Below are 71,457 nucleotides of genomic sequence, written 5' to 3' on the forward strand. Positions count from 1 at the left end.
CTCATTATTGGATCATCAGACAATCCAAGGGCCTGTTCATTGATTCCATTTGACATTATCTTTTCCTCTGAATGAATTACTGCTTCCAGTATAATCTGAAATGTGTTGTTATTATTTGTGTATTGATGTCAGAAAAATTTCTATTGATTTTAATTACTTATCTTTAACTCTTTTTTACATTTCACTAATTTTATGTATCTTTTTCTCTCAATTTTTTAATACATAAATGAATTGACTTTTAAAATTATTTATTTATTTTGATTGAAATGTAGTTGATATACAATATTATGTGAGTTTTGGTGTACAACATAGTGATTCGCTGTTTAAATACATTACAAAATGGTCATGATAAGTCTAGTAACCTCCTGACACCACACAAAGTTATTACAGTATTATTGTATATATTCCTTATGCTATAAGTTACCTCCCCGTGACTTATTTACTTTAAAATTGGAAGTTTGTACCTCTTATTCCCCTCACCTCTTTCATCTAACTCCCCACCCTATACATAAATGAATTTAGAGATGAGAAAGAATAGTGTCCTCCCTATAAGAAAAAAATCAGAAGTCTGTACTCTTTTTTTTTAAGAGTTTTTTTTTTTTGATGTGGACCATTTTAAAAGTCTTTATTGAATTTGTTACAACGCTGATTCTGTTTTACGTTTTGGTTTTTTGCCAGTGAGGCATGTGGTGTCTTAGCTCCCTGATCAGGGATTGAACCTGCACCTCCTGCATCGGAAGGCCAGGTCTTAACCACTGGACCACCAGGGAAGTCCCTGTACTCTCTTGTATTGAAAATGTTCCAGAAGATATTTCCAAATAGCAGTTAAAATGTCATATTCAAGCTTTATCAAATATATCACTCCTATTAACAAAGAAAAAATCCCTTATGGTACATTTATTATTGTATAAGCTGTATGGTTGATTTCATTCCTGGCAGGAGAGAACGCTATTTTGACCAGACATAAACAAAAGCTGAACCTTCCGCTTACCATTTTACACGTGTGATGATCTGAAGAATTTTCAGAGATCAGCTTCTGGGGCTGTACATTTCAAACCTTGTTTCTCTTCCACCACTGACATGTTTGGTGCCTGGCAGTGTAGGAATGTTCATGTCTCAGTACAACATACCTTGTCAGGTGAGTTAGCATGGAGGGCAGTAGGAATATTCCTGGAAGCCATACAGTAAGCAATAATAGGACTTGACAGAAGTGACTGCAAACCACATCCCTGTATCCCAATATAAAAATATGTCTCTGATTAAACCTTCCCCCAAATGCCCACAACCACTTCAATACCACCAGACTTGAGGGGACTAAGGGGAAGTTGGGGTGGAAAAGAGACAGTAGTCTTAACCATTTGTGGTTGAAATATCCCAGTTTTGCAAATTTTATTACAACCTATCACCATGTGAGCAAGTTACCAGGGCCCCTTCTGGGTCTTGAAAGGAACCTGTCCAAGTGAGGAGCCTTGAAGCTTACGCTCACTGACTTCCTGGCAAATTGGCCTCAGCCTCCCCCACTCTCAGCACCTTCCAAGTCCTCATCCACGCTCTCCTGGATTGTTGCCATCACCTCCTCTTTCTTCCCTGCCCCTTTCAGTCTGTTCTTAACACAGTGCCCAAAGAGATCCCGTAAAAACTTAAGTCAGATTGGGTCATACCTCTGTTCAAAAGCCTCCAACGTTTTCCGATCTCAATTCCAGTAAAACCTATTGTCCAGGTGGCCCTGAGTGACCTGGCCCTTTGCCTTTCTGACCTCACCTCGTGGTATCCAGCCCTTCTTCACTCCACTTCAGTCTCCTACAGTTTCTGGAGTGGCCAGACACAGTCCTGTGGGGCTCTTGAATTTGCTATTCATGGAGCCTGGACAACTCTTCCATCTCCTTCAGGGAAACCTTGCTTGACCTCCCCTCACAAGTCCGTTTCTTGTCCCTGCTTTATATTTCTCCATAGACTGAATCACCATCTAAATACTATGTTTTGCTTTTTTTTTTTTTTTTTTTTTTTTTTTTTTGCGTTACACGGGCCTCTCACTGTTGTGGCCTCTCCCTTTGTGGAGCACAGGCTCCGGACGCTCAGGCTCAGCGGCCATGGCTCACAGGCCCAGCCGCTCTGCGGCATGTGGGATCTTCCCGGACCAGGGCACGAACCCATGTCCCCTGCATCGGCAGGCGGATTCTCAACCACTGCGCCACCAGGGAAGCCCTGCTTATTATTATTATTTTTTTAGTTATTTAATTTTATTTTTTAACATCTTTATTGGAGTATAATTGCTTTACAATGGTGTGTTAGTTTCTACTGTATAACAAAGTGAATCAGCTATACATATACATATATCCCCATATCACCTCCCTCATGCATCTCCCTCCAACCCTCCCTATCCCACCTCTCTAGGTGGTCACAAAGCACCGAGCTGATCTCCCTGTGCTATGTGGCTGCTTCCCACTAGCTATCTATTTTACGTTTGGTAGTGTATATATGTCCATGCCACTCTCTCACTTCGTCCCGGCTTACCCTTCCCCCTCCCCGTATCCTCAAGTCCATTCTCTACTTCTGCGTCTTTATTCCTGTCCTGGCCCTAGGTTCTTCAGAATCCTTTTTTTAAATTTTTAAAATTTTTTTAGATTCTATATATATGTGTTAGCATATGGTATTTGTTTTGCTCTTTCTGACTTACTTGACTTTGTATGACAGGCTCTACGTCCATCCACCTCACTACAAATAACTCAATTTCGCTTCTTTTTATGACTGAGTAATATTCCATTGTATATATGTGCCACATCTTTATCCATTCAGCTATCAATGGACACTTAGGTTGCTTCCATGTCCTGACTGTTGTAAATAGAGCTGCAATGAACATTGTGGTACATGTCTGTTTTTGAATTATGGTTTCCTCAGGGTATATGCCCAGTAGTGGGATTGCTGGGTCGTATGGTAGTTCTATTTGTAGTTTTTTAAGGAACCTCCAGACTGTTCTCCATAGTGGCTGTATCAACTTACATTCCCACCAATAGTGCAAGGGGGTTCCCTTTTCTCCACACCCTCTCCAGCATTTATTGTTTATACATTTTTTGGTGATGACCATTCTGACTGGTGTGAGGTGATACCTCATTGTAGTTTTGATTTACATTTCTCTAATGATTAGTGATGTTGAGCATCCTTTCATGTGTTTGTTGACAATCTGTATAACTTCTTTGGAGAAATGTCTATTTAGGACTTCTGCCCATTTTTGGATCGGGTTGTTTGTTTTTTGATACTAAGCTTCATGAGCTGCTTGTAAATTTTGGAGATTAATGCCTTGTCAGTTGCTTCATTTGCAACTATTTTCTCCCATTCTGAGAGCTGTCTTTTCATCTTGTTTATGGTTTCCTTTGCTGTGCAAAAGCTTTTAAGTTTCATTAGGTCCCATTTGTTTATTTTTGTTTTTATTTCCATTTCTCTAGGAGGTGGGTCAAAAAGGATCTTGCTGTGATTTATGTCATAGAGTGTTCTGCCTATGTTTTCCTCTAAGAGTTTTATAGTGTCTGGCCTTACATTTAGGTCTTTAATCCATTTTGAGTTTATTTTTGTGTATGGTGTTAGGGAGTGTTCTAATTTCATACTTTTACATGTAGCTGTCCAGTTTTTACATGTAGCTGTCCTCTTATTGAAGAGGCTATCTCATCTCCATTGTATATTCTTGTCTCCTTTATCACAAATAAGGTGACCATAGGTGTGTGGGTTTATTTCTTTTTGTCCATTTCTTCCAGGTTCTCCATTTGATTGGCATATAGTTTCTTATAGTAATCTCTCATGATCCCTTGTATTTATACAGTGTCAGTTGTTACTTCTCCTTTTTCATTTCTAATTCTATTGATTTGAGACTTCTCCCTTTTTTTCTTGATGAATCTTGCTAATGGTTTATCAATTTTGTTCATCTTCTCAAAAACCAGCTTTTAGTTTTACTGATCTTTGCTATCGTTTCCTTCATTTCTTTTTCATTTATTTCTGATCTGATCTTTATGATTTCTTTCCTTCTGCTAACATTGGGGTTTTTTTGTTCTTCTTTCTCTAATTGCTTTAAGTGTAAGGTTAGGTTGTTTATTTGAGATGTTTCTTGTTTCTTAAGGTAGGAATGTATTGCTATAAACTCCCCTCTTAGAACTGCTTTTGCTGCATCCCATAGGTTTTTGGTCATCGTGTTTTCATTGTCATTTGTTTCTAGGTTTTTTAAAATTTCCTCTTTGATTTCTTCAGTGATCTCCTGGTTATTAAGTAGTTTATTGTGTAGCCTCCATGTGTTTGTATTTTTTACAGATATTTTCCTGTAATTGATATCTAGTCTCATAGCATTTGGTTGGAAAAGATACTTGATATGATTTCAATTTTCTTAAATCTACCAAGGCTTGATTTGTGACCCAAGATATGATCTATCCTGGAGAATGTTCCACTAGCACTTGAGAAGAAAGTATATTCTGTTGTTTTTGGATGGAATGTCCTATAAATAACAAGTCCATCTTGTTTAATGTCTCATTTAAAGCTTATGTTTCCTTATTTATTTTCATTTTGGATGATCTGTCCATTGGTGAAAATGGGGTGTTAGTGTCCCCTACTATGATTGTGTTAATGTCAATTTCCCCTTTTAAGGCTGTTAGCATTTGCCTTATGTATTGAGGTGCTCCTATGTTGGATGCATAAATATTTACAATTGTTATATCTTCTTCTTGGATTGATCCCTTGATCATTATGTAGTGTCCTTTGTCTCTTGTAATAGTCTTTATTTTAAAGTTATTTTGTCTGATATGAGAATTGCTACTCCAGCTTTCTTTTGATTTCCATTTGCATGGAATATCTTTTTCCATCCCCTCACTTTTGGTCTGTATGTGTCCCTAGGTCTGAAGTGGGTCTCTTGTAGACAGCATATATATGGATCTTGTTTTTGTGTCCATTCAGCCAGTCTATGTCTTTTGGTGGGAGCATTTAATCCATTTACATTTAAGGTAGTTATCGATATGTGTGTTCCTATTACCGTTTTCTTAGTTGTTTGGGGTTTGTTATTGTAAGTCTTTTCCTTCTCCTGTGTTTCCTGCCTAGAGAAGTTCCTTTAGCATTTGTTGTGAAGCTGGTTTGGTGGTGCTGAATTCTCTTAGCTTTTTCTTGTCTGTAAAGGTTTTAATTTCTCTGTTGAACCTGAATGAGATCCTTGCTGGGTAGAGTAATCTTGGCTGTAGGTTTTTCCCTTTTATCACTTTAAATATGTCCTGCTACTCCCTTCTGGCTTGCAGAGTTTCTGCTGAAAGATCAGCTGTTAACCTTATGGGGATTCCCTTGTATGTTATTTGTTGCTTTTCCCTTGCTTCTTTTAATATTTTTTCTTTTTATTTAATTTTTGTTAGTTTAATTATTATGTGTCTTGGAATGTTTCTCCTTGGATCTATCCTGTATGGGACTCTCTGTTCTTCCTGGACTTGATTAACTATTTCCTTTCCCATATTAGGGAAGTTTTCAAATATAATCTCTTCAAGTATTTTTTCAGTTCCCTTTCTTTTTCTCCTCTTCTTCTGGGACCCCTATAATTCGAATGTTGGTGCATTTAATGTTGTCCCAGAGGTCTCTGAGACTGTCCTCAATTCTTTTCATTCTTTTTTCTTTATCCTTCTCTGTGGTAATTATTTCCACTATTTTATCTTCCAGGTCACTTCTCTGTTCTTCTGCCTCAGTTATTCTGCTATTGATTCCGTCTTGAGAATTTTTAATTTCATTTATGGTGCTGTTCATCATTGTTTGTTTGCTCTTTAGTTCTTCTGGGTCCTTGTTAAACGTTTCTTGTATTTTCTCCATTGTATTTCCAAGATTTTGGATCATCTTTACTGTCATTACTCTGAATTCTTTTTCAGGTAGACTGCCTATTTTCTCTTCATTTGTTTGGTCTGGTGGGTTTTTACCTTGCTCCTTCATCTGCTTTGTGTTTCTCTGTCTTCTAATTTTGCTTAACTTACTGTGTTTGGGGTCTCCATTTCACAGGCTGCAGGTTCGTAGTTCCCGTTGTTTTTGGTGTCTGCCCCCAGTGGGTGAGGCTGTTTCAGTGGGTTGTGTAGGCTTCCTGGTGGAGGGGACTGGTGCCTGTGTTCTGGTGGATAAAGCTGGAACTTGTCTTTCTGGTAGGCAGGACTGCATCCAGTGGTGAATTTTGGGGTGTCTGTGACCTTATTATGATTTTAGGCAGCCTCTCTGCTAATGGGTGGTGTTGTGTTTCTGTCTTGCTAGTTGTTTGGCATAGGGTGTCCAGCACTGTAGCTTGCTGGTCGTTGAGTGGAGCTGGGTCTTAGCGTTGAGATGGAGATCTCTGGGAGAGCTTTCACTGTTTGATATTATGTGGGGCTGGGAGGTCTCTGGTGGACCAGTATCCTGAACTCGGCTCCCCCACCTCAGAGGCACAGTCCTGACACCCGGCCAGAGCACCAAGACCCTGTCAGCCACACGGCTGGCCTGGAGCCTTCTCCCACAAGGAATGGGAGCTGTTTCACTTTCTCTTGAGCTTCTCTTTAACCAGATTAAAAGGGCCTCTGAGTTTCTGTTGGCGCAGTCAGAGTTTGCAGTATCTGTGTTTTGCTTATTGTCTGTCTCCCTCCTCTAGAATGTGAGCTCCTTAAGGTGTGGATCTTTGTTTTGTCCACTGCTGTACCCAGTGCCTGACATAATGACTGTTTTCTGGTAAACACAGGGGTCTCTGCCTTAAATGTTCTTTTCTCTAGCCCCACTAGCAGCCTGCAGGACCACCTTCTGAGAAAGATCAGTGAAAGTATAGTTACTGGAAGTCCAGTTTCCCTAAAAGAGAAGAGCAAAGGTGACATAGTGGCAGGGTTTTCTAGCATCTGAGCAGCTTGTTTTTATATAGAACTGTTTTCTTGTGAAGTGAATCACCAGAGGATTTGATCACTGAATTATAAATCTCCTGCACATCCTCCCCTTGTTCCCCAAAATGTAATCCAGAGTCACTGTGGTAGTAATAGGAAATTGCCAAATCATATAATTTTTCTTCCCATTTCAAAGGAAAAAATACAAATAAAAAGAAAAGAAAAGGAGACACTTGAAATGTTTGTTCTTGTTTATCTTGTCTTCCTTTTCATTTTTCTTTCTCTCCTGACTTCGAATAAAATGAACCAGAAAATATCACAGAAAAGCAAGAAAACAGGCTGTTATTAGAGCCTCCCACTTATTCAGAGGGTTTTGGCATTCTGCTGTGACAATTATTAGAGCCTCCCACTTATTCAGAGGGTCTTGGCATTCTGCTGTGACAAATGAGCTTAGGGCCAGGGGAGATAATATCACTTGTAAATATAAAATATTTTAAGTTGTTAACATAGTAAAACATTTTCCAAAAAGTTTTAAAAAGACAAGTAGAAGTATTCATAATCCCACCACCACAAAAGAAAAGCTAGAACTTTGGTATATTCCCTTCCAATTTTTTCTCTCATGCATACACTTTTTCATTGTGGTAAAAAACATACAACATAAAATGTACCATCTTAGCCATTTTAAGTGTACAGTACAGTAGAGTTATGCACATATATTTAAAAAAATAAATTTATTTATTTATTTTTGGCTGTGTTGGGTCTTTGTTGCTGCTCCTGGGCTTTCTCTAGTTGTGGTGAGTGGGGGCTACTTTTCATTGCAGTCCGCAGCCTTCTCACTGTGGTGGCTTTTGTTGTGAAGCATGGTATCTAGGCGTGCAGTCTTCAGTAGTTGTGGCCCACGGGCTTAGTTGCTCCGTGGCACATGGGATCTTCCCGGAGCAGGGCTCGAACCTGTGTCCCCTTCGTTGGCAGGTGGACTCTTAACCACTGCGCCACCAGGGAAGTCCCCATATATTTTTACATATGTGTCATACTTGTACCTTTTGTACCCTGATTTTTTCCCTCACTTTACCTCATGTCAAATAAATCTTCCACGTAGCCAATTTGTCTGCATGCTTGTAATTTTAAAGATGCATAATATTCTATCCCATGGTTATAACATACCTTATTTAACTGTTCACCTATAATTGGACATATATGTTGCTTACAGTTTTTCACTCAAAATATTATTATGAACTTTTAGTTCATACAGTATTTTTCTCTTTAATACTTTCAATGAACTTGATTTTCTAGAAGTTTTCTGGGGAAAACTAAGTCAAAAGTGATGTCTTGCATGGTTCTTAAAAATTACAATAAAATTGCTTCCCAGTGGTTTGTACCAATTTACAATGATCCCAGTGCAGTATGAGAGTACCAATTTCACCACACTCTCACAACTTTTTCTGTTGCTAATTTAATAGTATAAAGCATTTCTTATTCTAATATGTATTTTTCCTATATCTATTTTCCTTGATTGTTTTCTCTGTTGGGAAATGCTAGTTCCTGTCACTTGCTCGGTTTACCTTTGGGAGGTGGTCTCAATATTTTTCTTATTCCTTTTCATGGGCTGTATATATAATAGAGATTTTAACCCTTTTTCATATTTATTGTGAATATTTTCCCCCAGCTATTGGTTGAAATTTACTTGTTATACTGTCATCTGAAGCAATTTAACATTGTTATACAGTTCAGATCTTTATCCATGTGGTTTTTCCTATCATCTGTCACCTTAGAATATTCTCTCCACTTTGTCTTATCCCCAGGGCTTTGATAAAGGATTTAATTCTGCTTTATCTTCCTGATTTTATTTTCTATATCTAATTATTTCATTCATCCATTTTGATGTCAATGATACGCAGGTTAAATTAATCTGTTCCTTAAATGCTCACTAGTTCACCAACACTCTTTCTTTAAACACACATGAAAACACCCTTGAATAACTGAGACAGTAGGTCTATGCCTGTGTGAAGGGTTCTTGTGCGCTGGGGCAGGATTCCAGGCCCCCTGGGGAAAGGGGAGGAAGGTATAGTCCCAAAGGACTTAGGATGTGGTGTGGTAAATAACCAGAATGAAGTGGGGGAGTGCCCTTAAATGTCCTTGCGTTTTCACCTTGCTCGTCCCTTCCCCATATTGGGGAAGGACTGCATCTCTAAAAATTAAAGACCACTTGACCCAGAGGTTTTCCTATCTTGTTAGAGTCCTGCTAAGTTTCCAAGAATGAGGGCTCTCAGTTGACCTACAGCAGTACATTTACTAATCACTCGTGCATGGAGCCTGTGCTAGGCACATCGTGTGTGCCTGTGTAAGAGGCAGAATAATAGCCCCAGGACAACCATGAGTTATGCTGTGAGAAGAAAAGGATAAAAGGGAGATGAGAAGAGAAATCTAGGTAGATGTAGAGATGGCTCCGCTGTGCAGCCTTAATGGTGTGGGGTGCGGCACTGTCCATGTGAAAGGCGGTGCCCGCCCTCTATCCTCCCGCCGCCGCCGTGCACCTCTACCCTCCTCTCAGCTGGTCGAAGCCCCTGAACGCACAGACAAGACTCTCCACTTGCTTCCCTGTCCTCGGCCAGGCTGCATCTTAAAGATTTTGCAAGGGTCTTAATCCTGGCGGAGAGCCACGTGCACTAGACTGGGAGTCAGAAGTGCCGTCCCCCACTCCCCCCCCCCCACATCCCCACTGCTGCCCAAGAGCCTGGAGCCTGAAAGCTTAAGCGACTACACTCAGAAGGAAGGCACGTCTGACCTCCTGGTTCTGGTTCCCACCCGCCCACCCAGGTTCGCGGTTATCTTTTCTTCCCGGTGCTCACAGTAAGCAGACCGCAAACGCATAACCACTTGTTTTTTCTCTGCTGGGACCGTGTACAGCAACGCTTGACTTTCCATCTTTTAACTGGCAGGCAGGTGGAGGGAACGCGCCTCAGGACCTCTGTCTCGTCCTGTTTGGCACGAAGAAGTCACGCATCTTAACCTGTTGACAGAGCATCTGCCACTTTAATCTTGAGAAAGAAAAAGGATCTGGTCCATTTAACGTTCGCACGGAGAGTCCAGATCCCCGAACCTGTTAAACAGCGACGTCCACCGTGCCAGCTTGGCTCTTGGGGAAGCCCAGCCACTGTTAAATTCCAGGACAACCTCTTCCTCGCCACCCTCCACTGAGGGAATTCACCCTCGGGGCCGCCCCGCCTGGCTCCCTCCCACAGCCCTGCGAAGACTGGAGTAGGTGCTCCCCTCAGAAAGGCCCTGGAGTGCCCCGTGGCTCTCAGGGTGCGCAGTGGGACTCGGTAAAGCCGCTGTCCCCTCCCAGGGACAGCGCCTCCCGGGCAGGGCAGCCGGGGGCCGCGGAAGGAGCGAGAGTGGCGCCAGCGTGACTGATCGCGACGGAGAAAGTCCCCCGAGACTGTGACCCCTGCGCTGGGGGAAGGCGGGGCCGATGCGCAGGAAGATGCCGTGATGGGACCAGGAAAAAAACACCAACCCCAAACCACCCACTTGAGTTTCTCAACCCGAGTTCTCCGAGAGCGGCCGAAAGACCCCAGAAGCTGCGCCGCACCTCCTCGACCCCCACCTGCCCAGCCTCGCTTCTCGTGGGTGGGCTTCGCGCTCCCTCCCGGGTTTCGGAGTCACCACGTGACTTCCACGAAGAGTGAGGCCCCAGCGGAAAGCCGCCACAGGGGTGTTATTTGGGACCCCGAGGTGCGGCGAGAGGGCGGGGAGAGGAGGAAACGAGGCGGGGGTGGGAGGAGGGGGCGGGGCGGACTTGGGGACGGGAAGGACGGCGGGCTTGGACTGGGGGGTGGGGAAACCCGGGCGTTGCGCAGCGGGCGCTGGAGCCGGGAAAGCGGGAAGCCCGAGGGGGCGCGGCAGAGGCGGCGGCCGGCAGGTGCTGGGGCGCGGGGATGCCGGTGGCGGGAGAGAGCCGGTAGGCAGCTCCCCGCGTGCAGGGCGCGCCGGGCCGGGAGGCCGCTCCTCCGCTAGGCTGCGCGGCGGGGCGGGCCGGGCCGGAGAAGCGCGCGGCATGTCGCAAGGGCTCCCGGCCGCCGGGAGCGTCCTGCAGAGGAGCTTCGCGGCTCCGGGGAACCAGGCGCAGCCGCAGGTAGTGAACTAGAGGCTCGGGGAGGACCACGGGCGTTGCGGGGGTGGGCGCGCCTGGGGGCGCGAGGAGGTGGGTGCTGGGGCTCCCGGGTGGTGACCACTGAGTGCAAGGGTGGAGGGCGCTGCGGGAGCTAGACGCGAGCGGTGTGGGGGCCGCGGGGGCGGGCCAGGGACCCTGGCGTGCGCCTCTGCCCTGCCGCCCCCGCGCACGCACGGTGCCCGGGGCGTCCGGGATGGTGACTGGGCTCCTGAGCCTGGGAGGGGGAGAGGCCAGAGGGCGCCGTCGCCTGGTAGGGCTGGGCACTGTCCACGGTCCCCCGCACGTGGGGTCCCCGCTGCCTTGGGCGTCGCCATCCATGCGCCGCCGCCGGCTGCTACCCCACCGCCGGAGCGCGTGGTCCTTCCCCGCCGCTCCGAGAGGGGGCCAAGGTGTGGAGAGGGGAAATTCCGCTACAAGGGGAAACTCGTGCCCAGGCACTCCCAACATCTACCGACTGCCTGCCGAATGGCCTAACGGTACGAGGTAGGGGCCAGAAGTAGGCGGACTCCACCCTCAGAACTGGTGGAAAGCCCTTGGCCGGCGCTCGGTCCTGTGCGCTGTCCACCACGACGTTTACAACCACGTACTGGGGAAACTGACACAAAGTTGCCCGCAGGGACTGCAGTATGAGAACTTCCCGCTCTGCTGCTTTAGGACTGAGTCTTTTCATGGTTATGCCCTTCTTCTCAATTCGGTGCCTGGCACAGAATGTCATCGGGTGACGCTAGAAAACCACACATCTGAGTTTAGGCCTGGGCTTTGCCACACACAGGCTGAGTAGCCTCGGGCAATTTGCTCAACCTCTCTGAACCTCAATTTCCCCACGTGTAAAATCAATATAACAATATCAGCTTCTCATGATATTTATGAGAACTAATTGAGATGTGGTTAATAATACATGAATAGCTCAACAGTTTGCTCCCCTCTTTCCATCTTTTTTTTTTTTTTTTTTTTGCGGTACGCGGGCCTCCCACTCCCGTTGTGGAGCACAGGCTCCGGACGGGCAGGCTCAGTGGCCATGGCTCACGGGCCCAGACGCTCCGCGGCATGTGGGATCCTCCCGGACCGGGGCACGAACCCGTGTCCCCTGCATCGGCAGGCGGACCCCCAACCACTGCGCCACCAGGGAAGCCCCCCTCTTTCCGTCTTGATTAAATGTTTCTTTTGGTTGTCAGGTATGACAATATGATAGGTGATAAATCCAGTTTGGAGTGTCTGCTCCTACAGGGCAGAATGCAGACTGCTTCATGTGCCCTATGAATTTCTGATGATGAATAGAGAGGCATGATATGGTGACAGGCACTATGGGGGACTCAATAAAAAATAGCAGCAGCCTTAACAGAGATTATTGAGGGCATACCATGCGCTGGTAGCTTTGGGATAAAATCTCATTTTATCCTATGAAGCCCCAAGCATTGGGCTCTTAGAATGTTCATTGCAGAGCTTATTGACCACTTGTTCAGGTCATGTGTCTCTAGTGCCCAGGACAGTGCCTGGCACATGGCAGGTGCTCAGTTAATACTTACTGAAAGAATGAATGAATCACACAACAAATGAGAAAATGGAAAAATCAGAGAGTTTAAGTCATTTGCCCAACACCATAGTGATAGTAAGAGATAAAACCAGGAACTGTGTATTTCTAAAGCTAAAAGTTCTGTCTGCTGCACTCGCCGTTGTGTTCCGGTTATATCTACCAAGACTTCTTTGCCTCTAAGAGACTACATTTTAACATTTTATGCCTGTTCCCTTAAGCACTGCCTCCAGTCCACTTCTATTTGTTATGTTCTTACTTCGTGTCCTTTCATAGCTTTATATTCTTGCATATGCTGAAAATTCTTTACCTGCTGTAACTTGGGGAGGTGATATGGGTCTTTTCTTATTTGGAATATTAGACCAGATAAAATGATAACTGAAAACATCCATTATTTTATGTTATCAATATTTGCTTTCCATTAATAGTAATAATTGAGTAGCTTTCCTGTGTTTGTATCCCACTAATCTCTTGGCCTTTAAACTCTTTAAAGGTAGTATTTCCTGGGTGTCTTCTCATAGGGTTCTGGAAAGCAAATACTGCCACACTTCTCCATGTTTTCTATAATGGGATGAAGTGTTTTTACCATGGTAGGTGGATTTTTCTGCCTGCCTGTTTCAGGATAACTCTTGAAGGATTTGACCAAGTTTAGTTAAATCTCATATACAGCCAAGAGCTTTCAAGACACATCATAAATTTGCTTTCTCATTCGCCCTGACCTGTGTGTGAAACAAAACATCAGTCAGACATTGTTCAAAGGAACCTATTGTTGTGGCATTCAGGATCACGTGGTATGTTGGGAGAGTTACGTGGTTGCAGTTAGTTATCAGTGTAATGGTGATTTGTACACAGTATCAAAAGTACCTGTTTGCAAACATTTTAGAAATACGTTTTAGAAATGATGCTTCCTATATACAAGAAACCAAAGTGGTTATCTAGGGGTCTGCTTTTCAGTGTTTTATTCTTTCTAATTTTTAAACTATGTAGACGTTTTACCAATTAAAATTTTAAAATGATATCTTCTAAATTGAAAAAAAAAATACCTGTTTGCATGTGGTGGCGGAAGCCCCGGCCCACAGCAAGTCCCAGATAGCAGCAGCCTTCTGCCTTTCCCGTCCTCAGATGAGCACCAACACCACACCTCTTCCAGGCACATGCCCTGCAGCGGAGAGGTTTGAGAACGTTGGTTTGGAGTCCCACAGACCTGAGTTCCACTTCCCGTTCGCCCTGCTACTAGCTGTGATACCTGGAGCAAGTTCCTCAGCATCTCTGAGTTTCTTATTCCTCATCTTTTAGATGGCAGTCCCACCACACATTTCTCAGGGTGGTGACAGGGGTTAACAGCTAGCACAGTCATAGCGCATGGTGAGTGCTCCTCGACGTGGGGCCACTGTTACCCCACTGATGTAGCAGCAAGCACTGCTGTGGCTGCAAAAAAAATGGTGATGCTCCATAAGCAATGCTGGGTGAAGAGAAAGGGCAGGGAAGGTGAGGCGAGGGGCCTCAGCATCACACCTGACCAAACCTTCCCCCCCAGAGCCCTGAGGATGATGACAGGAAGGTCCGAAGGAGGGAAAAAAACCGAGTTGCTGCTCAGAGAAGCCGGAAGAAGCAGACCCAGAAGGCTGACAAACTCCATGAGGTGAGAGTGTGGTTAGGGCAGAGCCATGCAAGGGCCATGGCAAGGAGTCATCCTCCACCCTTGCACTGTGGTGGACCTAAGGTCACACCCTGGTCATCACCAGTTCGGCCACATGCACATCTAATTCTGCTGTGTCCTTCCAGCCCAGTGTTCTGAGTCTTCACTTACTGGTGTCTTCATTTCTCCCTCACTGGTTGCATCTCACACTCAAGTTTCCTTTATTACAAAATGAAGAACCCACCTCTTGATCCTGATTCCCTTTCAGGCTAGCGCCCCATTTCTTTTCTTTCTCTCTTTTATTTCCCTGCTTATTAAAAAGAGACCTGCTATCTCCATGTCCTCAGTTCCTGTTTATTCCCCAGTCCTCTGTGGTATCGTTTCTGCTCCCCCAACACACATACATGCACACACACACGTGCACACTTCCTACAGAAGCTGCTCCGCTGAGGCCACTAGTGCCCTGGCACTGCCCGGTCCAGGGACCTCTTTCTAGTCCCCTCATCCTTCACCTTGCTGACTCCTCTGACACCACTGATCCTCGCCTTCTTGAAACCTTCTTTCAAGGTCTTTAGCTTCTAAAAGACCACATTTCCTATTTCTCCTGACCCTCTTCACCACTTTTTTTCTTAGTTTCTTTGTCCACTTTTCTACCTCTGTCTGTTTTCTTAAATGTTGGTGTTGACCAGGCTTTCAGACTCTGCCCTTTCTTCTTCTCACCCTGGAAGATTTAATCTATTAATCTGTTCTGCCAATGTCAGCTCCCAACATCACTTACTCTCAGGTAGGCATTGATTACTCCAAGACCTCTGGCCCTAACCCCACATCTCCAGTGTCTGCTTAGATACCTCCAAATGGGTCGCCACAGGCTCCTCAGCTGCAGCATGACCATGATAGCATGTCTGTTCACCCTGAGACTTTCTCTTCTCACTGTCATCAAATTGTAGTTAATGGAGCTAACTAACCATCTCTCTTATCACCCAAATCAGGAACCTGAGGTTTATTCTGAACTCTTCCATTTTCCTCTGTCCCTGTGCATAATCCCACATAATCTCACAGTCAGGACATGGGAACTGACGTCGAAGGCATCCCAGGATCTGTCCAAGGAATTGATGGCATTCTCATGCTCTTGTCTTTGCACAGGGTTGGTGTGAATACTAAGGGTTTTAGTTCAGCTCTCTCCTGCCACACTTTCTGGCCATAGAGTGTCTCAGCAAGGCCAGTCTGAGGGGCATTGATAGCACAGGAGACTCTGAGGTGTTATGGGTGGGGGGAAATGGCAGTCTCTAAAAACCCGTTCACACTGAGCAGAGAACAGATTTAGAATGCACAGGCTCCAGGGAGAGGTGACCCACTGATATAAATTCACAGAGGGCCATAGATTATAAATGTTACATTCTTTCTTGAAAGTAGGAAGTCTGGGCTGTAGAAAGAGACTAGGATCTTCAGACCAGGGTCAGGGAAGGTCTGTTCCAGCCGGGATTAGTTCTGTAAAATTTCCACAGAAGAATTGGGATGCCCTTTGCCTCCTTTCTTCCCTCCCCCTTGCTCCTGAAGCAAGCCTGGTTCTAGCTTCATGCTACCAAATAACCCCCAGAGGGGACTTGTGGCTTGGTCAGTGCAAGGCCCTATATTCAGAACACATGTGCCCGCAGGACCCTTCCTCTAGAGGAACTTCTAGTTGGAGCCAGATGCATCAATATCAAAACACACTAGAGAACACTTGGTCTTAAATCCCAAGTGATTATGTGTGTGGAGGTGACTAAATGACTTGGACAAGATCTTTCAATCTTGCTGGACAAGATTCGTTCAACAAATATTTATCAAGAACCACTACAGGCAAGGCATTGCCACTGGGTCACAAGGAGAGGGTTAAGATCTCATTCCTGTCCTTGGGAGGCATAAGAGTCTCAAGGAAAGTATATTCATTTCCTATGGCTGCTGTAACAAATTATGACACATTTGGTGACTTAAAACAACACAGATCTATTTTATCTCACAGTTTTGGAGGTCAGGCATATGAAATGGGTCTCACTGGGCTAAAATCAAGGTGTCAACAGGGCTGCATTCCTTCTGGAGGCTCTGCAGAGGAATCCGTTTCTTGCCTTTTTCAGCTTCTAGAGGCTTCTGTATTCCTTGGCTTGTTGGTCCCCTTCCATTTTCAAAGCCAGCACTGGCCAGTTGAGTCTTTCTCATCCTGCAACACTCTGACACCGTTTCTGTTGTTACATCTCCTTCTCTGCTTCCTCTTTCCCTAACACTCTGATGATTACACTGGGCTCACCTGCATAACCTGGGATAATCTCCCTCTTTTAAGATATTCAACTTAGTCACATCTGCAAAGTCCCTTTTGCCATGTAAGGTAACATATTCACAGGTTCCAGAGATTGGATGTAAACCTCATGGGGGTTGGCATTATTCTGCCTACCACAGACATAAATACTTTACTACAGTGTCAAAAAAAGATGGGTCTCTCTCAATTTCTGTCATTGTTGGATTTGATAATGAAATGAGCTAGATTTCCGGGAAATTTAGGGGTGATTTGCCACATTTACTCCTGACTACTCCCTCTTAGAACGGTGAGTGGAGGGCCCTTCATAGGATTCTTAGCTTGTTTTGCTGTCCATAAACATAACTGCCAGTTGCCCTTTCCAGAAGGGGGCCGGCTGATCTGAAACCCAGTCCCTCCACAGAAGAACACGCCCTTCTCCTCTTTCTCTGTGGAGCTACAAGAAAGGATTAGGATCATGCACCACTGGCAGGTCACTTCAGCAAGGCCAGTTTTGTTAGGAAACACAGTATCAAGGAGGCCAGGACAGTGGTTCCATCCATACACAGGCCCCAGAGCGGAAGTCCACCCTTTACCGTCACCAGCTACACACAAGTGTCATTGGTCACTGGTGTCAGTAGTCACTTTGGTGACTAGTTTTTAAATTTTGAAAAACATCTACATATTGAGAGTGGGATGTCTGGTTAAAAAATGTGGTGGTGAATAATGTTACTGTGCTCCAGTGAGCTGCAGGCAGAGGACTTAACACACCGCTTTGGGTCACAGCTGAAAGCCCCTCAGGCTCCCTAGGGCTCCCAGGACACATCTAGGTTGGGAAAAGTAAGAGCCAGATACAGTGCATGGAAACCTTCTCCTCAGACTTGGAATGAGGCCAGCTCATTGGGAGACACCGAAGGGCACAGAAAGCTGCCACCTGAGAGCCACGACTGCCCACTACTCCCTGGGGAGCTGAGCCCTTCATAAGGGCTTTGAGTAAATGTAAAATAGATAGATAGTGGGAAGCAGTTGCACAGTGCAGGGAGATCAGCTCGGTGCTTTGTGACCATGTAGAGGGGTGGGATAGGGAGGGTGGGAGGGAGACTCAAGAGGGAAGAGATATGGGGATATATGTATACATATAACTGATTCACTTTGTTATACAGCAGAAACTAACACACCACTGTAAAGCCATTATACTCCAATAAAGATGTTAAAAAAAAAAAAGGGCTTTGAGTAAAGCCCTTATCCCATAAATTCCTCTATCCTATACTGTGGGCTAGCATTGCTAAATATCTCCAAGTAACTCGAGCTCTTTATTTGCCTTTCGTGAGCACCATGAAGGGGAATATTTAGAGCAAGACGTGTTTAAAATTCCCACCTTCTTCTCCTGCCCACTCAGTTCTTGAGCCTGTCTCACCTCCAACATCCAGAAAAACCTCCTCCAGTCCCAGCTGTTACAAGTCTCTTGGCTGCCTTCTTCCTCCCCCAGCTCTCCATCCCCAAAGCCAGGGGACTATCCATCAGGGCAGAACCCCCTTGGAGGGCAGGGCGGGAGGAGAACCTGAGCAGGCCAAGCCAGAGCGAGACTGGGGTCACTCTTCAGAGATGTCTGAGTCTCCCCCTCAGGGTGGTGGCTGCCAAAAGTCGCCCCGCAGTGATGAGAAGAAGTTCCTAGTGTGTATCTGTGCATCTCGCTGTTCACTGTGGCTTTTCGAGTTTTCCCTTCAAGGCACTTACCCCTCTCATGGAGACTTTGACCTGTATTCATCTCTGAATATTAGGCACATGGCCCGGGTCCAGATTCACAAATGGGAACCCAAGAAAATAGTCCAGGTCTCTAAGCCCAGTTGAAAGTGTCTCAGAAGTGGGTCACACTGGTTCAAGCCAGGCACCCAAAGGTGTAAGACTGAGAAGGAACTTTGAGTCAGAAAAGGAAGGCAGCGATGCCATCCTCAGGAGCCCCAAATGTCACAAACTGACAACTTTCTTGGGCAATATGGTTGTGGTACGTGTTGCCCTGGTGTTTTCAGATATTGCATACTCTAAGAGAATCCTTCATGTCAGTCCTCACTGGGTTTAGAAACTGATGGTGACACTAATTTGTACAGCCCTTGCTGGTGACACAGTTTTTCTGCTGAGAAGTATATGAGTTTAAGGCTTGGGAAAAGACTTATGGTAAACTCCTGAGCTCTTGTAGCCCTTTACTGCTGGTAACCACCGTGGGGGGAAATTTGGGCCCAGACACTGCCAAGCGAAAGCAGAATTGCTGTCATTGCCTGAGAGCTGCAGCTGACCTTGAAGTCAGGGATCAGGCCCCAAGTCTGCATGACCTCAGAAAAGTCACCGTACCTCTGAGTTTCAGTTGTCTCGCTTGTGAAATGGGGTCTGTGTCCTCCTGATGGCCTTTTCCTTCCCCTCATTTCCTTCCCACCTTAGTTATCATCTCTGGTCCCTGGTACCCACTTTAGCTTCTTTACCAGTCTTTGCCTCAAAGGCATCCTAGACCCTGAATCACCCCCCAGACGGCACCTCATTCCTCAATCAGCCTCTCTTTAGAAGCTCAGACGAGGGTTTCTCAGCCTCAGTACTATTGACATTTGGGGTCAGCTGTTTCCTCGTTGGGGTGGGGGCAGTAGTGCCCCCTTCCCAGCTGTGACAAGCCAAACTGTCACCAGCCACTCCAGATGTTCCCCGGGGACTGCCAGAATTGGCCCAGTTGAGAATCATTGCCCTAGACAGCTTAATTTCTGAGGCAGAAGTGGGATTTGCAGTGATTTCAACGCCTCCCATTTCTGGTCTCTGCTTTGTGACTGTGTCCTGCACATACCCAGAGAAGGCAGCACGGTGACCTCAAATCCTCCCGGGATAGGAGATTGGAAAGTCAGTGAGATTTGAGCTAAACTGATCATCTCTGGAAATAACAAAGGGTCTAATGTTCTTGGCTTCTTTTTCACATATGTTAAGTCCAGGTAATTTCTCCTCAGGTTGAAGTGGGTCTTACTCATTCCCCTTTGTACCCACTCAGTGTTCTCACCTCCTCTTCCTCCCCTCTCAGCTCCCTCTTTTATTTTTGTGGAACTGGTCTCGCTTGAAGAAGATTTTGACTTCTTCTCTTTTTATTCCCTCAGCTCAGTAAAAGCCCCTCCGCAGATTTATGAGTAAAACTTAAATCCCAGAAGAGAAAGTCCCTGTGGAGAAGGCAGCCAAGGGGCCTGCTGGAGGCCCGTGACAGGCAGCTCTGTGGCCTTTCTGAGCTGGGGCTGGGCGAGAGCCGTGGACTTCGGTAGCATGGCCCCTGTGGCTTCCAGAGGGAGAGCTCAGAAGCTCAGAAGCATCTTGCCACAGCGTTCAGTAACTATACAAAGGCACGTGGAATATGCTGCTACAGGAAGAATTCTGTTCTTTGGAATCTAGTTAAAATCTCAGCTCCTCGCTGGGCTTCCGTGGTGGCGCAGTGGTTGGGAGTCCGCCTGCCGATGCAGGGGACATGGGTTCGTGCCCCGGTTCGGGAAGATCCCACATGCCGCGGAGCGGCTGGGCCTGGGAGCCATGGCCGCTGAGCCTGAGCGTCCCAAGCCTGTGCTCCGCGACGGGAGAGGCCACAACAGTGAGAGGCCCACGTACCGCAAAACAAACAAAAACAAATAACCTTAGCTCATCGGAACCATTCAAATGTATTCTTCATTTTACCTGGAGGTGAAGAGAATTTCCAGTTGCAGGGTGGAGAGTGTGTGTGTGCACGCGCACGCGCGCATGTGCGAACTACCCAGAGCTGTGGCCTCTCTCAGCCCTTTGCTACAGGCAGCGCTCCCCACGATGCCTAGGTCCCCATCCCCTCCTCCCAGCCAGACCCTTCCTGCCCACAGAGGGCCTCTTGCTGCATTGGGAGACTGCATTCTGACTCCTGGACTAAAGCTGTCAGAGGCCAGAGGAGAGCCTGGGGCATTGGGGATGGTAGGCCTGGAGGAGCGCTGAAGGCGTAATGCAGCCAGGGTACTAGAAGGCCAAAGTGGCCCAGCTCAGCCTGTGGTGGGGTGGGCGAGGCCCGCTGCCATGGAGAGTATTCCGGGTCACCCTGAGAGCCTGCCTGGGAAAGACAGGAGGCAGAGAGATAGGTCTGATGGCCTCTATGTGCAGCCTCTCTGGGGCCCTTGTTCTGAGAGGGAGGAAAGTGCCTAGAGTGGGAGGGAGGGAAGGAAGGGGGCAAGAGAAGGAGACCAAGGGCGAGGGTTGTGGAGTCACTGAGCTCGTAGATGTTGGCACTGGGGCCTGTCGGGCAGGGGTACAGGAGAAGGTAGCAGAGGCCCCTAGTTGCTATACATTTCTGATCTTTGGGGAGGGACCTTATTTAATATAAATAAGATTGACTATGATACAAGACTGAATAGAACACGTAATGAGAGATGTGGTTCCATTAGGTGCTATGATCTGGGAAGCCTTCCTGGAGGTGGTGGGCTTGACCTTCCACACAAAAGCAGGAAGGCAGCCCAGTTGAGGAGAACAGCTTTAGTAAAGAGGCAGAGCTGAGAATTTGCATGTATCTTCATGGCCTGTAAGAAGATCAGACTTTTTTAGTAATATTTCTTAAAAGTTACTGGTAAGATAATAAGGTTGGGCTCCCAGCTCAGGAAATGTATGGCATGCATGGTTCAACAAAGCCTAACCATATGAATCAACCTAGAAATGATTGAAAACAACATTTCAACAAGATGCAAATAAGATCATCAGCCTTAAGAAGGTCTCCATTGGTATGCCATAGGGCTCTGCAAGGGGCCGAGTATTGTAGGACTTATTAATGAGTTGGGTGAAGAAAACGAAGACCTACGTCATTGAGTTAGCGGACAGCTTAGAGCTGTGTGGTATCACTAACCCAGGAGCTGACACAATCAATATTCAAAAAGATTTTGCTAGGCTGGTAGATGACCAAGCAAACGGGGTGAAATTCAGTAGAAGCGGATGTAAAGCCCACCCTTAAGCCAAAATATCAGTTGTAGTTCAAGTATGAACAGAGAAGCGGTCGATGCAGACAAAGCTTGCACTTCTCTGCATTCTCAGAGAGAATCCCCAGAGCTAGCTGGCTGCGCACTTGGGTCCCACCCAGAGCGGACTACCTCACGCATTTGCCCTCTGAATGGCGGGACCATCCCCAGAATCGTGCATTGTTTTGGGAACATTTTCTCAGAGCTCCTGGCAAATTGGAACGTGTGTCGGGAATGGCCTCCTGAAGGGCGGAGGAACCAGAAGTCCTAAAACCCAAGGAACTCAGAGGACCTGAAGCAGTTGGGCTCAGAGAATACCTAAGGGGAAGTGGTATGGGGCCGTCTCCTAACATTTCAAGAACTGTGATGTTGAAAAAGTATCGCATGTACTCTATGTGGTTCCATAGGTGGAACCAAGCCCAGTGGGTGGGTTTAAAGGAGAGAATGATTTTGGATAATACAAAGAGGAGCTTTCTAATAGAGCAGCTCAGAAATAGCAGGAACTGTCTTTTGAAGGAGAGAGTGTCCAGCACAAGTTGGATGTCGGGGCTAGAATTACATAGGGAAGGTTTCTGCACTGTGTGGTTTGGGCTAAGGGCTCTCTGATCTCCCGCAGTTCTAAGCCTCTGTAAACTCTGATATAGTGGAAGCTTAACAGGTGAGTGTTGGAGCAAAGCCAAGACAAGGGGTGTTTTCATTCATTTACTCAGCATTCAACACACATTTGTTATGTTCCAGGCACTGTTCCAGGTGCTGGGGCTGTAACAGTGAACCCAGCAGAAACCATCAGAAAGCAGATCAGTGGCTGTGGAGAGAGGGCCACTGACTGCAGAGGGAGATCAGGGAACTTTTCAGAGTGATGGAAATGTTCTGCGTCTTGATCAACACAGTTGTTTACATTTGTCAAAACTCATCAAATTATACACTTAAAATTAGGTGCATTTTATTTTATGTCAATTATAAATAAGATAATAAGGACGATTCAGAAAACAAAGCCCGACCCTCATCCTGGTGGGAGGGGAGAGACGTGAAGCAAGTGAACAAACAAATATGAGTGGTGGAGGCAGCTAATGAGAAAGATTTCAGGGAAGGAGGTGAGCATCATGGCCGGGGTTAGATCTGCCCGGAGGGCAGAGGAAGGGCTCGTGGTTTCAGAACCGATGCTGAAGACTGATTTCTGTCTTCCCAGGAGTATGAGTGCCTGGAGCAAGAAAACACAGTGCTGCGTAGAGAGATCGGGAAGCTGACGGAGGAGCTGAAGCACCTGAGCGAGGTGCTGAAAGAGCACGAGAAGATGTGCCCGCTGCTGCTCTGCCCCGTGAACTTTGTGCCGGTGCCGCGGCTGGACCCCGTGGCTGGCTGCCTGCCCCGGTGAAGCCCAGAGACGGTCCTCCTCTGCCCAACAAGGAGCGTTGGTCTTTTTCACACCTGGGAAGAGGCTTCCCTCTGCATCCATGTACCGGGGGACCTGTGGCCGGGTCAGCTCTTAGGAGCTCCGGGCCGTGTCCCCAGCAGCCCAGGCTCAGCATGATGCTCTCAGAGGCCCCTGACTCAGAGCCTTTAGCGGATCCAGGCAGGGAGGCCATCCTCAGGAGTCACCGCGTGTCCACTTTGGCAGCTAGTAGGTTCTGTTCTTACGCAGAATCATTTCCTCTATCATATGGATAATAAAGGTGTTATCTTCTCTCCTTTCGCCAGGTTCTTAGAATTTAGAGACACAATACCTTTCCTCTTCCTGAAGAGGTCATCTCCTGTCTCCTCAGGTGGTTTTGCAGCTCCTGGGTCTTGCTTCTCCTCCTGGTCTTCTCCCCTATGGTCACATCCATGCTAGATGAGGAGGCACCTTTGGGGTGGGACTCCCCTGCCACCCCAGCTGGGTCATGCAGGGGTGTGCTGGGCGTGATTCGTGCTTGTCTTATGCGCTGTGTCACCCTCCATCCTGGTCAAATTTCCCAGCCAGGCTGGACCGTCCTGGAAGATTCTCTACTCCAGGCTGGTTTTCCCATGTGCTCTGTGTGTTCCCGGGTCACCTCCCATTCCATTAGTAGTCATAGGATCAGGGGACAAATGTACTTTATAGAAGTCTGAATCACACTCGAATGGAGGAGATCTGTCCCCTATTTAAACAAGCAAATATTTGGGTAGATGAGGAGAGGGGACCTATTTCCTTTTAAAGGTCCCATCCAACTCTATTCTTTCAGGAAAATCAGAACCAGGCCAAGTTGAAAGTGGCCCCAGCAAGAAAAGCAAAATGGGAGAACACATCCCATCCCCTCCCAAATCTCTTTCTTCCTGGAACAAGGGAGTTGTGGAAAGTGCAGCCAGCCTATCATAAAGGGAACAAGAAATGGGAACAGCAGGGAAAGTGCTTTGTTGTAAATGTAAATGGTTAAAAAAGAGAAAAGAAATAGAAAGCAGCTCTTCCCAGGGGTGAAGAATTTGCTGACCTCATGCCAGGATTCATACTGGCTAATCCCCACCAGCCTCCTCTTGTTTTTCCTCTTTTCTCTCTTTCTTCCCCTGCTTACTGGAGGCTGGCCTGCTGTCTTCTAACTCACGCAGGCTGATGGTGGCAAGATTTCCCTGGTCAGAGGTGCCGGAAGGCTGCTGTTAGACAGGGCCTGTGCCTGCTGGCAGGACCAGGCCAAAGCTTCCTGAATACAGCTCTTTCAGGGGGAAGGTGGAATTATCTAGCCACGCAGCTTGTGGCATCTTAGTTCTCTGACCAGGGATTGAACCCAGGCCCTTGGCAATGAAAGCGTGGAGTCCTGACCACTGGACTCCCAGGGAATTCCCAGCACAAGAGACTTTAAAATCATCCAGCTGGGCTTCCCTGGTGGCGCAGTGGTTGAGAGTCCGCCTGCCGATGCAGGGGACACGGGTTCGTGCCCCGGTTCGGGAAGATCCCACATGCTGTGGAGCAGCTGGGCCCGTGAGCCATGGCCGCTGAGCCTGGCGTCCGGAGCCTGTGCTCCACAAGGGGAGAGGCCACAACAGTGAGAGGCCCACATACAGCCAAAAAAAAAAAAAAAAAAAAAAAAAAATCATCCAGCCTCATCCCTTCACTTTGTAGTTGAGGGGTGTGGCAAGGGGGAGGGGATTTCTCACGGTCACCTGTGAGTTAGAAGCAGAACCAGAAGCAGACCCCAGGGATCTGACTGCTGATCCACTGTAGTTGATAGAGTCAGGCTGCGCCGTGCCAGGGTCCTGCTCAGCTGGTTTCTAAATGTGGTGTGACCTTCTGTCAGCACCTCACCAGGCTGCCAGGGCTGCACAGTCCAGGCGAGTGGCCCATCTGTGAAGGATGGACTCAGAGCCAGGGCCCCAGGGGCCTATGTAGCTGAGGAGAGCATGGACACGTGAAGTATGTGTCTTGTACCAGCAGGCATTTTGCTGCTGCTGTCTTTCAACTCCAGCGCTTTCCAGAAGGGAGCATTTTACACTCTGGCTGAGGCTCACCTGGCCCTGCAGTACTTCCAGGCTCTGGCCTACAGACCCCTCTCGCTGTCTGACCGCTGATCTGCTCCGACCCCTATGGTAACTGCTGTCCAGCTGGTTGTTCACCCACTCCGCTGCTGACCCCAGGGAGTCTGTGCCCACCAGCCCCACTGGCCAGAGGCCCCTGGCGCCATGTAACAACCCAGAGACCAGTTTCCTTCCATGTAGCTGCTCTGGGCCCCTGAGGCCTTGGAGTCCCCCTAGATCCTCTACCCTGACTGGGCGACTTGGAGGAAGGGTCCCTGGAGGATGGTAGGGAAGGGCTGTATCCTGGAGGTGAGAGTGCATCCTTTCCCACGCTCAGTCCTTGTGCCAGACCTCAAACGCGTGGCCTCACCCAGACACGGGAGGCTGGGAAATGAAACTCAGCCCTGTGCCCAGGAGCTGGAGGAGAGAGCTTAGGTGAACATCTGTCAGCCTCTGCCATAAGACAGCCTAGCTTTTGCTCCCGCCACCTCACCGAAACTGCCCCCTTGGAGGTCACCAGGAGGCACTTTTTTGCTAAATCTAATGGGCATGTCTCAGGCTTTATCTTCCTTTACTTCCTAACAGCCTGTGACACTGGCTTTGGTGTTGCTTCTACCCTCTCTACCTGCTTCTCAGTATAAAGGGGCTCCTCTTCTTGGGGCCTCAGTCACCACCTATCCCTATAAGACAACTCCCACATCGGTACCCAGAGCCCCACTCTCCCTTCAGAGGGCAGACTTGTGTTTTCAGCTGCCCATCACGTGTCTCTGAAAGGCCGTCTCACAAACATTTCCCACTCAAGTTCAAAACCATACCCGTGATCTCATCATCTTCCCTTCCAACCTGCTTCTCAATCTGTTTTTCCCTGTTTAATAAAGGGCTCCACCATCCATCTGGTCAGAAACCAACACATCATATTTGATTCCTCCAAATCCTTCAGTTTTGTCTCCTAGATATCCCCCGACCCAGCCACTTGGCTCCAATGTGCCAGCTGCCTTATCCGCTATCAAGAAATTTATTCAAAGTATCTGCTGGGCACAGGGGCTTCCTCCCTAAGCTGTGTGTTCACTGAGGTTGAGCTCACATTTAGGGAGGGTTAGGCCCCCATTTTTGATGTCAACAGTAAATTTGGAGTTAGGGAACCAAAACTAGGGTAGTCCAGGGTAATGAGTCATGGTGACGGGGACAAGTCCCCTCCAAGACAACTGGAGAGGTGACCAGAGTTCTGAAAACCAAATGTTCATGAAACTTGTTGCTAAAAACATCTTTATCCAGATCCCAGTACATTGAGGGCTGTCTCAGCTCCCCAGCTGCTACTCTGAAAAAGTAGAAATTCCATATAAATCGGAGAAATGATTATTTTGTTCCCGGAGGTACAAGTAAAGTAGACTAGTTCTGGAGACTAGATTTGATTGGCTGTATTCACACTGCTGCTGTGTGCCAGACATTGGGCTGGGTATCTGAATTAAATCTGAGAGTGACTGTTTGTTAGGCTGGGAGGAAGGGAGGCAAGCTGAGAAAGGCCCCTTTAGAATAGAAAGTGTCAGAGAGGGAGGAAGCCCTTCCTTCACACCCATGCAGCCACACCACTTCCTGTCCGCAATCTTGCCCCGTATTGCACCACCTCAGCCTTGAAGCCTGGGGTTTCCATCACTGAATCAGGCCCCAGTTTTGGCCTCAAACCTTGGTTGAGAATGATGACTCTAACGGACAGGAAAGAGAGAGACTCAAAAGCCCCTCTCTTCTTTCCCATCAATGCTAGGGTTTCCACAGTCCGGCTGTACTCACCAGGGCTGTGGGTTCTGCCGTAGAAGTAGCTAGAAGAAAAGGGGTAGCCCCAATCTCACTGATGTGTCTTCCCTCCTGGATGTCCAGGAAGTCCTGGCAGTGTCATCCATGCCACAGCAGGAAGGCTCGTAACCGAAAGCCAGGGAAGTGGAAAGGAGAAACAGTGGAGAGGAGGAAGGAGAGAAAGGAGAGAAGGAAGTGGGAAGGGGGAAGGGAAGAGGGTGATGGGGATCCTTGAGCTCTGCACCTAAACCATCCCTGCTCCTGGGAAGTTATGCTGAAGCCCCAGGAGGGTATGCTATTTGGAAGCTCCCCTAACAACACCACACATCTGCAGGCATGAGAGTGGAGCTAGCCAAGGCTAGTCTCTGGAAACCCCTCTATGCTTGGAGTCAAGGGAAATTTCCTGGATTACCCATTTGGAAACTGACCACCTTGATGACATTGTTCCTCCCCAAATATCTGGGGCAAAGGAGGTACATGTGGTTACGACTGTCGCCATGGACATCATCACCATCAGCACGACGCACACTGAAAGTCTGCAGTTAGCAGATGCAGGTGCGCTTGGCGTGTCGTGCTTGAATTTGTGCCCCAATCTGGGGCTGTGTTCAGGGCACGCTCTGTCCCTAGGGACAGCTCACCTGCTCTTTTGGGTGTTCTAGCATGACCTTTTCTGGTATGGTATTCTTAAGAGATCAGAAATGTCATTGCAGATCAGACCAAAGGTCACTAGCCCAGAATTCCAACCACGACACAGAGGGGAAGCGTGAGGGAGAGTCCAGTGTTTGCACTCTAAGACACCATCCTGAAAGGCCTGAGGTGTACTTGGAACTTCCCTGATTTCCCTTAATAACCCACTGTTATCTATCCATTCATTAATCAAGAGTCTTCTTGAACCAGTTTGAGTTCTCCATCACCTTGTGCAGGGTGGTACTTCTGCTCTGCTCTGAATCCACCCCCTGCGCTTCTAAATCCCAGAGGAACTCTTTCTTGGATGGTGCTGGGACCTGGAAAGCAGGACTATTTCCTGAGCATCCCAGGTTCACCAAGCTTCCTCGCAGTCTTTCCTCTAGGCTGGCAGCAAGACCAAAAAGTACCTTGCGAAATGTCACAAACCTACAGAAGGCTCAATTTGCCAGGCAGTCCTTTTTGAAATTGAGAAAGCAAGAGTTCAAGAACCACAAGTAGTGACCAGCGTCCTGAGGCTAAAGAGTGGAAAGAACCAATGAATGTTCCCCGCAGCAGTTCTTGAGCTGTTGCAGCACATTTGCAAATTATTTTGATTAATCATTATGAAACTTTATTAGTAATTAATTACTTATTTTAATTCATTGTCATTAAATATTGCAGTAAACCAATATATTGATTAATAAAAATAAATGATAAAATAAATTATTTAATTTATTGCTGTAATATACCAACATATTTATTTATGAAGTAATAAAATATTTATTTAAAAATAATAAAATGATGGATTATTAATAGTTATTATTATGAATTTACTAATTAGCTATTGTTCAAACAATTAGTAGTGAAGTACCCATTGCACGTGTGGGGAGGGGAGCAGGGCCAGCAAGGGAAAGACCCCCCCCTCGCCCCACAGCACCTTAAAGGGCGCCTTGTCATACAATTTCTGAAAACTTACCTCCAGACCTATCTCATTTGGAGCAGAGAAAATCTAATGATTTTCTCCGTCTGGTCGGAACAGGGAATATTCCTCCTTAGAATGTAAGCGATTACAGGACAGGTATTGTGTTTTTTGTTTGTTTGTTTTTTGTTGTTTTTTAAAATTTTTATTGGAGTCGAGTTGATTTACAATGTTGTGTTAGTCTCAGGTGTACAGCAAAGTGAATCAGTTATATATATACATATATCCACTCTTTTTTTTTTTTTTTAGATTCTTTTCCCATATAGGTCATTATAGAGTATTGAGCAGAATTATCTGTGCTATACAGCGGGGTCTTAGGGAATTGTGTCTTATTTATCCATATATCCCTACTTGCCTAACAGGTACCTAGCACGTGTGCTTAGCACTAAAAATTCCTGCTTGAAGGATTGATGGAGTGAATGGCTACTCCTTTTCTAGTCTTCATCCCAATTAAGGCCTCACCCTCATTTCAATCCAAAAAAGAACTTACTATGACTCTATCTGTGATATGAATTTCTCATTGTTATTTCCCCATTTAAGAGTGTGAACCTAAGCTACTTTTCTTGTTCCTGTAATTCAACATCTGGGTCAGCTTGCCTGTCGTAAATTAGGGATTCCCATAAATCAGCAGTGAAGTTGCTTCATGAAGCCCTGGTAACAATACTGTTGAAAGGAACAGTAGTCTGGTTGATGAGGATGGGGGGAGGGCGGCAGAAATACACACAGGGAGCAAATCTCTTCAGATGTCATCTCCAATTTTATTCATTCATTTATTTATTTTAAAGGATAGTTACCTTTTAAAAATTTATTTATTTATTTATTTATCTTTGGCTGCGTTTGGTCTTCATTGTTGTGCGCGGGCTTCCTCTAGTTGCGGTGAGCAGGGGCTACTCTTACTTGCGGTGTGCAGGCTTCTCATTGCGGTGGCTTCTCTTGTTGCGGAGCATGGGCTCTAGGCGCGTGGGCTTCAGTAGTTGTGACACACTGGCTCAGTAGTTGTGGCTCACAGGCTCTAGAGCGCAGACTCTGTAGTTGTGGTGCACGGGCTTAGTTGCTCCGTGGCATGTGGGATCTTCCTGGACCAGGGCTCGAACACATGTCCCCTGCATTGGCAGGCGGATTCTTAACCACTGAGTCACCAGAGAAGCCCTTCAATTTCATTTAAATGTTGTAAATACAGTTGTTATATTTTATTTGTCCTACGCTCATTACTATTTAAACCTTTAATATTTATTTAGGATTGCTTAACTTGTCACCTGTGCACAGAGGAGTTGGATACATAAATCACCAGTGGCCCTCAACTAGAGAGAAAAAAGAAAGAAATTTAACAGGTGGTAAGGAAAAAATTCAGGGGAAAAATATACAGGCATACCTGGGAAATAGTCTGGGTTCATTTCCAGACCACTGCATTAAAATGATTATAGCAATAATGCAAGTCACAAATTATTTGGTTTCCCAGCACATATAGAAATTATGTTTACACTATACTGTAGTCTATTAAGTATGCAGCAGCATTATGTGTAAAACATACCTTGTTGCTAAAAAGTGCTATCATCTGAGCCTTCAATGAGTCATCTGTTTTTTTTTTTTTTTTTTTTTTTTGCGTTACGTGGGCCTCTCACTGTTGTGGCCTCTCCCGTTGCAGAGCACAGGCTCCGGACGCGCAGGCTCAGCGGCCATGGCTCACGGGCCCAGCCGCTCCGTGGCATGTGGGATCTTCCCGGACCGGGGCACGAGCCCGTGTCCCCTGCATCGGCAGGCGGACTCTCAACCACTGCGCCACCAGGGAAGCCCTGAGTCCTCATCTTTTTGCTAGTGGAGTATCTTGCTGCTGGTGGATGGTGATGGCTGCTGACTGATCTGATCAGGGTGGAGGTTGCTGAAGGTTGGGGTGGCTGTGCAGTTCTTAAACTAAGAGAGCAAGGAAGTTTGTTGCATCATGTGACTCTTTCTTTCACAAGCAATTTCTTTGTAGCATGCAATGATGTTCGATAGCATTTTTACGTACAGTAGAACTTCTTTCAAACTCGAAGTCAGTCCTCTCAAACCTTGTCACTACTACTGAAGCAAACTTGGGTCTGCTCACCTGATGTGCAGTAAAGCCAATCTACTGACACCAGGCTGTGGTGAGGGAAAGTACAGAGCTTACTGCAGGGCCCAGCAAGGAGAACGAGCAGCTTATGCTCAAAAGACTCAAGCTCCTCAATGGCTTTCAGGGAAGAGATTTTAAAGGCGAGACGAGGGAGAGGGTCACAGGGTACATAATCATCTGTGTACATCCTTCTGATTGGTTGGTGGTGAGGTAACAGGGTGATGTGTCTGGAATCTCAATTATCAACCTTTTGGTTCTAAGTGGCCTGGGGTCTTCCTGGTGGTCAGCATGCTGTTAACTTTTCCCACCTGGTGGGGGTTTTAGTATCTACAAAACAACTCAAAGGTAGACTCAGGATATTATCTATAGACCTTGAGGAGGAACTAAAAGTCCTTCACTTAGTTTTATGGCTAAACTATTATTATTGTGTCTTACTTGACTGCTTTCCTTTGTTTCTGTATTTCCTCACTTCTCTGATTAAATTTCTTCTTTGGAACTGGAGCAAGGCCTACAAGAGGCCAGGGAAACAGGGGAGGGGCGGGGTCTGTCCCTGAGAAGGCCCTGCAGGGTCCTGATCAGTTTCATCACTGCTTTATCAACTGTTTATTTAATATTACAAATCCTATGTTGTCATTTCAACAATCTTCAAACCATCTTCACCAGGAGTAGATTCCGTCTCCAGAAACCACTTTCTTTGCTCATCCATATTAACCTCTTCCAAACTCGTGTTAACGTTCATATTTTTAACTCTTTCCATGAATCATGAATGTTAATGTCATCTAGAATGGTGAACACTTTCCAGAAGGTTTTCAGTTCACTTTGCCCAGATCCATCAGAGGAATCACTATTTATGGCAGCTATAGCCTCATGAAATGCATTTCTTAAATATTGATAAGACTTGAAAGTTGAAATTACTCCTTGGTCCACGGGCTACAGAAAGGATGCTGTGTTAGCAGGGATGAAGACAATATTAATCTCATTGTACATCTCCATCAGAGCTCTTGGGTGACCAGGTGCATTGCCAATGAACAGTAATATTTTGAAAGAAGTCTTTTTTTTTTTTCTGAGCAGTAGGCCTCAACTGGGGGTTTAAAATATTCAGTAAACCATGTTGTAAACAGATGTGCTGTCACCTAGGCTTTGTTGTTCCATTTATAGAGTATAGGCAGAGTAGATTTAACATAATTCTGAAGGGCTCTAGGATTTTCAGAATGGTAAATGAACATCGGCTTCAACGTCAAGTCACCAGCTGCATCAGCCCCTCACAAGAGAGTCAGCCTGTCCTTTGAAGCTTTGAAGCCAAGCATTGACTACTCCTCTCCAGCTATGAAAGTCCTAGATGGCATCTTCTTCCAATAGAAGGCTATTTTGCCAACATTGAAAATCTGTTGTTTAGTGTGTAGCCACCTTCATTATCTTAGCTAGACTTCTGGATAACTTGCTGTAGCTTCTCCATCAGCACTTGCTGCTTCACCTTGCACTTTTATGTCATGGAGACAACTTATTTCCTGAAATCTCATGAATCAACCTCTGCCAGCTTCAAACTTTTCTTCTGCAGCTTCCTCACCTCTCTTGACCTTCATAGAACTGAAGAGAGTTGGGGCCTTGCTCTGGATTACTCTTTGGCTGAAGGGAATGTTGTGGCTGGTTTGATCCTCTATCCAGACCACTAAAACTTTCTCCATATCAATATAAAGCTGTTTCTCTTTCTTATCATTCGTGTGTCCACTGAAGTAGCACTTTTTTTTTTTTTTTTTTTTGCGGTACGCGGGACTCTCACCACTGCGGCCTTTCCCGTTGCGGAGCACAGGCTCCGCACGCGCAGGCTCTGGACGCGCAGGCTCCGGACGCGCAGGCTCAGCGGCATGTGGGATCTTCCCGGACCGGTGCACGAACCCGTGTCCCCCGCATCGGCAGGCGGACTCTCAACCACTGCGCCACCAGGGAAGCCCTGAAGTAGCACTTTTAATTTCCTTCAACAACTTTTCCTTTGCATCCACAACTTGGCTAACTGGTTGGTGCATGGTGTCTAACTTTGGTCCGTCTTGGCTTTTGCCTTCCTCGCTGAGCTTAGTCATATCTAGCTTTTGATTTAAAGTGAGAGATGTGTGACTCTTCCTTTCACTTGAGCACTTATAGACCATTGTAGGGTTCCTAACTGGCCTAATTTCAATATTGTTGTGTCTCAGGGAATAGGGAGGCCTGAGGAGAGGGCTTGTCAGTGGATCAGCAGAACACATACAACATTTATTGATGAAGTTTGCCATCTTATGTGGGCACATTTCATGGCACCCCAAAACAGTTACAATAGTAACATCAAAGATCAAAGATCACTAATCACAGATCACCATAACAAATATAATAACAATGAAATTTTGATATATTGCAAGAATCACCATCAAAATGTGACACAGAGATACAGAGTGAGAAAATCTGTTGGAAAAATGGCACCTACAGACTTGCCCAATGCAAGGATGCCACAAACCTTCAATTTGTGAAAAATATCTGTGAAGCCCAATAAAGCAAAGAGCAATACAATGAAGTATGCCTGTACGTTGTCTAGAAGACATGCTTCGGGTTATCTAATTACAGTTTTTCCGTGTCTTTGAGCTATTTCACAATTCTATACATGGTAGTCAATTGATAGCAATGCAAAGCGATTCTTGCCTGTAGACATGCAAACTATGTCAAAAGACTATATCAGTTCAATTCCCTCCCTTCCCCTGCCTCCAAAAACCAGTTTGCCTCCATTTGCACAATCATTTCAATATTCCAAATCTATCGATATGACTGTCCTTTGGATTCTCTTCTGAGCTAGTTGTAACTGCTCAGCTCCCCCATTGATTAATGATCTTATTTAATCTTTAATAAGTAAAAATTTTAACACATGTTCCTTTCATATCTGAATGAGAACCATGATTTTGCCTTTGTTAAAAAAATTATTTTTAATCAGGGTCAAATGATCCTAGTATTGTTGTTTGGGAGATGTTCACCCCATGTGGCTAGGGACAGTATATTGACATTGAGTTTCATCTCCAAGGGACAAAGTCTCTGGGGTCATTTCTCCTGTTCTGCTGTCCTGGGCTGCGTTATCCTGAATCAAGCCCTCATATTTGTTGTTCCTCTTCCTCATTTTCTCTCCAATTCCTAGGCATCCTTTATGTCACAGGCTAAAGGTCTTTCTTCCCAGAAGCCTTCTGGATCTCCAACGCATTTGAGTGGGTGCTCTTACTCTGTGCTTCCCTTGACTGTATGGTGAGTTATAGCATACATCCCATTCTTCGTTATAGCTCGTTTAAATACATGAATATGCAAATGAATGGATTCTGATGTGAAAGATTCTGCAGCACCTTATAGCCACCAGTTCTGGTGCCTGACTTCAGTGAGAAAACTTCTTGGGTATAAACGGAATCTTCGTGGAAATATTTCTCTTTCTTCATTTTCAGCAGACACACTGCCTTTAAAAATTTATTTTGTATTGAAATACCTTTGTGCTTGAAAACCCTTACTCACACCTGTTTCATTTTTTCCGTTTCATATTTTCTTCTCTGTCTTTCTTTTTTTCCTCCTCTATCATCTTTATTGAACTTCAGAGCCCACAAAACTAATAGCACAGGATCGAAGCCGTATTTGCCAATAAATGCTTTGAAGGCAGCAAGATCCTGACACATTTCACCTCGGGCTGTTTTCCAGGGACATTCCTGGGCACAACAAAGGAGAGGGCATCTCCCTGAGGCCACCCTTGGAGTAACCCTGAAGCCGGAGTGCACAGTCTTCACGCCTCCACAAGAAAACCATGCTGTGCACATGTCTGAATCATCTGACCCCTGTAGACAGCTAGGAAAGTAAAAGCATAAGAGGCACTCTGGGCCCCAGAGCAGACTGAGCACATCTGTGCCCTTATCCAGACTAATTCTTTACATTAATAAAGAGAAAGATGATAATACAGTTCAGAAATATCTGGACCCCTTTTCAAACCAGGATTTCAGAAAAGCTCTGTGGTGTACTTCCATTTCACCCCAGGGCCATGCAGTGTGGTTGGTGGTCACTGAAAGTTCTTTGCCTTCCAGCTTATTGGTGAGAAAATATGGAATCCTGTGTCTTTAAGAACTGAAACTGTCTAGAAACAGGATTTGATACCCAGTAGGAGACAGGAGACTTCCCTTTTGCTGTTCAAGTTTCATCTTCAGTTATCAGGAACTGAGTGGGGGGCACCGGGACCGGAGCTACAGCAGCACAGGCCTGTGAAGCTGCTGCTCTCTGGAGATGAATACACTCTTCTTTCTTTTTGAATGTACCTCATCACAGGGAAAGAAAGTCCCTGGTCGACTCAGCACGTCCCAGGGTTTCACTGGAAGAGAGGAGCACCAAGTGCAGTCCCAGATGCTGGCCAGTCCCAGGATTCCCCGGGGCTGCCCTTTTCAGGCCTGGCACCCTATCTGCATGGGGCGGAGCCCTGGGAGTAGGGAGTGTGTGGTGGAGCTCAGTCTGTGCTGGTGAGAGAGCCAAGGGACCCCACGTTGGAAGGCTATGAAAGTCACGTGGTCCAGCCTACTCATTTTAACAGCTGAAGCGGTTGAAGCCCCAGATGCCAACCACATGCCCTTGAGGACGGCTGGTGTGTGGCAGGGCCAGGACTGTCGGGGATCCATGTATCTTGATATCCTGGGGTGTGATTTTTCTGCCATTCTACAGAATTACCCATGCCACTGCCTTGCACAGGCTGTGTTGGAGGACGTGGTTGTGTTGGTGTATCTTGCTTGCTGCCACACACCTGAGCCATTTTTCACCCCTCTCTGCCTCACTCTGAGTCCACAAAGCTGACCTTACATACTCTAGCCCCTGCTTCCCTGTTGGCTGGTTTCTAATTGACTTTAGCCAATGGGAGGCACCAGTAGGAGACTGGGGGGTGAAAGGTGGAAGAGGTTGGCTGGGATGTTTCTTGCTTGTCCCTCCCTGATTTGGAACCTCAGATCTGGCAGTGCCACATTCCTCTGTGACAATAGCTACTCCTGGAGCGACAGCTCCCTCCTCCACTGGGTCCCAGCCTTTTCTTCTGCCCTTTCGGGCCTAGATGTGGTAACAGCTCTCGATTATTGATATCCTTTGGGTGCCTCAGCATCTTAAGTTTCCCTTAATCCTGCCCACATCCCTCTAAATTGTCCCTTCATTAAAAGCTCTTCCATAGAGTGGCATCCTGGAATGTGATTGAGATGTTGGTCAAATTTTTTCCAGCATTCTAAACCAAGGGCCAGTTGGCTAGCAACCAACTAATCCATGCTAAAAAACACCACCATCACCACCAAAACCATGGAGAAAATTGCTTTGTACTTGCTCAGAGCCCTATGACTCAGCATCTGTCCAACTAATTAATGCCCAGAGAGCACCTTTCTTGCCAGCAGGGTCTGCCCTGTGGGGGAACAACTAAAGGACTGGCTGGAGTCAGTCTATCTCCAGCTCTCTGCCTGCTGGGCACACTTAGTGGGACTGAATTCCTGAGCTCTCTATGGGACATGTAGATATAATTCTTCTCTCAAACTCTCTCATCCTCCACTCCCATATATCAACATACTCGACTCTTCATTTCCCAAGTCCTGGAAAAGGAAACTATCATCCACTCAATTTCCTGAGCCGGAGGCTGCAAAGTTAACTGGACTTCTTTCACCAAGTCCAGTTGGTCTCCAAATCTATCTTCCATCCATTCTTGTTTCTCTACCTCCATGGGTGTCACTTTGCTTGGACCAGTAGTTTTCAAGCAGGATCAACTGGAGAGTTTTTTCAAAATGCAGATGCTTTAACTCTCCCTCTCTCATCCCCTTAGGGGGATGAGGGGGATCCCTCATCCCCCTAAGGGGATGTAAAATTGTTGATCAGAGTAGGATGTATTTTGCTACTACCCAGTCTCTGTGTTCACAGAGTTCCATTGGTTTTGACCTTCAGATACCTTCCTCCTTGGTCTGCCTGTCTCTAGCTTCTCCACACCAACAGCACTATTTGTCTAAAAGCCAAGCCTGATCATTTCTTTCTCTTGTTTAAAAATCTTCATGGGCTTCCCTGGTGGCGCAGTGGTTGAGAGTCCGCCTGCCGATGCAGGGGACACGGGTTCGTGCCCCTGTCCGGGAGGATCCCACATGCCGCGGAGCTGCTGGGCCCGTGAGCCATGGCCGCTGAGCCTGCGCGTCCGGAGCCTGTGCTCTGCAATGGGAGAGGCCACAGCGGTGAGGGGCCCGCGTACCGCAAAAAAAAAAAAAAGCCACAGCGGTGAGGGGCCCGCGTACCGCAAAAAAAAAAAAAAAATCTTCGGAGACTACAAAAAAACAAAATTGAGTTATTTGTAATGAGGTGGATGGATCCAGAGTGTGTCATACAGAGTGAAGTAAGTCAGAAAGAGAAAAACAAATACCGTATGCTAACACATGTATATGGAATCTAAAAACAAAATGGTTCTGAAGAACCTAGGGACAGAACAGGAGTAAAGATGCAGATGTAGAGAATGGACTTGAGGACACGGGGAGGGGGAAGGGTAAGCTGGGATGAAGTGAGAGAGTGGCATGGACATATATACACTGCCAAATGTAAAACAGATAGCTAGTGGGAAGCAGCTGCATAGCACAGGGAGATCAGCTTGGTGCTTTGTAACCACCTAGAGGGGTGGGATAGGGAAGGTGGGTGGGAGGGAAACACAAGAGGGAGGGGATATGGGGATATATGTACATGTATAGCTGGTTCACTCTGTTATAAAGCAGAAACTTACACAACATTGTAAAGCAATTATACTCCAATAAAGACGTTAAAAAAAATCTTCAGAGGCTACAATGATAAAAATGAACCTGTGTGTCCAAAGAAGGCCTTTCACCATCTGGTTCTAACCTATCTTTCTAGTTTCATACCTGAAAGTACAGAGAATAAAGCAAAAGGTAGGAGGAGGCAAGAAAAGATAGACACAGACAGAAGACTACATTAAATATTTAGGGGTTCTGGCTGCTAAGGTCAGGAAAGGAACCTCAGATCCAGAACTGCCCTCCAAGCCCAGAAACCTGAGGTCTCACCAAAGATTTCTTTTCTTCTTCTTTTTTTTTTTTTTTGGCTGCGTTGAGTCTTTTTTGCTGCGTGCAGGCTTTCTCTAGTTGCAGCGAGCAGGGGCTACCCTTCTTTGTGGTGTGCAGGCTTCTCATTGCGGTGGCTTCTCTTGTTTCAGAGCACGGGCTCTAGGTGTGCATGCTTCAGTAGTTGCAGCACGCAGGTTTTAGGGTGGGTGGGCTTCAGTAGTTGTGGCACGTGGGCTCAGCAGTTGTGGCTCATGGGCTCTAGAGTGCAGGCTCAGTAGTTGTGGCGCACGGGCTTAGTTGCTCCATGGCATGTGGGATCTTCCCGGACCAGGGATCGAACCCGTGTTCCCTGCATTGGCAGGCGGATTCTTAACCACTGCACCATCAGGGAAGCCCTGTGTATATACTTCAATAAAGTTAATTTTTATAAGTATAGAAAATCTCAGCAACCATAACAAAACTACTCTTAAATTTTATTCATGTCTGTCATGTCTTCATTTGTTTGCTTACCTTTGCATGACTGAAATCAGAACGCACATAATGACTTTGAATCTTGCTTTTTTCATTTAACATTACATCATAAAATTTTCCATATTGGTTCATTAATTTTCATAATCACCATTTTAAATGACTCTATAATCCTTTGGGAATTGAAAATGTAATATATACTTACAGTTAAAAAAAAAAATTCAGAGACACCCTACACAGTAAGAGCTAACTCTTCCCCTGAACTTTGACCTTTAAGGCCCCTTACTTAGAAGTAGTGGACAATCCAGTTTCTAGTATGTACATCCAGAAATATTCTATGCACATAAAGACAAGATGTGAACATCTTTCCCTCTCCTTTTAGACATAACTAAGACAATACAAGATGCTTGCTTTCTCCCATAATACAGCTTGGATACCATCTCATGTTCACACATCGAAACAGGACTTGTTCTTTTTAACCACTGCATGTATTCTACAGTGCACTGGACCAATATTGATAAACACTTAAGGGTTTTCCCAGTTTTTTTTTTCTGTTTCACGTACCACAAGATATAATGTTAAAGTTTTGACTCAGCTCTCAACTTACAGTAGATGCTACATTCCAAAGGAAGTGCTAGCCTGTGTGCAAAATTTACCACAAAAGTAGCTGAGAGCTTGTCACGTGATCATTGAAACCTTCAGCTACACTGAGGATATAAAAGGGTGGAGAGGGAAGAGATTGTGAAGGGATTTGGGAGAGCTTCCTCCATCCCTTAAGGTCAAGAAAGACTTTATTCAACAGGTAACTCAAAGGGCTCAGTATATGTCCCTGCAGTCTGGGGTCTGACTTCTGTCTAGGACACACTGAGGAGGAAAGAAATACTAGAACAATCTCTTAAGGTTATAAAGTGGTGTGTGTGGTTCCTGCTTCTGCTCATCCTGTGGGCTCAGGATTTTTCCAGAGAAAATTACACAAGTTTTCCCGTGAAGCACTTGGCGCTAAGTCAGTGCCATCTACCCCCCGCCCCCTCCCACTGGCTTCCTCTGGTCTGTCAGCTGGAGGCAAGGCCAGCTTTTACTTCTTTGCCCATGAATCACAGACCTGTTTCGCTCATATTCTCAGCACAGGTCAGGGGCGGACAGGCCAGGACATCTGGATTAGGTCTGGGTCCAGTTCTCAGCCTGGCTCCTTGCCTTTGACCATTCTTCGGCCCCTAGCCCACGTACCCTGTGGGCTGGGCTGAAATAGAGACCCTGTGGGTCACTGTGCTGAGCCTGAAGGGCTTCTCTCTTCCTTCCCACCACCTGCATCAAGACAGGTGCTTCCTCTCACCCCACTGCTGCCCTCCTGGGAGAGCCTGCTTTCTGGGCTTCTTCCCCCTCATTGTCCCTCTTGATCTAGAGGCCAGTTGCCAAGGTCATGACATGCACACACTCCCTATGTGATCTGTCCTTGCAGTTCTTGGGTTGTTCCCTCTCTGCTCTTCCCACCCTCAACTATGCCCAGGGCTGGCTGTCCCCAGAACAAGGCATATGCTCAGAGAAGACCAGCCCCTGTTAGCATCCTTGGGAGCAAAGCAAAATTCTGCAAGGAAAGTCACTGCCCATGAAGATAATATCCAACAATGTGCTTCTCAAACTTTAATTTGTATTGGAAGCATCAGAGGATCTAGCTGAACCGCAGACCCTGACCCAGGATATCTGGATGATGAAAGTCTGCATTTCTAACAAGCTCCCACGTGATGCCAATGCTGCTAGTCTGTGGACCAATCTTTGAGTGGCAAAGACTTAGTACATTCCAAAGCCAAAGCGATTTTTAAAAAGTCATTCTTTGGGGTCATCTCATAGGTACAGAGAGCAATCAGAATTAAAAATAAATTATTGGGCTTCCCTGGTGGCGCAGTGGTTGAGAGTCCGCCTTCCGATGCGGGGGACGCGGGTTCGATCCCTCATTAGGGAACTAAAGATCCCACGTGCCGTGGCGCAACTAAGCCCGCACGCCACAACTAGTGAGACCGCGTGTTGCAAGTACAGAGCCCACGTGCTCTGGAGCCTGCACACCACAACTAGAGAGAAGTCCACATGCTGTAACAAGAGATCCCGTGTGCTGCAACTAAGACCCGACTCAGCCAAAAATATATAAATAAGTAAATAAATATTTTAAAAAGATATATCCTAAAAAATAAATAAAATTAAAAATAAATTATTTAAATATTGTAAAGCACAGGGACTTTTATTTCTTTCAAGGATATGTATTATCACGGAGTGGAGTGACAGAGGGCTAAGGAAGAGGGTCCTGTGAATCTGCTGCAACCAAGAGGGAAGCACTAAGATTCACAGGTCTGTTTTCCTGCTACATGTGAGGGCTTCGAAACAGCTTGAAAATGCCTGATTCTCACCCATAAGCCAGGGTGCTATGATGGATTCTCTTACCCATTTTTTTTTCTTGGCCATTTTTAGGGTGTTTTCTAAGACTCCTTGAGTGTGTTCTTATCTATGCATTGAATAAATGGACAAAGAATTGGATTAGTTTGCTAAGAAATTAGTTTCCTCACTGTACAAAAGTAAATTCTGGTCCCATCACTACGTTGTCACAAAGTCTGTGCACTGTTCAAGTTAATGATGCTTTCCCCAAACCTAAGCCAGGCTCACACCTGTTTCCTCCCATTGCCCCTGCTTGCCCAGGTATTACTCAGGATTACATGAATGTTTTCCTGAGCAAGGCTGGGCAGTCACTGTTGCTGACCTGCAAGGACAGCCAGAAACAGCTCTTCTGTGATCACCTCTCCCCGCCTGTGCAGGGTTGGGGTGGGGATGCAGGAGGATTGGCAGAGAAGCTAAGAGGCTGCTTTGAGAGGCTGCCAAGTAAACTGCTGCATGGTTATAACTGAGTCATCAGGGCAGGAATGAGCTTGGAGGAGTGGGGTTTCCCTGCTAGTATTCTGGTATCTCTGGGTATGAGTGGATGCAGTTGGCTCTGTGGACTGGCAACCAGCCCCGTGGCTGCTGACTCATTTGCATCCTGATTTACATGGCTGGGTCTTAGACACTCATGGGTAGGCATTTTTCTGAAAGGTTTAGACAGACATATGCTTTATGCATATCTATGCAAGTGAAGAGTTCTTTGGAGTGATGACCAGATTTTTGGCTGTTTCTTAATTTGTGCATTTCTACCAGTGGTACCAGCTGCTAATGCAGTGATAGCCATGAAGCTGGAGCATCTCACTAGGGTCCGCCTTATGAAAAGCTTCACGTGGGGCCCTTGGCGTTGGAGAGGAGAGGCCATAAAGAGAACTGGTAAATACAGCCCTGGTTTTTGAGGAACTGACAGTCTGAGGCAGGAAGAAAAGCAAAGAAAGATCCTGAGAAATCATGAAGGAACTTCTGTGCAAATGGGTTTAGGAAGCACAGGGGCACGGGGTGGTGACCATGGAGAGGGCAGAGGTGCTGCAGCCCTAGGGGGTGGGGGGAAGCAGAGGGGAATTAGCTGTGTCCTCTAGGGAGTTACTTAACCTGTCTAGGCTTTAATTCCCACCCCCATCCCCGCATCCCACAGTGAAACAGTAACACCTACCAGCTCAGTTGCTTTGAGGATTAAATGACAGAATGCATATAAAATGTTTGGAGCAGCATCTGCTGTCAGTGGCATCTGTCACAATTACTATTGTCAATAGGATGGAACCACGGACCAACCATGATGCTGTCTTTCATATTTAGCCTTCCACTGTGGGGAAGGCCTGCCCTGAGCTCCCTCACTCCCTCAAACCTTGGGTTTTCCTTGGAATCTACAGCACCAATGAACGGCTGGACAGAGGGCAAAGTGCCATCTGTGGCCACCAAACAGGATAGAACAGAGTGAGGCTGAGAGGTCCACTTGAGGGTAAACCTCGGAACTGCCACCTCAGGGTCAGAGAGCATCACTCACTTTCTACCCCCAGCCCGCTGGCTGGAACGGGTTGGCAGACTGAGAGGTTGCATGGTGAGTAGTTACGAGCATAGGGCCAAACCGGGTTCAAATCGCACCACTGTCACCATTCATATCCCCTGGGGAAAGTGACCTTAACCTCGCTGCATCTCTGTTTCTTGGTCTGTCAGATGGAGATAATCATAGTGTTGTTGTGAGAATCAGAGGAGTTAACACATACAAAGGGGTCAGAACAGTGTCTGGCATGGAGTCAACACACCGAAGTATTTGCTATTTTTTTCTCTTTTTAAAAAATATTTATTTATTTATTTTGGCTTCACCGTGTCGGGATCTTTGTTGCGGCACGCGGGATCTTTAGTTGCTGCATGTGGACTTTTAGTTGCGGCACGCATGTGGGATCAAGTTCCCCGACCAGGGATCGAACCCCGGCCCCCTGCATTGGGAGCGCGGAGTCTTACCCACTGGATCACCGGGGAAGTCCCTGCTCTACTTATTTAGCAGAGATCTTTGGGTATGACGTTCTGAGTTTTGTCCCTCTCCGATAATTTTTTGGGAGGTGGCTGGCATGTGTATGGTAGTGTGAGGGGGGGTTGTGGCAGAGGACTGAAGACACCCAGGTGGGCAGGCAGAGCCCTGCCTTCACCCTGGTCTGTGGGCTGTCAGGGAGGGGGAGGATAAGGCTGGTTGCCAGGAGGGAGGAGGATGTGCTTGTCCAAGTTCGTAAAGTTCCTTTAAAGGACTCTAACGAATTTTCTAGGAACATCCATGAGGAGCTCGGGGCCCTGCCCAAGGTGTCATCTCCTCTTGCAGGTGGAGAATGGCTATGTCTCCATGACCCTTCTGGGGCACCATGCCCACCAGCTGCAGCCTCTGCTTCCCAACCCGCCAGCAGCCCCTCAGCCCAGGTACTGGTGCCTAAACCTTACCATGGCAACATCTGACTTTTACAACCACTATTTTTCCCTCTTTCCTGTTCCTTCTTTACTTAAACAAAACAAACAAACAAGCAAAAAACCCTTGTTGTGTCATATCTAGTCTTGTAAGTCACTTTAGGTTGCTCTTGGAATAGGCAGAGTATAAATAAATAAACTGGTTCCTGGAGTTCTCGTTTACCTCTCTTGAAGTTTTTACAGCAGTGATTTTCAAACATATTTTTTTCAGAGAAATCACCCCTCCCTTTTTTTTGATGTGGACCATTTTAAAATTCTTTATTGAATTTGTTACGATATTACTTCTGCTTTATGTTTTGGCTTTTTGGCCATGAGGCATGTGGGATCTTAGCTCCCCGACCAGGGATCAAACCCACACCCCCTGCATTGGAAGGCAAAGTCTTAACCACTGGACTGCCAGGGAAGTCCAGAGAAATCCTTTAAAAAAATTTTTTTTAAATTTTTGGCTGCATTGAGTCTTCGCTGCTACTCGTGGGCTTTCTCTAGTTGTGGCAAGCAGGGGCTAGTCTTTGTTGTGGTGCGCAGGCTTCTCATTGTGGTGGCTTTTCTTGTTGCGGAGCATGGGCTCTAGGCGCTCGGGCTTCAGAAGTTGTGGCGCACGAGCTTAGTTACTCCATGGCATGTGGGATCTTCCTGGACCAGGGCTCGAACCTGTGTCCTCTGCATTGGCAGGCAGATTCTTAACCACTGGGCCACCACGGAAGCCCCCGAGAAATCATTTTTCAAAAATGAAATATTTCATAGAAGCTCTACATATATTATATATACCTCGGGTATTGCGGGCTCGGTTCCAGATCACCGCAATAAGGTGAATATTGCAGTAAATCGAGTCTCACAATTTTGGGGGGTCCCCAGTGTATATAAAAGTTATGTTTACACTGTATTGCAGTCTATTAAGCCAAAGCATTATGTATAAAAAATGTATTAAAAATACATAAGGGGCTTCCCTGGTGGCACAGTGGTGAAGAATCCGCCTGCCAATGCAGGGAACACGGGTTCGAGCCCTGGTCTGGGAAGATCCCACATGCCGCGGAACAATTAAGCCCGTGTGCCACAACTACTGAGCCTGCACTCTAGAGCCCGCGAGCCACAACTACTGAGCCCACGTGCCACAACTACTGAAGCCCACGTGCCTAGAGTCCGTGCTCCGCAACAAGAGAAGCCACCGCAATGAGAAGCCCACCCGCTGGAACTAGGGAAAGCCCGCACACAGCATCGAAGACCCAATGCAGCCATAAGTAAATAAACAAATTTATTTAAAAATATATAGAGGGGGGAGAGATATGGGAACATATGTATATGTATAACTGATTCACTTTGTTATAAAGCAGAAACTAACACACCATTGTAAAGCAATTATATTCCAATAAAAATATATTCCAAAAAATATATATATATATAGAGAGAGAAAATAAAAATTTGTTAAAAAATTTTTATCACTAAAAAGTGTCAAAATAATTACAATAGTAACATCAAAGATCACTGATCACAGATCACCATAGCATAATAATAACAAAAAAGTTTGAAATACTACAAGAATTACCAAAATGTGACACAGAGACATGAAGCGAGCAAATGCTATTGGAAAAATGGCACCAATAGACTTGCTTGATGCGGGGTTGCCACAAACCTTCAGTTTGTAAAAAACACAATATCTGGAAGCACAATAAAGTGAAGTGCAATAAAAAATAAAATGATATATATATGTATATATATCTTGCTCAGTTAAAGCAGGAGAAGGACCCCGAGCACCCAGGCCCTGGCCGTTCCCTTTTTCCTGAGGCATCCTTACCAAGCCTTATCTCTGGAGAGCCCTGTTTGTAAACCACCAGTCTGCTCCATGGAAAACACGCTGCAATATTTAGTATGTTGATGCAAAAAAATAAGGAAGTGAGATGGTTTCTTATGACCTTTTGGACAATTTGCTAACTATTGGTGGAATGCTAAAGAATGAAATGCTGAAGAATTCACTAGTATCTAACAGAAAAGAACTGTGAACAAAACCAAGTCTTATTTACTCTTCTATTATAAAAGATAATCATTGTGAGTTTAAGTAACAATTTGGTCTTAAATATTACTGATGGAATGTCACAGTTAAATGTGGGTCCTGGATGTGAAATGTACAAGAAAAAAATTCAAAAGTCACGTTGGAACAGAGTTTTAACCGATAACTGACACAACATCTATATCAGCTGCCTCTGTCTCCCCCATACCAGTGAATTCCCCATTCTTCAAAATGCCTCCACTTTCCGGTCTCCCTCCTTTCATGTTTAACCCTCTTTCTTCTCAACTCCCAACTCCATGAAGCCTCTTGTAACCTGCCTAGTCCAAACCTTGTAGCACTATGTCAAGCACAGGCTGCTCTGAGTTAGGATGCAGGCCTGGCTCCTCCAGGGAGAGGATAACGTGGTGTCTGAGTCACTTTGCACTTAATGGTCAGCCTACACTAGGGCAGTGGCACCAAATAACTGCCACCGTTATGCTCTAATTCTGCCTGGTACCTAACACAGTGCCAGCTTCTAAAATAATTCACACTTTTACGGCCGTGTTGGTATAAGTCAAATATATTAATATCATATATTAAAACATCTTCAGACCTAAAATTAATTTTTTTCTTCTGATTAAAAAAAAAACTGAAGCATTTTTTTAAGCCTCCCAAAATTCTGTGGGCCCTTGGCACTTGGGAGGTATATAAGGTTACTGCTTGCTAGCTAGGTGGACTGGGCAATTTACTTAAATTCTCTGGGTTTAGTTTTCTCATTCGTAAAATGAGGATAATAATAGGACCCAATTTGCAAAATTAAAAGTTATCTATTACTTGTTTTGCACAGTTAAAAACTGGGAAGCACAAAGGATAAGACCTTAATTTCTTCTTGTGCTCTGATCCAACCTCAAATCTAGTGTTTCACTGTACTCTTGGCAAAAACAGACTTCCTATTTCAAAGGAAAAGCACCACAAAAAACAAATGAAACCAAACCAAAAGCCCTTTCTGAGACATCCAAGGACTCTTGCCAAGCACCAACTTGATGAGTTCACAGTAAATGAATCAGAGACACACGGCTTAGAGTTCCCTCTCAAAGTCCCAAGAGGGAAACAGGAAGGCGAGGATTTCAGAGAGCTCCTGGCTGTGCCAGCCCCACTCCGCCAGCTGAGCGAGAGATCAGAGTGTCCAAGAGCCCCTCAGACATCCTTCCCCTGGGCTCAACTCACATTTCTTATTTGAACGTGTCCTGCCCCAGAGAGTAGATGCCATCGACGGGCCCTGACAAGAAACCAGATAGTAAGCATGGCACCCCAAACCCACTATTTGGTTATTGCTTAATCCTCCACCTCTATTCCTTTCATTTCTAGCTGCAGACAGGTAGGATTTCTAAGAAAGGTTTGGGGGGGGGGTGGAGGTGGTGGATTGGCTCTCTGTGGATGATGTTTTCCAGGAAACTCAGCTAGCTTCCTGAGAGATGTCATACACTGGAACGTTCCCAGGGGCTGGCAGGGGAACTCTGGAATGACTCAAGTGAGGACCTGAACCAGGAAAGGGTGAGTTATGGCCTAAAACCACACTCTCCTCTCACTTTGTCAAACTGCGTCCATTTTACTTGCAGCTTTATCCCCTACCCCAATAACCAGGAAGACTTCCTAAATGTACTAGAAGCCATTTCCACCCCAGGTCACGCTCACACTTCCAACAACTCATTTGCATATGCCGTTAGATTTTATTGACAACTGAGTGATCTGTGAATAGCTTCAGCAGGGTCCACTAATGGAATCTAATGAATTGGATCGCAGCATTTAAAAAGATCTGCTCGAGGGCTTCCCTAGTGGAGCAGTGGTTGAGAGTCCGCCTGCGGATGCAGGGGACACGGGTTCATGCCCCGGTCCAGGAAGATCCCACATGCCACGGAGTGGCTGGGCCCGTGAGCCATGGCTGCTGAGCCTGCGTGTCCGGAGCCTGTGCTCCGCAACAGGAGAGGCCACAACAGTGAGAGGCCCGCATACCGCAAAAAAAAAAAAAAAAAAAAAAAAGATCTGCTCAAGATCCAGTTTGGTTGAGCCCCCCCAGAGCCAATTTGTCAAAAAGTCAGTCAATACACGTGGAGTGAATGTGCACTGCTAGCAAGGGCTTTTGCCAAGCACTGCTTAGTGCAAGACAGAGATAAATGTTAAAGAAAGACCTGACCATGACTCCTAGAGATGGAGAAGTCAGGAAAAATATAAACGGAAGCCACAAAGAACTCCAGACACAGACATCTACAACCTGACTTGTTAACCCGTGTGGTCATTCCCAGCAGAGGCAAGTGTTCCACACTGTCTTAATCTGGCTAAGGGTCTAGAGGCAGCTTCTTCCTCTCTGCCCAAGCAGGCCTTTATATAGAGCACACAGTATCTCCAATCCTAAGTGGAAACAAAACAAGTTTGGCACTACCGCTCACCCGCTCTAGACATCCCCCCAGCCCCAGGAAGCAGGAGGGGCTTCCTGCCTAGAGGAGAGTAAAAGGCTCTCATCACTCAAAACTGGGCACCATGCATCCCACAGCAGAGAAGGGGAGCACTCAGCAATTGCATCAGCAGATCCGTGTACGAACCCACCACCTGGAGAAGACAACATGGATGCAGAATTGTAGCTGGAGGCTGTGGTTTGCGGTGACCACTGTGACCCACTCTAATTATCATGCACCAGGAGAGGGCCTGTGCTGGGCGCTTTGGAGCACAGAGATATATAAGACAGCCCTCTGGTCTTGGGACATCCTATATGAAGAGTCAACCAAAAGCACGAGGCTGTCTGCATTCAATGCCAAATGACTGATGTGCACAGTGTATCAGAGGAAAAGAAATAATAATGGTAACATTTATTGAGCGCTTCCTATGTGTCAGAGCACTATTCTAAATGTTTTATATATATTTAATTTTTCCAACAACCCGTAAGGTGGGTACTAGTATTATTCTCATTTCATTGATGAGAAAAGTGAGGCTCAAGGAGATTAAAGAATTCGCTTGGTGTCACAAGATTTTTAATGGTAGATCCAGGATTTAAACTCCAAATTCCACTCCCCCAAGCATGTTTTTCTTAAGAGATGGGAAAGGACTCTGGGAATGAGAGGTGACAGAAGGCACAAGACTCTGACTCCTATTTTTGTTACTTATTTTTGATATAGAGGAGGAAATTCAATGGCTGAGTTTTAAAGTAGGAACATGCCTTAAGAGTCGAGAGATCATTTTTGATGTTTAGTTTTGCAATATTTAAAATCCTCAACGTGTGAGCATGCTTTTAAATTATATATTCAATATCTTGTAATAATTCAATATATATATATATGAATCACTTTGCTGTACACCTGAAACAAACATGATATTTTAAATCAACTATATTTCAATTATAAAAAAATTATGAGGTGTGAGAGCAGTGGGCTGGGCCTGGTTGGCTGGGCAGGGGAGGAGCTGAGGGGGAAAGAGGAAGGGAGGGCCGGGAGGGAGCAGCAGCTCTCCTGGGGGCTGCCTGCGGGTCGCTGCGGAGTCCCAGGCTTGCCTCTGGATCCTGCGCTCCCTGATGCGGCCTCCGTGTCACAGCCGGGAAGGAGGATGGAGGGGAGAGGGATTCCGCTGGGGTGGGCGTGGGAGATCGTCCTCAACAGCCTCTTTCTAACCCCCTCGGGGTCGAGTCCTTCGCGAGGCAGCTCTCTTATCCTGGTGGGTCCTGTCCCGCAAGGGTCCCGGGTCCTGACCCTCGGTCCTCGGAGACGGTGTCAGGCAGGACCCAGAGTCTCCTGAACCACAGCGCCATCGTGTGGCTGCTGACAGGTGCCTCTGGGGCTCCTCTGGCTCAGGTATCACGCGCTCTACCCACCTGTGCTGGTGGGGGGTTTCAGGTGGCTGTCTTCTGGCGCAGGGAGCCGAGAGGGAAAGTGGGCCTGCCTGCCGAGGCCGGGACCAGATTTGCCTGGCTCTGAGAACTGGCTTCTCTGAGCGTAGCATATTGGAAGGAATGATCATTAGAGCTGGGCAGGCCAGAGCCCTGCCCCCCTTGCTTATGAGCTTTTGTCCCTGAGCTTCTTGGGGCCTCAGTTTTCTCATCTGTTAAAGGGGCATAATAATACCTGGTGGAAAGCCTCTAGAACAATTCCTGCAAGCGGTAGGAGCTCAATGTGTCATTGATGGTGCCATAATCCTCAGTCACCCCAACAGGTCTCAGTGCCGCTGAGACTCATGCTTGGCAGATGGCAGGTGTTCTGGGTGCATTGAAAACCACTAGGAATGCCTTCTTAGTGCCAGCTTAATAGTGGGATAGCCCCAGGGCTAAATATTTGCCTATTTTCATAAAAGATAACAGTCCAGTTGGTCTTGCAAACCACATAGGAACAGCTGGCTAATCTGTTCACCAGCCCAGGGGAATGCTCCATCTTCACCATGTACTTCTGCCTCCCACGTCTGCCTGAGGGAAGCCCTCTGGGAACAAACACATCCCACTTCTGAGAGGCACTGCAGTAGTGAGGGGGAGGCAATAATGCAGGGGATCCCACAGACCCAGAGTTCACTAGCCGGGTGAAGACCTGGGGCAAGTCACTAACTTCTCCAAACCCCTGTTTCTCATCTGTAAGTCAGACATCTTAGCTCCCAATTCCTTAGGCCTTGTGGAATTAAATGAGGTATTCATGTAAAACACTTAGTACACTGGATTTAGTATGTATTAGCATCACCAGAGAACTTATTAAAATACTAGTCACTGGGCCCCACCTGGAGTTTCTGAATCAGTATGTCTGGGGTGAGGCTCAAGAATGTGCATTTCTAATTTGCATTTCACGAGATGCTGCTACAATCTGTCCCAGGACCAAACTTTGAGAAGGACTAACCTCGCATATACTAGACCTGCAATTAATGTTCACAGGGACTCCCCAGCCATCCAAGTACAAATCAAAAGGGAGAATGACAAGATATGGGGGAATATGAACCCAAACCCGATCAAGCAAAAGCTGCAAGCCCAACATCTAGCTGGCACCTAATGAGTAGTGAATAACCCCAACTTCCTTCCTTTGGTGAGCCTGTTCCTGGAGGTACACAGGCCGTGAGACAAAGACCCCACCTGCTAGGAGCTTCCACTCCACAGTCTCACCCAAACAGGGCAATGGCAGGAGGTCTGACACTGGACCCGGCTGCGGGCGTTGGGTTCAGGAGGTGAGGCTGCTGGTCCAAGGGATGGGAGCCCAGTGTGTGAGCTCTGCAGCGGGGTGACTAAAGCCTGCTCCATGCCAGCTGGGCTTGAATCAGAGGTAATGGCCTGCTAATGGTTTTCAGAGCTCTGCCTTGGAGGTGTGGAGAGCCGTGTGACTCACTGAGAGCCGTGTGACTCACTGCCGTGCCAGCCGGGGCGACTAGAGGCTCTTGCATCCAGAAGCCTCTGCTCTCAGCACCTTTTTTTTTTCTTTTTTCTTTTTTTTTTTTGTGGTAAGCGGGCCTCTCACTGTTGTGGCCTCTCCCGTTGTGGAGCACAGGCTCCGGACGTGCAGGCTCAGTGGCCACGGCTCCTGGGCCCAGACGCTCCGCGGTATGTGGGATCTTCCCGGACTGGGGCACGAACCTGTGTCCCCTGCATCGGCAGGCGGACTCTCAACCACTGCGCCACCAGGGAAGCCCAGCACCTTTTGTTTCATGTTCCTTCATTTATATTCATTCATTCTGCAAACACTAGTCAGGAACCCAGAATGTGCTGGGCTCTGGGAACACAGGCCCGGGTGAGGAAGACAGACTTGAAGGGGGAAGGACTGAAGGTGGGTGACCTCTCACCCATCCACCCCTCTCCTCATCAGGCTCTGAGTGGCAGGGGGTGGATGAGTCAGAGCTTTCCTCCAGGCTCCTGAGGCTCACGCCCTTTCTCATGGGGTCACAGAAAAAGCCTGATGAAGGAGAGGTTTTTGAGGTTAATTGCGCTGAACTTGGTTCCTGAAGGGATGTGGGATGGGGAAGGAGGAAGCATGGAAGATAGTGCCCGGGGACCAAGAGAAGGTACCACTGACAGCTGTGGCCATAGAACTGGCTTGGAAGGGAAGGAGATCAACTTGGTTTCAGTTTGTTTTCTTGAGTTTTTTTTTTTTCTTTTAGAAGATGAAAAGGGAGTCAAGAAGCCCAGTGTGGGGATACTGGGGGATAAAAGTGAGGACGGAGAAAGTGTAAATGCTTCCTTGGCCCCAGCTCCCTTGAGCCTTCCTTCCCTGTTTCTCTGTCTCCAGCATCTCCCCTCTTCCTCTGGCCATCCTGTCTACCCTCTTGTCTCTTCAATGCCTCTCCATCCCAGACTACCTCTGAAGCTCCCGAGGAACAATTGAAAAGTACAGTGACCGCCAAAATTGCTCCCCAGACCCTGGCTCCACCTCTGCATCTGCTGTCCAGATTTTGCTTCAAAGTTCTGCGCGTCACTCACAACCAGAAAAGAAGTATTGATTAGAAAAGAAAAAGAAGTTGGGAATCTGAGTTGGAAAGTGGAAGGAGCAAGGGATCTCTTTCACATTCAGGTAACGGGACTGTGGCTAGTGAGCTGTAGTGGGACATCAATACCAACTCCAAACCCCACTCAAATCCTGCTGAATTGAGGTCTGATTAAAGGCTAACTGATGGATGGTGACAGTGAAGTGACTTGTCTAAGGGTATTCGATAAAGACTAGTTCTTCTCTCCCTTTCCTCCTCCAAATTTCCTGGAGGTCCCAGGACATTCCTAAGACGCTCCGCACCATCATCTCTGTGGCCGTGGACTAGCTTTTAACCTCTTGTCCAATTGCCAGAGCCTAGAGGTGGTTGGGAGCTTTGGAGTAACGAGCCTGGGCTCTTACTAGCTGTGGGAACTTGGGAAGTATGTAATTTCTCAGAGTCTCAGTTTCCTCATCTGTAAAAGGGGGATAATAATATCTACCCAATGGGATGCTGTGAGGATTAAATGAGATAATGAGTGTGAAGGGCTTAACATGGTACCCAGAAGAGAGTATGTTCTCAATATGTGTCAGTCAATAATAATTCCAATAATATCTCTACTTGGACGACCTACAGGTACCTTACACTCAGTATTTCTTCCCCACAAACCAGCTCCCTGGCCTCAATTTCTAGTTCCCTTACTGGAGTTAGCATTCCTCCTACATGTCCTTGGTGGTCTGGTCACCTGGATTCTATTCTGTTCCTTCCTCGCGTGAACTTTCTACCATCTCCTCATGCCCAAGTTCAGCCTTCTGTTATGTTTTCCCTGGGCTCCCTGACATCAGCGCTCCTGTTCAATCCCTCTCCACAGAGCCACCAGATTTAGCTTTTAGATTATGTCACTCTCTTCCTCAGGAACCTCCACTGACTCCCCAGTGGCCACTACTACTGTAACTACACACTCCTCACCCTGACGGTTCAGGTCCTCCACAGTATGGCCTGACGCACCCCACCGCCCTCCTCCCTGCCCTTTCCCTCTCCCAACTCTTCCCCTTGGATGGGACATCACTGTCCCCGCCACCCTCTTGCTCCCCAGGGTATGCTCTGTCAACAGAACAGATTGTAGAGACTATCCTAGGTTAAAAAAAAAAAAAAAGAATCTTTTGATGCTACCCTCAACCCGCCAATACACTGGTCTACACAGTCAAGGTTCTCCAGAGGAACAGGTTTATATACAGAATGTATGTATATATACATGAATTGGCTCATGCAATTATGGAAGCTGGCAACTCAGAAATCTGTTGAGCTGGCAGGCTGAAGACCCAGGAGCACCAATGCTAGATCCAGTCTGAAGGCCATCTGCTGTAGAATCAGGATAAGCCAATGTTGCAGATGAATTCCAAAGGCAGTCAGTTGGAGAATTCTCTCTTACTTGAGAGAGGCTGGTCTTTTGCTCTATTCAGGCCTTCAGCTGACTGGATGAGGCCTACCCACATTATGAAGGGCAATCTGCTTTGCTCAAAGTCTACCAATTAAAATGTTAAACTCATTCAAAAACACCCTCACAGAAACACCCAGAATAGTGTTTGATCAGATATCTGGGCATCCTGTGGCTGAGCCAAGTTGACTCATAAAATTAACCATCACCCCACTCATACTCCTCTCAATGTCTGCCCTCTTGAAAGGATCATAAAAAAGTCATCCACCTTGAAGAGTTCTATGGGGCATTTTGCGTCCCAGAAATATTTACACTGTATCTCTAATTGTGGAATTTCAGCACTGATTTCCCACTCAAAGGAAGTATGATTTTGAGTGGGGTGTAGGGGTCTTTCTGAAGCCTGTGAAGAAATCACAGCACACTGGCATTTCAGCCAGCTGGCTGCTGTCCATGGCTGACATTCCTGCTAGGCTTGGTTCACTCTTTTGCAGCTTTGCAGATAGTATGTCCAAGCACAGCTGTAAGAAAAATTGTGAAGTAGAGCAAAATACAGGGCATGAAACCAACCAGAAACCACCAAGAGTGCTCATCCGTGAGAGGAAGAGGACCTCATTGCCAGGCCAGCAGGGAAACAAGAGATCCCTGGGCTCCAGGAGCTGGGAAGTGGAGCCCAGGGTGAAGGGGTGTGTGTGGTGTGTGTGTGTGTGTGTGTTTGTGTATGCATGGGTGCCTGTGAGTGTGTGTGTGTATGTGTATGTATGGGTGCCTCTGTGTGTGTATGCATGGGTGCCTGTGAGTGTGTGCATGGGTGCCTGTGAGTGTATGTGTGTCTGTGAGTGTATGTGTGTGTGTGTGTGTGTATGAACCCTGACAGAAGGAGCTGGACACACATCTTGCCCTTCCTCAGGCTCTGGTGTTTCAGGTGTCTCTGGCCACAGCCCTGCTCAAGCTTAGTCCACTCTGCCCTTCTTTTTTGCCCCTTTCCCCATGACTCTCAGATGCCAGGATCCAGGCTCTGACCCCTGGTTCCTCACCATTGTCCTCCCCAGGATGCTCAGTCTCCTCAGGGTGTTGGGGAATCTGCTATGGGGCAAGACCCAGGAGGCCAAGCTTCTCCTTTTGGTTCTGTCTACATCTGCCTCAGGTTCTTCTATCACAAAGTGACTCAAAGCTAGTTGATCTGTCAGCTTTTCTTCTAGCTCCAACAATGTGTGAGTAATTATTTTGGAAAACAGTGAAATTTAATGAATGAGTATTTCAGGATGTTTCAGCTGCAAATAACAAAACACTTGGAATAAAGAACTAAATGATCGGGCTGATTCATCACAGCAAACCTGCAGATCAGAGGGAGGTGATCCCAGGATTGGTGTGGAATCTCTGAGAGATCATCGGGGACTCAGGCTCTTCCACCTTCTCTCTCTGCCTTCTTCACGGCTGCCGCTGTCTTCCCTCATGGTGGCAAGATGGCTGCAGTGGCTCCAAGCTTCCATTCTCATGTAGCAGCTTCTCAAGTAGGAAGAAAAGCGGTAAGAGTGCAATCAGTGAGGAAAATCTTTCTCAGAGCTCTAGTAGCTTCATTTTGGGTCTCTGGTCAGAACTGGGTCACAGGTCTAATTTTAAACCAATCACTGGACAAAGGGATGGGATGGACCAATCATGATACACCTACTTGGTCCTGATGGATGTATGAACAATTGAAAACTTGGGATTCTGTTAGCAAGAAAGGTTTGGAGCAGCTGTTTGGTGGGTTACAGGGGGAATGCTTTCAGGAGAAAGAAACAGTGTCTGGTTGTTGTAACCAAAAAGGGAATTTATTGGGAGGAAAATATAGGGTGGGGCCTGGAGGAAATAGGCAGAAAATAGCAGGAGCTTTTGAAATAAATGCATTTCAGCCAGAATGGCCTGGTACAGACCCCTCATCACTGGGAGAGAATTCTAGTGCCTCTGTGCTTTGCATCACTTGTTCAAGACAAGTCTTGACAGAAGTATCATATTGAATCAGGCTGGGGTCCAGGCCTATGACCTGGACACCTGGGTGCAGAGAGGAGCACCTGGCCTGTTTAGTCTCCAAAGTAGCCACTTACCAAGACCTTATCCAATGGGAGATTCTCATCCAATAGGAAGGAGGAGTTGGAGGCTGCACAGCCAACACAAAGCCAGACAGCACAGCTAATATCCAGGAATTAGAAAAGCCTCTGTGAAGCCTGTGGCTTGGGAGATGCAGTCCTTGGGAAGCAGTGGCTGGGCTTATTTATTTCCACCATGATTAATTACCAGGAAACAAAGTAATGACTATATGCTCCATATCATTTTGCAAGTCTTAAAAACTGTTGGGTAAGTTCAATTTATTTACAACACTAATATCTGTTTATGTCAGCCAAGTTGGCAGTGTGGTTAGCTGTTCGCAACTTCAAGGAATTAGAAGCATATGGTTAAAACAAACAACAAACATTAGAAGGAACATCATCTCTGAGGAAGCTGGACTGGGGAGGAGTTTGATCTCAGGGCCTTAACTGCAGCTGCTTCTACCTTGGGTCTTTTCTGCAGCCCCATCCCCCCCCCCCACGCCCAGGTAAGGCACTGATAGGAGCAGAGGCTCCTGAGGGGCCCAGGTTACATCTCCAGTGACTTGGCGATGGGTTGAGTTGGTTAGGCGGAAAGAAGCAGGTGTTCTTGCATTTTACAAATTCTATTGAATTGAGGCAAAATTTCTGTTCATCCGCAGGACCTTCAATTAAAATGAGTTGACTACAAGTTTACACAGCCCTGTTTCATCAGCCCTGAACGCGGAGATCCGGGTCTGGGATGGTGGAAAGGATGGGGCAAGAGTGTGAACAGCTAGTGATGCTCATGCGCACACTCCCACCTGAGCATGGGCACACTCGCACCTGCACATGCGCACAATCGCACCCGCGCATGCGCACTTTTGCACCCGCACGCGCGCGCGCACACACTCGCAGCTGCGCTTGCGCATGCGCATACTCACGCATGCGCATATTCGCACCTGCGCACACAGCACAAACCGTGTGCGTGGGCCGTACCCTCAGTCGGCGCCGACCTCGTGCGATGTGCGTGGAAGTGAAATTGGGTCCTGGAGCCAGCCCAGTCAGCCTTGAGAATCCTGTGCTGGCTGTTCCAGCTTCTGGAGAGGACGAAGCCACGGAGTCTGCTGAGGTAATGGCCTGGATTTTAATTGGTGCTAAGTGACCTCTTTGCGGGAGGCTTCAGGGTTGGATTCGTGCTTACACTTAGGGACAGACGACGTCCCCTCTTCTTGGGGGCCCACGGGGGTGGCGGTCGTCAGCTTAGGGCACGTCAAATGTCCTTTCCTACATCCACTACAATTTAGACGCCTCAGATATTTAATATCTTTCCTCCCGGTGCACAGTCAACCTTGGCGGAGAAACTCAACAATAGTGGTTGTCACATCATCTAAAAAGAAACATTCTCTTATCAATAAAACTCCTGACTAGAATATTCCTATCTAATCAATCATCTTCTTTAAACCCCGCCCCCCACCCCGCCGCTTATCAGGCCCACTAAGTAGCCTCCTGAGGGACCATCACAAAGTCTGTTACCAGGAGCTCCGCGGGAGGGATTGACCCCCGTGCTCACATCACCAGGCCTGAGGCAACCCTGCACAGCCAAAGAGGAGTGAGAGAGGGGAGAAGGGGAGCCCACCCTCCTTCTGCCACCTGGATTCCTCTGTGACTCAGGAACCCAGCTGAAGTTCTCACTCCGCCCTCACATACCCCTCACACACTCAGATTTCCTCCTCAGAGCCTCTTCCTTGCCCAGGTGGAGCCGTGGATGTGCGACAGCTCAGTTTCCATCTGCCCACCAAACCCAACCTTCTCAATGACCCCGTGAAGGCCTGCTTTCTTCAAAGACTCCTTTCCTGACTGTCCTGCCCCTCCTAGACCTCGCACCCCAAACTCACTCTCTCCCCCACCATCATTAAGGCAAGGCGTTTATTTCCCTCCAGTCAGACGCAGTGCTTCTTCCCTTGGCGATCTCTTTTTCCTGGCTTAAAGGCCACCTCTGGTGTTTATTCAGCGTGATTTCCCTGGACTACAGATATGATGTGTGTAGCAGATAGAAGGGGTGGGAAGCTAAAGGTAGTCTTTACCATCCGTGTATGACATTCCTTCCAGCTTTTTTTCTTTCCCAGTTCGTTTGTTCATTGGTTCATTCGTTCATCAATCATGGATTGCTCATTTGTCATGTGTCAGGTGCTATGAAAGATAAAGAGCGTGAAAGAAAACGTATAAGACATGGTCTCTGCCGTCAAGAAGCTCAGAGTCTAGTAGGGCAGGACAGTTCCACAAGCAGATAGGAGTGAGTGCAATGATGAAGGATTACAGACAGGAGCAATGTGGAGGAGCCCTGAACCTGGGTGGGGATGAAGCTGAATTGCAAAGGATGAGGAGGCATTGGCCGGGCAAGGTGGGGTGGGGGACAGGAGATCAAGAGACAGTGGTATCCCAGGGAGAGGGGACTGCGCAAGTAAGAGCCTGGAGGCCAAAAGTCGCCAGGTATGTGCTGGGAACTAAAGGTAGTTTAGAGTTGCCGGACCTTAAGGCAGGGAGTGGTGAGCGCTGAGGCCAGAGCTGCTACAACACCCAGGGGTGTCATCCTACTGTAGTCAGTGCTGATGGATCCCCCTGCTGGGGACAGTTTTTGTGACCTTAGACCATGGCACTGAATGGGTCCCAGAGGCAGGTAAGGGCTGAGCTTGGTGGGTGTTACAATTTGAAAAGGGCCAAAGGACATGAACTTCAGCCTCACGCTAGCCCAGCTCCCTGGGCCTCACCGTGTGTGTCCTTCCAGACTCGCTCCCTCTGGCTCTTCCTTCCCATTCCCTCCCCCTTAGGTCACAACCTGTCAGAACTGGAAGACACCTTAAATGCCATCAAGAATAACCCCCTCTTTTAACAAAGAAAGACATGGAGGCCTGGAAGAGGGGGTGCCGGCGGTCACACCGCCAGTTAGTGGCAAAATCTGCCCATCTGTTCTTCCCTCAAACCCAGCTCCCTACTGGCTGAGTGGGCAACACACCCAGCATCCACCCCCTCCTCCCAGCTTCTCTCGGTATTTTCTTTCAGGCTTTCAGGTGTGCCTGAGGCTAATTTACTTAAACCTCTCCTCAAACAGCTACTGTTTGGCGGGGGTGGGACCTGGGGTTGCACAGTAAGGCCCGAGGAGAGGTTTGTGGGAAATGCACTTCCTTACTCTTCTGAGGACGTTTCCAGAAGTCCCCTGGCTCTCCCTGGTTGTGGGGCAGGGGCTGCACACAGCACAGGGTGGAAACTATCGGAGGAGGTTCGGAAGAAGGAGGCCCCTGAGAGACAGACACAGATGTGAGGTAGGAGGGTCCCCCGCGTAACCTCTCCCTCAGGTGCGCTGGCGTAGCCTGGTGTGTGGTCTTGAGGAGAGCACAGAGACGGGACACCAAACAGAAGGACACCTTGTCCTGTGGCCCTCCCCTTGGTAGTGCCCTCCGGGGGTTAGGGGTGGGGAGGGCAGCATACCAGGAACTATGGGAAGTGATCAGGAGAAGCGGCTGGCTCGCCGCGATGCTAGGGGTGATGCCTGGAAGCCCCTGGAGCATGTGCGGCAGTAGGACGGGGTCACACGTGCATCAGTTCTGTAGATGATCACCTGCAGGTGTTCACTTCATCCTCGTCCCCTCCCCTTGATGTTGGGCTGTCCTGTGACTTGTTTTGGCCAAAGGAATGGAGCATAACATTAGCAGAAGCTGTAAATGTGCTCGTGTGGTTGAGCTTCACCCTGACACACAGAGCACGTCCTGAGCGTCCACTAGTCCCAGAATTCAGAGACGCGTGGAGCAGATGTGAACACGACCCGCAGTCTGAAGCAGAGCCACCGCAGCCCACTTGCAGGCCTTTGAATGAGAAATAAACATGATCACCATCTGAGAGTTTGAGGCATGGCCAAGAGCAAATCCTAGAATACAGGTTCCTTTGTGAGTAACCGAAAGTACAAATGAATTGTGCCGTAAATCAAAAAGGTTTTATTTCCTCACATAAACAGTCCAGAGGTAGGCCATCCAGGGAGTTCTCCAGACCCAAGATCCTCCCAGCTTTCTGGTTCATCAGAAGCTGTGGCCCTCAGCTTCGTGGTCAAAAGTAATGTGGATGCCCAAGGTCCAACCATCATGTCCACACTCCAGCCAGGAGGAAGGAGGGGGGGGGGGAGAAGAGCGTACCCATCTCTCTAAAGAGACTTCCTAGAAGTTTTTGCACACCAGAAGTAATTTTCAAAGTATTTACAACATGGATTTCAATTAATCAGAATGGATGCTCTCTGTCAACAACAGGTACATCTGTACCTGTACTTGTGGGTTGTCCTGATCACCTTTCCACTTGCAAATCTCATTGGCCACAGCTCAGTCACATGACCACACCTAGCTTCAAGGAACACTGGGAAGTAGTCTTTATTCCAGACGACCATGGGCGCACTTACCTACTATCAGAGAAGGGGAGGACCTTTTCAGTGGGACAGCTAGCATCTCTGCCACACTATGGAAAGTACTTAAAGCTCTTGGTACAGGTCCACAAGCCCTTGGCACAATTTGAGAAACAATTTTCCTGAAAACAAGTATTTTTCAGAAATCATTGGCTGGCAAAATTTGACCTGAAGTGTCTGTTTATCCCTCTTGTGAATATTCGTATATTTGCTGCAGAAATATAATGTTTGATCATGAGGTGCTGCCCTGGATTCCTCTAGGGTATTTGTATGTGTGTGTGATACACACGCAAGTACAGTATTACCTATAAAATCTTTTGAAAGTCTGAATTTGAAACCCATTTGGCTCAGGGTTTTGGATAGAGTGATCACTCATCCCAGTTTGCTTGGGGTATTCTGGTTTACCCTTGTCCTGGTGAAATTATTAATAGCTCTCCCAACTTTCACTTTCACAATTGCTCAGTTTGGATGATAAATTATAGGGTCAGCCTATGTACAAACTAAGCTCTCAGTTAATGGCAGCAGTAATTACTGTTCCCCAGCAGAGCTCCTGTAGCGCCTATTGATATCTACAGATATGCTAAAATGTTTCTTCAGGTAACCATTCAGTTCCTCACGGCTAAACAGTACCCTCCTGCCGGTTTTGTCTCCATTCTTCATGAATTGGCTTCCAAGATAGTGTGGCAGTCAGTTTCATCCCAGTCACCTCTCAGAGAGCACAGGCTTGGAAGCAATGAACGCTAAATCAAGGCAGTTTTACTGAATCCGGAAAATGACTAGCATATTCTGAACCTTGGCAGACTTTTCTTTCTTCATTCCTGGCGAATTTAAAAAATAGGTCTGGAGATGCCTGTGGATGCAGCAGAATTCCACAGGCATGATACCCTCTTCGCCCAGCAGAGATGTAAGGAAAACAGCTGGGTCAGAAGGCCTTTTCTTGCTTTCGTTAATTGTCCTCTGGGTCTCATGGCCAGGATCTCAACTGTGAGCAGGGCCAGCCCTGGACAAGGCCATAGAAGGCCCCCTTCTGTTCTCTTCCCCTCCGCTCCCTTGGCATCCATGTACCCTCTTAGCTTTCCCACTGTGAGGTGCAGAGAAGTGGATCCCAAACTTGGCTGGTCTTCACTCAGGCCTGGGGTGTGTGCGAAGAGAGATTGCCGAGGCTTGCCCCAGGTCAGTGATTTGGGAGTCTGGTGCCAAGCCCAGGAATCTGTGTTTTAACTATTCCCCTGTTGATTCTGAAGAGCAGCCCAGTTTAAGAAACAATGAGCAAGGACCTGGAATCACACAAAGCTGAGTTCAAATTTAACTTCTGTCACTGTGGCCTGGGGCGGTTTCTAAGCTGCTCTGAGTCTCAATCTGCCCATCTGTAAAATGTGAAACTTCAGGAAAATAATGTATTTTATTTTATTTTTAAAAGAATTAAAAAATCTCCTTTGAATATATAGTTGCATTCCTTTTTGTAATGCTCAGTGTTTTTATTGTGTTCACGCATGTGGGATCTTAGTTCCCTGACCAGGGATCAAACCTGCGCCCCCTGCAGTGGAAGTGCGGAGTCTTAACCACTGGACCGTCAGGGAAGTCCCAATGTATGTTAAATTTAAAAAATGTTTTTCAGATCGAAAGTCTATTCTTCTTCTCAAACATAAAATCAGACACTCCCCAGGTAGCTCATTAACACACTGGGAGAACCAAGGAGAATCTCATTGCTGAAAAGAACAGGCATAAAATCAGACACTCCCCAGGTAGCTCATTAACACACTGGGAGAACCAAGGAGAATCTCATTGCTGAAAAGAACAGGCATAGGCTTGCCTCCCACCTTGTCCTCTGCTCCCCTCCCATCCGGGAGAGCAAAGGGCAGAGTTCATGACCTCAAGGTGACAACAAAAGCAGATTTGTCTATGCTTGGCAGGTAGTGTGCAGTCAACAAATATTTGTCGATTGCTTGCTTGATTTTATGTTTTTGTTTACCCAGTTTCCTCTAAAAGCTTTAGGAATCTAATTCTTGTTTGTGGGAGAGGCATGGTGGGAGAGAGGTGAACTGTGAGATTAGATAATATTTTATAGATGGGCTTTTATATTTGTGGCAATATGTCTTAATGAGAGACGATGGTCTTTAGAGTCTGATGGATTTGGTTTTAGATCTTGCCTTCACCATGCTGTCAGGACAAACTAAACTCTTAGTGGATTAACACGGTGAAGGTTTACCTCATCCAAGTCACAGTCCAGTGCAGGTAGCAGAGGACAAGGTGAAGGGTGCTGTGTCCCATGTAGTCACTGAGGGAGCAAGCTCCTCCCATCTTTATGGCTTCCCAGTGCCCTGGGTCATCCAGATAGCGATGGGAAAGGGCATGATGGACCAAGGTTTTTACGCACTAGGACCGGAAGTGGCAAAATCACTTCTGTCCCTATTTCACGGGCAGAATTCAGTAATGCGGTCAGCCTAATAGCAAGAGGACCAGGAAATATAGTTTAAGACGTGCCTAGAAAGAAAAGGAGAAAATGGATACCAATGAGCAGTAGAAGGTTCTGCCAGACCCATTCATCAGCTCTGTGACCTTGGGCAAATGCCTTTAACTCTTAGCCTTAGTTTCTTCATCTGTACAATGGGAATGATACACATGTATTGGGATAGTTGTAAGACTTAAAAGATATAATATATATAACATGCTTGATACACAGTGTGCCCTTCCCTTTTAAATATATGGAAGAGCATGTTTTCTTTCCTCTGAGTAGCCCCAAATACTGACTAGTTGAAAGTTTTGGCCTTCAACAAACTTTCTACCAAGTTAGGGGAACACAGATGAGAACACAGCTCCTGTCCCCTGGAGTGGAGGGTTCAGTTTGGATCATCTCCTTTCAGCGAAGCAGTGAAGCGGTCCCTGAATCTTGGGGGAGTTTGTCTTAATGTCTTTTCATGACATGTGTTAGGGGTTTGCTGGAGTATTACCTTAAAAACCAGAAGCATCTGTACTCTAGTTACCTGGAGGAAAGAACCAGAAGAAAATGACTTCCATGGCAGCACCAAGCAGTTATGTTAATATAAGTAAAAACATTCTGATGACGTTTAGTAGCCTGTTGGAAAGATTCTGGAAAAAATATTTTCTTCTCTTGAAATCTTTAAGAAAACGTCAGTTTCTACCTTTTGGAGTTACTCCGCACCTCCCAGCCTAGGGGCAGAAGAACGGGAGCTGTTGCTTCTGGGGCCACCTTCTTCTCTCCTGTCCTTTCTTGGAATGGCCCTCCTGCAAATGAGGTGCCTAAGGCTTCGTGCCTGAGTTGACCTACCCCAGAGCTATCCTCTGAGGTCTTCTTTATTGGAACAGCCAGACTGCTGCCTAACCACTCTGGCCAGGTTGCAGAACATTCTGTTCACTTGACCAGCCTTACCCAATGAGGACAAGTAGAAGGGGGTCAATGTAGGAGATGCAAGAAGAGAGGAGAATAGCAGCGTGTTGTCATGGGGACTGGGACATAAATGATGCCTTGTTTCAGAGACGCAGTCATGCCCGGGGTGCTCTGCCCTCCACTGTGTGCCCCGTTGGGAGGTTTTGGCAGGGCACGGGGCTGAACCAGAGCTCAGAGCCAGGAGAGGAGAAGGGGGGAAAGCTTGGCAGCCAGATGCTTTCTCTTCCTCTGACTTTTGCTGGGTCACTTACTAATGACAGGGAACCCAGACTGTGCTGCTTTCTGCGAATGACTTCCAGCCACATCCCTCCCCAAACCCTGACTGGAGGCCACTCTATTTTTAAATTTCTCTTGGGAAGTAGATTCCAGAATTTCCCTGGATGAGGCCCAGGCCTTGGACACAGCAGACAGATTTATCAACTCCAGGTGTGCAAAATACATGCTAAAAGCCAATCTGATAAAAGAGGCTGGAGAAATGTGCTCGAAGTTTACAAGGGAAGGAACATGAGCGGTTGAGAATTTAAATGAAATGCAATGCATGTGGTTCCAGACAGAATGTGCCCAAGCTTATAAGGCAGTGAATAAATTTGGTGAAGCACTAAGAAATGTCATGAGATTGAGAGACATTTTATAGAAATCACTGATGACCAGTTTGACTTTCATACATACTGTATGAGGAAGATTACCCTTAGATCATACGTGGACTTATTAAAACTAGAAGATGTACTTCAACAGCATCCATTTTACTTCAAGGCAGCAAGAATTGCTATAGAGATCTATTTGAAGCTTCACGACAACCCCCTTACAGATGAGAATAAAGAACATGAAGGTGATAGAGCAAACATGTCTGACAAAGAGCTAAAGAAGCTACGTAATAAACAGAGAAGAGCTCAAAAGAAAGCCCAGGTAGAGGAAGAGAAAAAATATGCAGACAAAGAAAAGCAGCAGAGGAATCACCGTTGTGCCTGGATGCAGGAGAATGACGGATGGGCTCTTTCTGTCAGGGGAGCTGCTGATTTCCACTAAATCCAGGGTCACATAGCTTTCTGTACTCATTTGCTTTTCGTTTGCATAAATTAGCATGCCGCCGAAAGCAACCCAGTGAATTAACGCCAAAGGACTCAGCTTTTGTGCCCCAGGGAGGTGATGAGGGAGGCAGCGTCATCCCCAGAGAAGAGCGCGGCAGCCCTGACTTGTAGGCAGGAGGCTCCGTCGTCCCCTTGGCCTGCAGGTCCTCAGCGTGGGCCGGTGGGAGGAGGCATCCTCAGATCTGAGTAAAGGTCAGAAGGGAGCTAAGCTGGCGGAAGGGGTGGGAGCAGATGTGGAAGGTCCCAGTGAGACCGCGCGTTTCAGTGGAGACGGAGACAGCCCATGGGGCGGGGACAAAGGGAAGAGGGAAGAAGGAGCAAGAGTGGGTGGGCAAGTAGAGGCAAGTTGGTGGCGAGCACTGCATGGCCAGTTAGGATGGCACACGGTGGACATTTGTTAGCTAGCAAGCTAACGGTCCTAGAGAGCGTGTGGCCAGGCGGGTTTCCCAGGAGCCATTTCCATCCTCTCTCGCCAGGCGGGTGTTAGACTGGGGTTTCTTGCTGGGGTCTGGAAAGTCATCCCTTGGGTCTCTGAGGTGTCACAGCCTGAAAGTGCAGATGACAGATTTTAAAGTGGTTCCAGATGAGACAGATGACAGCAGGACAGGACTTTGGGTTGTTTTTCCAGAAGAAGGAGCAAGGTACCCCGTCCGCAAATACCACTCATTTCCCCGGTGGCCACGACACTCTTGAAGCTGAATGAAGGGTGCTGCCTGGCAGAGGAGCAGAGGGAGGTGGAGTGGCCCTCACAGCCGGGCGAGGCTGGCACCTGGTGCAGTACCCGCTGTCCTAAGTACCACACATGTCTCTAAGCCACGGAGTTTATTGACTGCTGGCTGTAGGCTGGCCACTCTCCATAGTGCAGGGTCTGGTACCTTCTAAGGCCATGCACTCCGTGGAGTCAGACCCTGGTGGGGTCAGGAGTGTGGACTTCGGTGTCAGACCCCTTGGGATTTAATCCTGGCTCCACCACTGGGGATCTTGGGTAAGGTATGTGAACTCATCTGTGCCTCAGCTTCTTCATCTGTAAAATGGGAATAACATTGCCTACTTCATAGAGCTGTGGAGAAAGAACTAAACACAATAATCCCTATAGAGGTCTTAGAACAGCAACTGAGAGGAAGGACTCAATCGATACAAACATTATCACATGCGGCAGCCCCAAATAAGATGCAGTGAAAAAGATTGCAGAACTTGGAGAGAAACACGGGGTGGGCTGCTAATTTCTTGGCCCTGTGCCCAGTGTGGCAGCTGCTCATACAATTTCTACTCAAGCTGATGCAGCCACAGCAGCAGACCGTGTGGACAAGGGCCAGGCACGGGCTCTGGCCAACCACAGCCTAGGAAATAACACTGTTAGCTGATGATGGTTCCTTTTTTTTTTCTCCCTCCAGCAGGGGAGTATGAAGGAAAAGAAATGCCTCCTGTATTCGTTTGGCTGGAGAAAGGGACCCCAGCAAGAAAGAAAGGCATGGGACCCTTCGTGACTTTTTTCTACCACTCCCAATAGAAGGCCCTTGGGGAGGGCCTGGCATTGCGAGCAAGAAGGGACTGAACATTATTAATGGTCTCTCTCCATGTCCTGGGCCTCCCATCACTTAGCACTGGCAGAGGGCTGCTGGAAGGAGGGGAGCAGGGACTGTGGAAGGTCACCGTTGTGCCTGGATGCAGGAGAATGAGGGATGGACTGGTGACTGTAGGTCTTTATAACAAACATTTATGGAGCCTCTAATATGTGTGCTGCACCTGGGGACTCAGAAACAATAAGACATGGCCACTCCCCTAAAGGGGGTTATAGGTTGTACCAATTGAAAAGAATTACTTCAATCCCTTCTTCTCAACAGAGTTCTCCACAGATGCGACTTCTCCCTCTGTCCCGGGCACTCAGACAGCCTTGGGGACTCTCACTGTTGGCCTAAGGTGACTTGCCTGACAGCACACCTGTGTCCCACTCTCAGCTTATCACCAACTTGCAGAACTGCTCTCTGTGGCAGAAAGCACTGGGCTGGTGGATTACAAAGAGTTCTGAGAGGCTTCTTAGCAGGCTGTGCTCCACATCATTGCTACTCAGATCCCAGAGCAACGTGCCAGCTGCCTGCTTTTTCTCCAGCCCTTGCTCTTCCCTCAAGATCAAGCTGCTGGGAATTCCCTGGTGGTCCAGTGGTTGGGACTCCATGCTTCCACTGCAGGGGGCAAGGGTTCAGTCCCTGGCTGGGGAACTAGGATCCCACATGCCTCGAGGCACGGCCCAAAAAAAAGAAGATCCAGCTGCTGATGCTATGGGATGTCTGATAGCCCAGCCTGGGATCCCTACTCTGGGCCCCATAGTTCACTTGTTTGAAGTGAATGGAGGAAATAGACTTTAATGTAACAGAGTTGTTGTCTCTTGGACCTGGCCTTAAGAGTTGCGTCTTCTTGTTTTACATCACCTCCAGTTTATCCTCAGCCTGACTTCAGTCATCACCACCCTGTTAAATCCTGGATGCCCAGAAAATTTCAAAACTGGCTGCGAGTTTATTCTTGAATTCAGAGAATTCCTGAACTTTGGGATCAAAAGAAGCTACTTGTGTCTGGGGTACAAGGAGGTGGTTGGAGGGGGGCTGGTTATATGGATCCCAACTTGCCGTATCTGTGTTCCCCCCTCCCCCCATCCATCTCTGAAGGCTGAGACCCAGGCCAGGGCTGGGACAGGCCTCTCTGGGCACAGAAACCTGCCAGCATTGATTTCGCTCCTGAACCAAGAGGCCAAAAGGACATTGTGGTGGTGAGGCAATGAACATGAAACAGAAACGCGTGGCTTTAGTTTCAGGAAGTCCAAAGTGGAAAGCAAGTGTTGACATTCTTTAAGACCCATTGGAGGCTGTATTTTGTGCTGCGCTAGCCAGAACTCTGCTACTTACTTGAAGAAGGACCTTGGGAAAGTCCCTTTCCTCTCTAGGCCTCAACTTCCTCATTGGTAAAGTGCACGTGGGATTAGTCAAGATCCTTCTGGGCCTGACCTGATATGGCTCTAGGTGTTCCAGTAATCTATCACTCAGAGAGGACAAAGAGCCTGAAGGTATGTGGGGAGAGATGGGGAGGAAGGGGCTGAGAAAGGTTCAGTGGGAGTCCTTGTGAGTTTAGCTAACTGAGAGGGGAGAGGAAGAGAGGGGAGTGGAAAAATAAAGTGAAAATGGGGAAGAGGGAAGGGCATAAGCCTGGGGGCTAAGGGGGCCACCACAGTTACCTCAGGGCTCCTCGGGCACATCCGGGCCAGGTTTACTTTGTTAGGGTGGGGGTAGGGTTGGGAAGTGGCAAACTGTATTTTCCATAGAGGGCCACAATGATATTGCCACCCGCCATGTTCTTTTGCATCGTGATCTTGCCATTTCCCTGTCAAGAGGTGGAGTCTAGTTCCGCTCCCTTCAAATCTGGCCTGGCCTTATGACTTGCTTGTAACCACAGAACGTGGTAGAAGTTACGCTGGGTGACTTCTGAGGCTCAGTCAGAAGCAGCTTCCACTTGGTCATCTTGGGTCACTCGATCTGAGGGAAGCCATCTGACTACCTGAGACCATCATGCTGGAGAGGCCACATGTAGGCATTCCCGTTGACAGTCCCAGCTGAGGCCCACCTTCCAGCCATTTGCCTCAAGGCACCAGACACGTGGATAAAGCTACTTTTGACTCTCCAGGCCAGAATACTGACCAACCTCTCTTGATAACCACGAGGAGGAGAAGATTCACCCCACTGAGTCCTACCCAGATTTCTCATGTAGAAGAATCTATAAAATATAAGAAAATGACTGTTGTTTTAAGCCACAAAGCTTTGGGGTAGTTTGTTATAAAGCAAAAGGTACTGGCACAGGATGGTAGGGGATGTTTAAAAATATAAGCTCCCTTGCAATGAAAAATCCTTAAAAATGTATAAACAAGACTTTAAAGATTTCAGAGATGTGTGAAATTTCAAAATTAATTTGGAAACCAACTTTAAATTTTGCCTATTAAGGACATTACAACAAAACTACCATTTTCTGTAGTTCACCATATTACTTATATACCTATATATATATGTATATATTTGTTTGTTTGTTTGTTTGTTTTGCGGTACACAGGGCTCTCACTGTTGTGGCCTCTCCTGTTGCAGATCACAGGCTCCGGATGCGCAGGCTCAGCGGCCATGGCTCACGGGCCCAGCCACTCCACGGCATGTGGGATCTTCCTGGACCTGAGCACGAACCCATGTCCCCAGCATGGGCAGGAGGACTCTCAACCACTGCGCCACCAGGGAAGTACAATTATATATTTTTAAGTATATTTTTATCATGAAAAAGGGAGCAAAGTCACTATATCCCACCTGAATGGCCAAAAGGAAAGGGCTAAACAGTATCAAATGTTGGCAAGGATGTGGAACAACCAGGACTTTAATACATTCCTGGTGAGAATTATTATTTCCACAGTCATTTTGGAAGGAAAATAGCTTGGCAGTATAATCAGAAGGTGAACATATGCATATATTCAATTCCATTCCTATGTATATGCCGAACAGAAGTTTATGTATATTTTTACCAACAGATCTGTATATAAATGTTCATAATAGCACTATTTTTAATAGCCCCAAACTGATAATAACTTAAATCAATAACAGAATAAGTTGTAGTATCATCACACAGTGGAATACTGTATAGCAGTGAAAATAAATGGACGATCGCCAGGAAAGTCATGCACAAACCTCATAAATATAATGTTAAGGGAAAGAAACCAGAGTCAAGGAGTACATACTATGTGATTCCACTATGTAAAGTTGAAAAGCCAACACCATTCATCTGTGGTGCTGGAAGCTAGGGTAGTAGTTACCCTTGAGTGACTGCAAGGGGGGCACTTCCAGAGGTGCAGCGATGCTCTGATTCTCCGTCAGGTGCTAGTTTCATGGGGTTGCTTATCTTGTGAAATGTCATCGAGTGGTATGCTTACGATGGCACACTTTCCTGCATGAATGTTATAAATTGACCATTGAACAACATAGGGGTTAGGAACCTCGCCGCCCCCAGGTGAAAATCCGTATATAACTTTACAGTTGACCCTCTGAATCCGCGGTTCCACATCTGCGGGTGCAACCAACCATGGAATGTGTAGTACTGTAGTATGTATTTAGTAAAAAAAATCCAAGCTTAAGTGGACCCGAGCAGTTCAAACTCGTGTTGTTTAAGGGTCAACTGCACTTCAGAATAAAATGTTAAGAAACAAGGAGGCAGGACATGATCTCAAAGCCAAGGATAGATCTTTAAAAAGCTAATTTAGTTTTATGAAAGCAATATATTTGTTCTTGTTTTTCCCTTGAACCAGTGTATATTGCATTATGGCAGGGTCCTGGGACTGTGAAAGTGTCAGAGGGAAAAGAAAAGAGGGGTGATGTGAGCATCAGCTGAAGCTGTGGGGAGCAGGCAAGCTCTGCAGGGAAGGTACTTCTCAGCAGCTCCTTGCTGCTGCACTCACAGTTCACCTGCAAACTGTATCATGTACTGGCATGTGCATATCTAGAAAGATGTTTCCCAACCTTTCACAGGCCGTGGCACGTGCAGAAAATGACAACATTGGAATGGCACACACTGGGGTACCAGATGGGGCTCCTGGCAGCCAAAGCCAAGTGGCCTGGTCCTCCAGGTGCTCCCAGGATGAGGGGTATCAACCTCAGCACACCTGTGGGATAATGTCCTCTTAGAGAGAGTGTGGGAAGCCATGGCCCTCCATTATCCGTTTCACGTTCTCCGAACTGGCAGAGGGGAAGAGTCTAGGCTTCCCTTGCCCTTCTGCTCTTGGAGAAACCAGCTCTGCACATGCCTCACGCTGGGTTACAGGTCCCATTTGCAGTAATGAAGATCATGGGGTTCAGGGGAGTTGTGCAGCATTCTGGGTCCCTCCTCTATGCTGTGGCCTTACTTCTATTTCTCGCCTCCTTTCCCACGGAACACCCCACTCTGTCTCCCGAGCACATTACGCCCTGGGCACACTGCACTTGTCTGCCATCTGTGAACATCTCCCAAGCCCTTCTCTCTCTCCATCACACCATTCCCTCTGCCAGAGCACTCAGCCTGCCATCCCTGTGCTAAGCCCTCCACTTCTCCGTGCAGCCTCTTTCTATACACTGAGGCCACTACCACACTGTGATTTGTGTTACAAGCATGTGTGTGTGTGTGTGTGTGTATCTGAACATCCTCATGGTCCCTGATTTCCTATCTTGCCCACAGTAGGTGCTCAACAGTTATTTCTCAAATGACTTCCATGCTGCAGAGGGACCCTGGCACTAACTCCACCCCTGTTCTTGGTGGTCACTCATTGTCCCCTTGGGTCTGGATCCCCAGCCTCTCAGGGACCTTTCAGCCATTTCAAACTCTGCCACTCCACTGCCAGGGGCCTGGAGCCATGCCGCCTGGATGAGACACATCCTCATTGCCCAGACCCCCTCACCTCCCCTAGCTCACACCTTTGGGGTTAGCATTAGACTAATTGTGGTGTGACACAGGGAAAGGGTCACGGTGACTCAGCCTCAGTGCTGACTCCCCTCATTCAAGCGCCAACCTGCAGTACCAGCATGTGGCCACAAGGGGCTCTCTGGGGCGACCCTTTGCCCAGGGGAGGAGGGCGCTGTGGGAAGTACTGCCCGGATAGACAAGGAACTGCTCAGGGGTTCTGCCCCTCTCCAAGTGCTGAAGGCCACTGCCCGCCTTGGCTGCCTTATCCTGATGTTTTACCCTTAGCTGTCTAGCAGCTGTTGTTTTCTCTCTTAACACATTACTCCTTGCTTTCCCGTGAGCCTCTCTTCTGGCCACCCATTCTACTACTGACCAACAGCTGCCACAGGGGCAAGTCACCTCCACTTTTGTCAGTTCCACTTCCTTTAGATAAGGGCCAGACCTACACCATGAGCTCCCCGTCTTTCAGGATGTGGGCTGGAAAATTGTCCTGTTCCATCTCTTCAACACCTCCCGACTCCGCCCCCTTCTGTTTCCCCAGGGCCACCCAGGTTCGGGGCTCCCCGACTCTGCCAGGATTAAAGCAGTGGCTTCCTGGAGGACCCCGTGTCTGTAGACAGCCCCCTGCCCATCAACTCTCTACCCTGGAGCCAGAGAGATCTTACTGCCATCAGACGCTGGCCTTCAGTGGTTCCCCAAGTCCCAGACACTCAAATAGTACCCCAGGCTCCCCAAGACCCAGCTGCCTGATTCTCCAGCCTCACGTCCCTCCTCTCTTGCCCTCCAACCAGTAGTACTGAAATACTTGTAGTTGCTCAACACAGCGTGGTGTGTCAAGCCTTTGTACTTTGCACACGCTCTTCCTGTGGCCTGATCATCTCCCACCCCTCCCCCACCTTCACCCTTGCTCCTCATACTTCCTTCACCCGGCTGAGCCCTATTCATCCTTAAAAGTGCCAATTCCCCTGTGAAGCCTTCCCTAACCCAGAACTCCTTCCCATGCCCCAGACCCCCTCCTCTGAATAGGTCCAGTCCCCAAACACACGTCTCTCATTGTATTTGTCACTCAGAGTTGTGATCATGACTCGTGCTGTCCTGTCTCCTCCACCCTCTGTGTACCTCTGTGCGGGACCGGGGTGGCACACTGTCTGAAAGTTGTTGCACCGAGGTAGCTCCCTCTCTGCACCATCACCTGCCACCTTGAGCAAGTCCTTTAAATGCTCTGAACTTCCGTTTGCTTATCTGCAAAATGGAAAGACGTGAGAATCGGAAGGGGGCACACACATTCAAGAACTTTATAAACAGCTAAGGGCTTTGCACGTGTTTGTTTTTTTGTGTGTGTGTATTTTATTATTTATTTTTGGCTTCGCTAGGT

General features: G+C 47.2%; 2 protein-coding genes and 1 long non-coding RNA gene across 3 annotated transcripts in view; 1 reads left to right on the forward strand and 2 right to left on the reverse strand.

Annotated features, from left to right (window-relative positions):
- Positions 1-10,893: 10,893 nt before the first annotated feature.
- Positions 10,894-23,025, forward strand: BATF3 (basic leucine zipper ATF-like transcription factor 3; the record flags this gene model as incomplete). The annotated part of the gene is made up of 3 exons (XM_081223805.1): positions 10,894-10,971; positions 14,070-14,183; positions 22,618-23,025. 3 exons carry the CDS (start codon positions 10,894-10,896, stop codon positions 22,801-22,803), a joined length of 378 nt encoding a protein of 125 aa, XP_081079931.1. The 3' UTR covers positions 22,804-23,025.
- Positions 23,026-55,228: 32,203 nt separating this feature from the next.
- LOC308612007 lies at positions 55,229-58,588 on the reverse strand. Its single transcript, XR_014015056.1, has 3 exons — positions 58,308-58,588; positions 56,776-56,881; positions 55,229-56,078 (listed from the first exon to the last, which is right to left on the reverse strand). It is a non-coding gene; the product is annotated as an uncharacterized lncRNA (long non-coding RNA).
- Positions 58,589-70,998: 12,410 nt separating this feature from the next.
- LOC308612058 (Golgi-associated RAB2 interactor protein 4-like) overlaps positions 70,999-71,457 on the reverse strand; it is a 15,160-nt gene continuing 14,701 nt past the window's right edge. Inside the window, exon 1 of the mRNA XM_081224288.1 lies at positions 70,999-71,457. This exon is cut by the window's right edge and continues 14,701 nt beyond it. The gene's annotated coding sequence lies outside the window, so the exon portion shown is untranslated.

This window comes from Mesoplodon bidens (assembly GCF_964165515.1).
Source record: "Mesoplodon bidens genome assembly, chromosome: 2".
In the NCBI taxonomy this organism is placed as follows: domain Eukaryota; kingdom Metazoa; phylum Chordata; class Mammalia; order Artiodactyla; family Ziphiidae; genus Mesoplodon; species Mesoplodon bidens.